Source organism: Mesoplodon bidens, assembly GCF_964165515.1.
Source record: "Mesoplodon bidens genome assembly, chromosome: 19".
Taxonomy (NCBI): domain Eukaryota; kingdom Metazoa; phylum Chordata; class Mammalia; order Artiodactyla; family Ziphiidae; genus Mesoplodon; species Mesoplodon bidens.
Window position 1 is genome coordinate 12913169 of NC_138179.1, and position 71207 is coordinate 12984375.

General features: G+C 43.2%; 2 protein-coding genes across 4 annotated transcripts; both read left to right on the forward strand.

Moving 5' to 3' along the window:
• Positions 1 to 14229: 14229 nt before the first annotated feature.
• Positions 14230 to 38806, forward strand: UTP6 (UTP6 small subunit processome component). The gene is made up of 19 exons (XM_081218067.1): positions 14230 to 14414; positions 15996 to 16080; positions 18501 to 18542; positions 18779 to 18871; positions 19573 to 19620; positions 20077 to 20140; positions 21784 to 21902; positions 24686 to 24763; positions 25915 to 25996; positions 26444 to 26525; positions 27741 to 27925; positions 28465 to 28544; positions 28918 to 28995; positions 30979 to 31158; positions 31969 to 32049; positions 32255 to 32364; positions 33139 to 33205; positions 35821 to 35893; positions 36937 to 38806. The coding sequence occupies exons 1-19, from the start codon at positions 14323 to 14325 to the stop codon at positions 37092 to 37094; spliced, it is 1797 nt and encodes a 598-aa protein (XP_081074193.1). The 5' UTR covers positions 14230 to 14322; the 3' UTR covers positions 37095 to 38806.
• Positions 38807 to 41478: 2672 nt separating this feature from the next.
• Positions 41479 to 45419, forward strand: COPRS (coordinator of PRMT5 and differentiation stimulator). 3 transcript variants are annotated; one of them, XM_081219579.1, is made up of 4 exons: positions 41479 to 41677; positions 43778 to 43848; positions 44242 to 44459; positions 44982 to 45419. In XM_081219579.1, exons 1-4 carry the CDS (start codon positions 41534 to 41536, stop codon positions 45149 to 45151), a joined length of 603 nt encoding a protein of 200 aa, XP_081075705.1. In that variant the 5' UTR covers positions 41479 to 41533; the 3' UTR covers positions 45152 to 45419. The 3 variants fall into 3 exon arrangements, with proteins under 3 accessions (XP_081075705.1, XP_081075706.1, XP_081075707.1); XM_081219580.1 differs by having other exon boundaries at positions 41481 to 41632; positions 44982 to 45418; XM_081219581.1 differs by lacking the exon at positions 41479 to 41677 and adding an exon at positions 41733 to 41956.
• The last annotated feature ends 25788 nt before the right edge of the window (positions 45420 to 71207 follow it).

Sequence of the window (71207 nt, forward strand, 5' to 3'; positions counted from 1 at the left end):
GCCTCAAATATTTTGGGTCAGAAAAATCTTTGTGATCCTCTGATAAGAAGATTGCTAGTCCTATGAAATTCTACCTGTATGATTTCTGGAAAGCTTCTTATAGCTCAGTTACAACTGTTAAGTGTATTTCATCCACTGCCTTATATTCTATTACTTCCATTTATGTTTTACATTATTTCTATGACATTTCTTCTATTCATACATGTAAATATGGTCCAGAAACTTAACATCATATACTTTAATATTCCTGTCTTTCCCATACATAGATAGCTTTAAAAAATCCTCTATTAGTTCAGTCTAAAATTTGTGCACTTAACTGAATTAACCAGCAGTTTATTCTGAGGACATCTCTTGTAGCTAAAAATATATATATATATATATACTAGCACTTTTCAAAATGAAAACTCCACTTTACCTTTAGGGCTTGTGATGAGAAAAGTATATAATGCTGAATAAAATTTAAAAACCTGACCCACTAGTAGACCTAGAAGACAAGGAAAAACACGCTGATTTTTTTCTTGGTAGATCCCCCAGGCTGAATTAGTCATTTGCTAGACATTCTTATAGTACTTTGTACATACCTTTTTTTTTTTTTTTTTTTTTTTTGAGGTACACGGACCTCTCACTGTTGTGGTCTCTCCCGTTGTGGAGCACAGGCTCTGGACGCGCAGGCTCAGCGGCCATGGCTCACGGGCCTAACCGCTCCGCGTCATGTGAGATCTTCCCGGACCCGGACCGGGGCACGAACCCGTGTCCCCTGCATCGGCAGGCAGACTCTCAACCACTGCACCACCAGGGAAGCCCTAAAAATTAATTTTTATTGGAGTATACTTTCTTTACAATGTTGTGTTAGTTTCTGCTGTACAGCAAAGTGAATCAGTTATACGTATACATATATCCACTCTTTTTCAGATTTCCTTCCCATTTAGGTGACCACAGAACACTGAGTAGAGTTTCCTGTGCTATACAGTAGGTTCTCATTAATTATCTATGTTATATATAGTAGTGTTACATTATTCATCCTTGGATCCTCAGCCTCTTTTGATTTAGAACTTAGCAGATACCTGATCAATATTTGTTTGATGAACAAATAAGAAAGGTAGAATGTGAATTGAGCCTTGACTTGAGGGTTTCAGAAGGCAGAGAAGCAATAAAGAGTTTCACTCAGGGGAGTGATGTGATCAGAACTACATGTGGAGGGTTACTCTGATTTAATTTTATTACATTAGAGACCATGGTTTTTTATTTTGAAACAATAATTTGCAGGAGCTGGCTCATACCAGCTTTCAAGAGCCAACAGGTGGATCTTGAGGAATTTTATAAGCCATTTGTTAAACACAGTTGTTATTTAAAATTAGGTTATATAAGGTTAAAATTAAAGATATTAAAAATAAAAGTAATACTCAAAACCCACCACTTCCAAATTATTTTATTATTGATATTTTATTATCATCTATGCTCTTGAGATTGTCTCTTGTATCTATATTATAGAAATACTAGTATAATGGTATACTATTGTGCTTCTCTTCCCAATTCTGCATTCAACGGTATAATGTTGGTAGCTTAAAATCAGCCACCGTGCAAATATTTACACTTTGAAAATGGGCAAGCACTACCAATCAAGGCTCCACCACCCCCCCCCCCACACACACCCCGTCTTTGGAGAGTTGGTTGTTAGTCATTTAATACCACACCATTGTTTAGAAGGCAAAATTGACCAAGGGGTAATGAAAAGTTTGGAAAACAGAGTTGAAGAAATCTGCAGACAGTAGGGAAAAAAAGACATGAGAAGTGGAAGAGAAAAGATGAGAGAATTAGAATTATTTGGAGATTCTGATTACAGATAACAGAAATTTGAGAAAGTAAGAACAGAGAAGCCATGTGGATGGAGTGGAGCAGAGAATGTGTGTGTGGAGGGGAGAGATCTCACGAGTGATGCCAGGAAAAAAAAAACGTTAAGTGAGAAATTTTCCAGAACCAAAGGGCGAGAATTTCTAAATTGAAAGGGCTCTTGAGTGTTTAACACAATGAATGGAAAGATGTATATCAAGGTATATCGTTGGGCATTTTCAGAACACCAAAGATAGAAGATAAAGCTTCCAGAAATAAAATACAGTAATACACAAAGGACTATGGGTCATGTACAAAAGTAAGAATTTCATTAGACTTCTCAACAATAACTGTTGAGATAACTGGAAGCTAGAAGACAATTCATTGTTGTGAGGAAAAATGAATTCCAACCTAGAATTATATACCCAGATGAATTATCACTTCAATCAAGTGAGGAGGTCAAATAAAGATATTTTCAGACATGCAAGATCTCAAAAAAAAAAAATTACCTCCTTTACACTCCTTCTCAGGAAGCTAGCAGATGTGCTGCACCAAAACGAGGGAGAAAAACAAGACATGGGATCCAGGACACAGGGGACTCACACAAAAAGGTAAGGAAAATTCCCAGGATGACGATGAAGGGAAAGCCCAGAACAACAGCTGTGCAATTGGCTTAGTGAGCAACAGTTAAGATTGGAATGGGAGGAAGATTCCGGAGAAAAAACAAAATAGATGTATTTTACCTGATGAACGAATGGGGATTTACAGTTTGGGGAAAAATGAGTGAGATACGGCATGTAGAATGCTTAACAAAGACCTGAGATAGTGATTAACTCCAGGGACTAGACAGGAGATACAATCATAGTATATTACTCAGACCACTGTGAGAAGTATTTTCAATGCATAATCATGTAAATTAAAAATTGATTTAACCCACGGTGTGGAGAAGATGAGTGTGTGTGGAGAAAAGGGGACCGAGTTGGTGAGAGACTGGTAAGAGGATACCACATGGAACGGGAAACAGACTGCCCCGTCCATAAACAAAGGACATTTCCCTCAGAAACTGCTCAAGTCTTGGACCCCCTTAGTCTGCGAAAGAACATACAAACGGGGCCAGAAGGGAAAAATGGAGGGCTTGGTTGGAGCGGTTCTTTGGAGCAAGGCTGCGGGATTGTGAACCCCCTCGTCTCCCGAGGAAGGGACAGGGGTGCAACCCTCGACCCCGAACTCGGGGGCGGACTTCGGGCCGAGTGGCCGGGAAACCCGGAGCCCCGGTGCCTGCCCCGCGCCGGCTGCGGCCCGGACCGCCTCCCGCGGGGAATCCGTGGCCTGGGAGGCCAACGGCCTGCGGGCGGCAGGGGAGGGCGGGCGAGTTGGGCCCGGGCTGCGGCGCCGAGTAGCCGCGGGGACAGCACGGGAGCGGAGGGCGGCGCCCTGTCCGCGGGGCTGCGGCCGCGCTATCGACGGCCGGCAGGAGCCCCCCGAGGGCCACCGCGGCCGGGCGGGGAGGCGCCCGCTCCGCTCCGCCTCGCTTCCAGCGCCCGCCTCCGCCGCCGCGCCCGCTGGGCCCTCCATCCCTGATTCTGATCCTTGTCCCCTGACCCCGGCCCTCGGACCCCCACCCAGACCTTCTTCGCCCGCTGACCCGGATCATCGTCCCCCAGGCCAGGCCCTGGGCCTCCGACCCTGACCCTCTCCTGCGACCCCAGCCCTCGCCCCCGCCCGATCCTCGCTCACAGATACCGACCGCCGCCCGGAGCCCAGTCCGCAGCCCTCGAGGGGTCTGGGGTGAGCTCGGGCCGGGCCAGAGGAGGCTGACAGCTCAGCCCGCATCCCGGTCCGGGTCCCGATGATGGTCCCTTGGCCCTGGCCAGCCTAGTTACCACAGCGGAGGTGCTGGAGACTTAAGTGAGCGAAGAGAGGGGCCCCGATCGAATTTCCAAGCTGGGCGGGGTGGGTGACCCCAGGAACCAAGAGCGAGCAGAGGGAGTGGGCGGTAGAGTGGCGTTTTGGTTATACCGTGGTTAAATCTGTGCAACACACGGGTCATGCGTTTATTTAGAAATCTGGCGGTAAACCAGTAGACAGAGCTGAAAAAGTTACACGTGGTTGCACAGGCGCGTTAGAATAGGAGAGAGGGGACGTGTGGGGGTAGGGGAAGGCTCTTTTCCTTTACATGTTTTAGAGTATTATTTGACTTTTAAAACTAGTTAGTTCAAAAAAGAAAAAAAAAGATAAAGAACCATTGGTGACCTTTAGTAAGCCTAGATTTCCCAGCAGACTCCCCCACTTACTAGCTGTGTGAACTTGGGCAAGTCACTTCACCTTCTGGAACCTTGGTTTGCTCATCTGTGAAATGAAGCTTCACCCACCCACAGAGTTTCAGTAAGGATTAGTGTGACAGGTAGGCAAAAATGCTTTGTCAGATTCTGTGATGGGCACAAGCTAGTTGTTCAATGAACCTTATGAATGAAGTTATTTTAGAATGAATAAAGGGGTTTGTAGCCAAAAGCAGCCTCTCTGCCACAATACCTGTGTGCGGAAGGGCTGGAGTGGATGTGATCCAATTTGAATGTGGGTTTTTGAGCAGACCAAGGCTGTAAAGGAGAGAGCAATAATAGAGCTGCTTGTGTGAACAACTAGAGGTCTTTTTACATGTTAATTTGTACCTGGACAGCTCCCAGGTTGTGGAGGCTTGGGGTGAGAAGGGGAGAAAAGGGAGCTGGATTTTGGAAAGCGACAGAATATGCCCTCTTTATTATGAGTACCTTATTAGCAAACAGATAGCTTAAGGAGTGAAATTACTCACCTTACAAAAAGTATTCCTCACATGAAAAATGGATCCTAAGTCCCTTAAGGCAGAATCTTCTCTGGTGTTTAAAAACAACAATGTGTAAAGTAAAAGTTGAGGTATTTCAAGCAATTGCTGTGAAGTCAATCAGAAGTTAAGATAAAGCACGTTTTCGTTTTAATATCCCAAATAACCCGAAAAAGATGATGCAGCTGGAATTTTGAACCAGAGTTTGATTCTGAAGCCTCTTTCATTTTTCTTTTCCCTCTATTGAAATGTTTTATTTAAATAAAAATGACAAAAATAGGGCTTCCCTGGTGGCGCAGTGGTTGAGAGTCCGCCTGCCGATGCAGGGGACACGGGTTCGTGCCCCGGTCTGGGAAGATCCCACATGCCGCAGAGCGGCTGGGCCCGTGAGCCATGGCTGCTGAGCCTGCGCGTCCGGAGCCTGTGCTCTGCAAGGGGAGAGGCCACAACAGTGAGAGGCCCGCCTACCGCAAAAAAAAAAAAAAAAAAAAAAAATGACAAAAATAATACACCTTTGTTATATTGCTCAACAATATAGTATGGTAGAAAGTCCCCATTCCACTTCTCAGAGATAACCAATGTGTGAATTGTTTGGTGGGCAATCCTCCTAACTTTTTATTTTGCTCCTAACATGCACATACACACATTTTAAATGGCTTATACAATAACTGCTGTTCTGCAACTTGCCTTTTTTAGATCTAACAACGTGTCATAGGCCTATTTCCATCTCATTACATAACACACCCCTCATTCTCTTTAATAGTTGCATAGTATACCATTGTATGGACGTATTCTAATTCATTTAACCACTTCCCTGATAGACAATGTAGGATCTTTCCAATGTTTTGCTATTATAAACATTGCTTCAGTGACCCTGCTTATATGTATGTGTTCGTGCGTTTTCATTAGTGTTTCTGTAGGATAGATTTGTAGATGTCAGAATGGCATCAATGGCTGGGCCTTAAGCATGCATGTGTAAAATGTTGGTAGATACTGCCAAAACGTACTCAAAATAAAGCTGGTTGTCTTAACGGTTATGCCCCCATTGCCCCTTGAGCAAAGTAGCAAATGCATTTTGAAATAGCTGGCTTCCTCGGGTAGTGGCAGCTGTGTGGACCCATGGGAGAGGGCTACTCATGGAGAAGGAAAAATAGAAAGATTGTGACCAAGTCTTTGAAGCAGAAAGCACCTTTCCTTGGGTGCTTTGTGTGTACCCAAGCCAATGGTAGTCCCTGAAATGTAGCAAGGGAACTTGAGGTTTGTGGCTCTCTTGTGGTTCATAAATCCTCACTATTGAAAAGAATAACGCCTTTGAATTTCTAACAGTATGTGACTTTTCTGATAAAATGAATAAATACAAGATTGTTAAAAGTGACCCCATAATAATCTATTGCTGTAAATCCAGAGTTTCAAATCTGTTTAAAGCAAGGTACATTCACAGTGTAAGTGGAGCCTGGCTTACCACAGGAGGGTGACTTTAAGGGAAACCAAACGGCTCTGAAGAGAACATTCGTCCCTGTGCCTCCTAATAAAGGTTCAAAGCTCAAAGGGTCAATTGCCAAAGGCTCTGAAGAACATCTCAAGTGTATCATTTGGTAGAAAATACGAAAACACAATACTCTCACTCTTTGACAGATGACAGCAACTGTATGAACCAAGAATGGTATTTTAGTTAGGTTGAGGGTTGTAAATTACAGAGACAATCTCTTTAAGGCACCTCAAGCAATTGGGCATTATCGTAAGTGACACAGAGAGCAAGAAGGGGCCCAGAATTTCAAGAGTACTGGATTCAAAACAGTTCAAATGGGACTTCAGTTGCCGGAGTCTGTGGATCCTCATTCCAGGGCGCTCTTATTAATGGGATTCAGGGACTCTCTCTTAGGTACTGTGTTCCTTCTCCCATCCTCTTTTATTTTGTATGCCTTTTCTATATTTCATAGTTTCTACTTAATGCAGTTTCTGCTTCCTTACAACTTTGCCTTGCCAGGCTCCTCAAGCTCCTATCTTTAATTCTTGGATTCTCTTTTGTTTTAACTCACACGTTCCCATCACGTAATTCTTTCTTATTTTATTTTTAATTAATTACTTTATTTATTTATGGCTGTGTTGGGTCTTCGTTTCTGTGCGCGGGCTTTCTCTAGTTGTAGCGAGCGGGGACCACTCTTTATTGCGGTGCGCGGGCCTCTCATTGTCGCGGCCTCTCTTGTTGCAGAGCACAGGCTCCAGACATGTAGGCTCAGTAGTTGTGGCTCACGGGCCCAGTTGCTCGGCGGCATGTGGGATCCTCCCAGACCAGGGCTCGAACCCATGTCCCCTGCAGTGGCAGGCAGACTTTCAACCACTGCGCCACCAGGGAAGCCCCACGTAATTCTCTTTTTACTTCTTAATTCAGAATCCAAAGAGGGAGAGTTAAGTTAATTCAATTCATCTTTTCATACCAGAGTACATTATAGGTTTTTGGCCAGCCAGTGGATGGGTTGTTCTTGAGTCAGGAGCTTACTTGTGGTCTGAGCAGTAATGGCAAATTGCCCAGGGTCAGGTGGTAAGAAAAAAAGTAGCTGTGGGTAGATCAGTTTCCTGCAGGAAGGGTTTTGGGCATATTAAACTCTGCGAGTGACTCTTAGATAGTATGCGTTAGTAGAGTTGTTTCTTTTCAGTGAATGTTTATTGAGTACCTAATGTTTTCCAATGCTAGGTTTTAGGGACTTCGAAGATAAATAAAATATTTGTTCTCTTTGTCATGGAAGTCACAGTATTATAAAGGGTAGACGTAGATTAAAGAAAAAAGTTACAGTACAAACAAAGTAGTAAACTACACAAATATTCATTCATTTATTCAACAAATAGGTAATGAGCACTTACTATGCGCCTAACTCTGGAGATTGAACAGCAAAAAATGTCAGCTCCATGGAGCTTCTGTTTCAGTGTAAGCTTGAGGAGACACAAATAATAAACACTACTGTAATATGTTGGATGGTGATCAGTGATATGGAGGGAAAAAAAAGCAAGAAGGTAGAATTAAGGATTGTTGAGGATAGGGGCTGCAATTTTAAATACGAAAAGTTTCCCCAAGAGAGTGATAGTCGAGAAAGATCTGAAGGAGGTGAAAGAATGAGCCAAGAATTTATCTGCATAAAGGAATTCCAGGCAGTGAGAATAGCCAGTGCAAAGGCCCTGCGTTGCCCTGTGGAGGGATACCAAGGAAGCTAATGTATCTGCAGTGGAGGAAACTAGAGTGGGTGAGAAATAAGGTCAGAAAGGAAAGGGAGGGGCAGGGCACCAGATCGTAGGAAGTTTCTAGGCTTGTGAAAGAGTTTTAGTTTTTACTCTGAGTCAAAGCCACTGCAGAGCTTTGAGCAGAGGAGTGATGTGGTCCGACTTATATTCTAATAAAATAACATTGGCTGTTCTTAAGAATAGACTCCTGTTAAGAACAGACTCAAGGGCTTCCCTGGTGGCGCAGTGGTTGAGAGTCCGCCTGCCGATGCAGGGGACACGGGTTCATGCCCCGGTCCGGGAAGATCCCACATGCCGCGGAACGGCTGGGCCCGTGAGCCATGGCCGCTGAGCCTGCGCGTCCGGAGCCTGTGCTCCGCAACGGGAGAGGCCACAACAGTGAGAGGCCCACCTACCGCAAAAAAAAAAAAAAAGAAAGAACAGACTCAAGAGGGCCAGGAAGAAAGCAGGGAGACAAGAGTTGGAGGCTTTAGCAATAATCCAGGTGAGGGATAATGGTGGTGTACGCTAGCATGATTGCAGTAGTAATGCTGGGGAGAGGTCATATTCTGGCTATATTCTGTAGAACAGAGAGGATTGCTGACGAATTAGATGTGGAGTCAGGGACAACTCCAAGGTTTGTGGTCTGAGAAACTAGAAGAATGGAATTGCCATTAACCAAGATGGAGAAGATTACAGCAAGAGCAGATACTGGGGGAGAACATCAGTAGCCTGGTTTTGAATGTACTAATTTTGAAATGCCTGTAAGATCTGCAAGTGGAGATACTGAGTAAGCAGTTGGGTATACTGGCATGAGTCTGGAGTTCGGGGGACAGTTATGAACTGGTGTTAGAAATATGGAAGTCACATAGATCTATGCTGTCCAATGTGACAGCCACTAGCTACATGTGGCAATTTAAATTTAAATTAAATGACATTAAAAATTCAGTTTCTCAGTTGCTCTAGCCACATTTCACGTACTCAACAGCCACATGAGGCTTGAGGCTCTTGTATTGGACAGTGCAGATGTGGAACATTCCCATCATCACTGGAGTCCTATTGGACAGCACTGAAAGATGACATCTGGTGTTACGGACCTGGATAAATTTCTTGTTTTATGGACCTAGAGAATTAGTGAGAAAGGAGAAAAAGAGATTCAAAGACTGAACCCTTTAGTAGAATTCCCTGCAGTCCAGTGGTGAGGACTTGGCACTTTCACTGCTGGAGCCTGGGTTCAATCCCTGGTCAAGGAACTAAGATCCCGCAAGCCTCATGGTGCAGCCAAAAACAAAACAAAATAAAACAAAACAGGAAGACTGAGCCCTTTATATAAATGTATATACATAAGTACGCAAATTGGTGGTGATGATGGGATGGTGGGGCATTAAGAGCAGGCTTCCTTTTTTTTTTTTTTTTCATGAACTAAATTTGCCAAGTGGATAAGGGGGACAAAGACACCCCAGGCACAGGGAATAGTGGGTGTTAACAGAAGTATAAAGCAGCACAGTATAGTTGGGGAACTATAAGGGAGCTGGCAGTTTTGGAGCAAGGCCATATTATTTTAGTATAGTTAAAAAAAAACACACACACACAACTCCAAACCTCTTCTTTGCTTAAACAGTTTGGGACTGAGCATGTGATGCTGCAGCTAATCAGTCCAGGTCTAATTGGAGGGCAGAAGGAGAAGGGGAAAAAGATTTTTCTTGGTCATTTGTAAACTGTGAAGGGGAATGGATGTAAGAATTAAATTTAGAGAAATGGATACTACCTTGCAATAGATACTACCTGTTTCTTTCAGTGATAAAAATTAAATATGATATTAATTTTCCATCTTTTGAAGATTTGTTCCATAAAGACCTGAAGGATACTTAGCAGGGACTGGGGTTTCTATCTGGATTGGGGGCAAACTGAAAAAAAGTTGATGTAACTCATCAGCTATGGTTTTGATGAACTGTATTCATATACAAACAATCGCCAGGCCCCATCCTGGAAGCCAATCATTTCTGAACATGTTTTTTCAAGATGTTAGTTTGTTTTAATAGTAGGTTGTTATCCTCAAACTACCATATTCTTGGTTTTCTTTTTCTTTTTGTTTTTTTTCGAGTTTGCAAAAAGCAATAACTTAAGCCACAGGGGAGAAACCCCACAAAAATGCTTTTCACCAATTAAAAGAAACTCTCTGCATTTACATGTGTTTTGAACTAGAAGAACCAAAAATTTTTTAAAAGGAGTTCACTAGAATAAAAAAAAAACTTTGAAAAGTAGAATCTATTAGACTCTCACGTTGTCATTCTCGGCTCCTGCAGTTAAAGACCATGTCATTATTTCCATTATACTTACCTCCTAATTTTCAGGGCTTATTAGCCCGGCTGTAAAAACTTGCTCCGGTTGAAATTTGGCAAGCTGACAAGGCTGCATGCCAGAAGTAATTTACTATCCAGTGTGGTTCACAAAGTAAAAGAAGCTACATATGATAGAAAAAGAAATGAAAAGTTCCTGGTTCCAAATATTGTAATGTGTGTAATGTGTGTCACCTCAAACTTTTCAGCTTTGTTGTTAGCAACGTGAGGAAACATGCATGAAAGGTTTGAAAGGTACAGATGCTTTGCATTCACATCAAACTGAGGGATACGATGTTCTTAGGCATCAAAGACCAGACTCTGTCTACCACTTCTGCTCTGACTTTGAAGTCTACCAGGGTTCTCTGTGTGGGAGAAGCAGGCAGGGGACTTTGAACAAGGTAGGGGGATGGGATTCCAGGTGTCTCTCCTCTCAGTGTCACTGAAATTAGGTACTTCTCTTTACCTAATAATAATAACAATAATAATAATGAAAAAAGAGAGGAATGTTTATTTTTCTGCTGTTGTTGCTTTTTTTTTTTTTTTTCTTTTTTGGCTGCATCACGCGGCTTCTGGGATCTTAGTTTCCCAACCAGGGGTTGAACCCAGGCCCCAGCAGTGAAAGTGCCGAGTCCTAACCACTGGACTGCCAAGGAATTCCCTTTTCTGCTGTTTTTAACCACTGAGCTGTTGGTGAACTTAATCTTCAGACGTGACAATGAATGCTCTAGGGAAGAGTTCAAGTTTACTTTGAAATTAACATTTAAATAATTTAGGGCTTCCCTGGTGGCACAGTGGTTGAGAGTCCGCCTGCCGATGCAGGGGACACGGGTTCGTGCCCCGGTCCGGGAGGATCCCACATGCCGCGGAGCGGCTAGGCCGCTGAGCCATGGCCGCTGAGCCTGCGCGTCCGGAGCCTGTGCTCCGCAATGGGAGAGGCCACAACAGTGAGAGGCCCGCGTACCTCAAAAAAATAATAATAATAATAATTTGAAGGCCATAATAGAAATTTTAACTTGATTTGCAAACATCTGGTTACTGTTCATCTGCCAGACTCCTTAAAAGATTGTCTTGGGACCCTAACTGAGACCCCTCTTTACTATTTTCCAAACTGTCTCGCGAGCATTGCAATGGGGCCAAGTGTTTCTCTAACGTGGGGTGAGCAGGGTACATCTCTCTGGGATTAATCTTACTTGACAAGCTGGGGAAAAAACCCACAATAATTTATATTCAAACAAATACTAATCTATTGTGGGCTAGAATGCAAAATTCAAATGAACTCCTTCAGAGAGGGAGAAGGCTTTGGTCTTTCGTGTTTCAGTATTTTGACCCTGCCACACTCCTAAAAATAATAGTTGAAGCACTTGAAGAGAACAATATCCTCAGAGAGCGAGCTGGTCATTAATTTTTTCTTTTAAAGTATAATTTTCATAAAACACATGAATCTTTTAAAAATAATTTTTATAACTTAAAAAAAATAATTAATTAATTTTATTTTTGGCTGCGTTGGGTCCTTGTTGCTGCGCGCGGGCTTTCTTTTACTTGCGGTGAGCGGGGGCTACTCTTCGTTGCGGTGCGCGGGCTTCTCATTGCGGTGGCTTCTCTTGATGTGGAGCATGGGCTCTAGGTGCACGCGCTTCAGTAGCTGTGGCACGTGGGCTTCAGTAGTTGTGGCTCGCAGGCTCTAGAGCGCAGGCTCAGTAGTTGTGACGCACGGGCTTAGTTGCTCCGCGGCATGTGGGATCTTCCGGGACCAGGACTCGAACCCATATCCCCTGCATTGGCAGGCGGATTCTTAACCCCTGCGCCACCAGGTAAGCCCCAAGTGCATGAATCTTAAGTGTATACCTCAATGGATGGATTTTTATATACGTATACATTCATATAATGGCCACCTAGATCAAATATAGAAATTTCCAGCACCCAGAAGGCTCCCTTGTGCCCCCTACCAGTCCGTACCTGCTTACTAATCTAACATCTGTGGTGAATTTTAAAGGTCAAGTAAAGGACTAAAGATATGTTAAGCTTTCTGAGGTACACCTTAGAACTCCAGACTCAAGAGCACTTTTTCTCAAGCCCTTGGGTTCCTTACTTAGAAGGTGTGCTCAGCTAAGGATTCTGAGACCCAGTGGCCATTATGCAAACACAGTTTCTTCTGCTGTATTGGTCTTTCTCTATTAGGTGCTTTTTACCTCTTCAAGAGCTCCTTCTTGTGTTGATATTTTAAAATGTTTGTGATAGGAGTGGAAGAGTTAATATATAAGAAACTTAGAACAGTGCACGTAGGAGCTGGGCACATAGTAAGTCCTAAATAAGTGATAGCTATTATTATGAGATACAGAAGAGACACAAGAAGGCTTTGCCCTTATCGTTATGATAATTCCTAGAGCAAGATAAACGTAGAAGCTAAATTTGAAAATAAGGGAGGAAAGTGTTTATAGTTGGGTTGATTTGATGTAGTTATCCATCAAATTTGCCTTGAAGGCAAAGATTACAATCTCTCAGAGCTTGCTGACTCCTTTGGACCTAAAGAACATTTAGTACATTTTCTTATTCTGTCATGATTTTACTAATTGAGTGCTTATTATATTTTAGGCATTGTTCTAAGCGCCCAGTTATCGAAGTAGACAAAACAAACAAAAATCCCTTGCCCATATGGACCTTACTTTCTAGGGCATTCCTGCTCTTACTGTTAACACAGGCCCCTAAGGACTTTCCTATTACAAAGAAATTCCATCTTTGTTTTACATCCACTTCCCTCATGTCTTAGAGCTGAGGGAATCAAGAATCAAGCCAACCTTAGCCTAAATCCTGAGACCAGTGGAAAGGAAAGGCACAAAGGTCAGGGGTGGAACTCTTGCTAAGCATATATTCCTCTTTAATAAATCACACGGAGGATCAAGGTGCTAATGCCAATGTTGAAGTAAACAGGTCTAGCAAGAACTCCAGCTTTGGTTTTTTAAATCATCTTCCAGAACTTAAAAAGAACTGAGCCATGTAGTTAATATTTTAGGTTTAGTAATTACACCAGCAATGTCACTTTCAAGCTCGGTTGTCTGACGGTTCTCTTAGAAATGCTAAGTTGCTTGGGCAAAGGTTTAAGGAGGGTCTATATCTTATTGATTCTTCTTTGGGTAACTCCCAAACTTTTCAATACCAAGATTCCCTCTTCTAAAAAAATACAGTTTCTGATACCCACCCAGGGCCATGTTTTGAAAGATTGCGTCTACAAAGCCAGTATAGTTTTTTAAGTAATAAAAATGTCTCCCCATTTAAAAATTAACCAGCCGTCTAATGGGTACATGGAAAACCAGTATCACACTGGTTTACTAAATCTAGTTGAAAGCAAAGACATAGTGTTTGGGACAGCCTGATCCATTTTAGCACCGCCTACAATTTTCATTACGCCTCAATGAAATGTTTACTATAATTTTACGATATCCTCTATCCTTTTCCCTCGGTTTGTTTGTATTTTTTAAAAAATATTTATTTATTTATTTAGTTGCGCTGGGTCTTTGTTGCAGCAGGCAGTCTCCTTAGTTGTGGCTTGCAGGCTCCTTAGTTGTGGCATGCAAACTCTTAGTTGCGGCACGCACGTGGGATCTAGTTCCCTGACCAGGGATGGAACCTAGGCCCCCGGCATTGGGAGCGCAGCGCCTTAACCACTGTGCCACCAGGGAAGTCCCGGTTTGGTTGTATTTTGGTTCTTGGTGTTGGAAAGCAGAATAAAAGGAGACAATATCTTGCAGAAAATGCACTTCACGCCCCTTTCAGGTAACCCCTCTAGACCCGAGGTCATTTTCGTGATCCCAGATCCCGCGCACTGAGCCCCGCCCCCATCCTAGCCCCACCCCTCGACTCCCGTCCTCTTGAGTCCTCCAGAGAAGGGGGCGGTGCTCGCTGCAAACCCACAGTCAGTCGCCAGGGGGAGACAGCGGCTGCAAGAGCCAGGGGTCCCTGTCCAACGGCCAGGCGGCGGAAGCGGAAAAGGCGGGACCTGGGGCGCACGTTACGTCAGCACGTGCGAGCGTCAAGGCCGGGTCGTCGGAATCGAGAGTGGGCTCTTCCTGCGCGTGTTGGCTGTGAGAAGGTCTCTGCCGGGTTGTAGAGTTCGACCTCATGGCGGAGATAATTCAGGAACGCATAGAGGATCGACTCCCCGAATTGCAACAGCTGGAGCGCATTGGACTGTTCAGTCGTGCGGAGATTAAGTGAGAGAGCGGAGGAAGAGGAAGGGCTGGGGCGGGTAGAGAGGGGAGGCTGGGGCGTGTGTGTGGCGGGGGGCAGGGATAGGGGGCACTTGGGTTGTGTTTATATTTTCTAATGTGGTAGAAGCCCATTTCCAGATTCTGATGATGCCCAGAATTAATTTCTCATTCATTGCAAGGTGATCCGTCCATTTACCCCTCAAACATACTGACAGCTCTTCATGGAGGAGGTTTTGAGGCTATAAAGGGAATAAAACCAGGATACCCGCCCGTCAAGAGCTAGCTGCCCTGACACAGTATGGTGGGGGAGACAGACAAGTGAAACATTTTGATCACAGTGCAGCGTACTGTAAGTTGATTGTAGTAGAGTACTGCCCTAGAGATGTGAACAGAGAGCCGTGGGAGCCCAGGAGGAGTAGATAATTCTAACAAGACTTGAAGATGGGGATCATTTAATTCGATTTTATATTTTACCCCAGGGCTTAGCCCTAACAACTAGTATATAGTTGTTACTCATTAATTTGGATAGTAGTTTTTAATGGTTTACTGTGACTATTTCTTCATTTTACAATGACTGCGAATGTCGTACTGTGGCTTTGGGAACCTTAAAGTAAACATTTGTTTATGAAACGCAACATATTGTGGACTCTTTAATAAGAGTGAACTCTGTATTTAGTTCATTCCTTAGCTAAATACAGTGAGTCTTCTCCCATAAGCCCTTTGCAGTAGTGGTATAGGTAGAGACAATCTAGGTTTTTTTTTTTTTTTAATCTACCTGTTGAAAATTCAGAAATAAGAGGAATTTAGGAAAGAAATTTGATTATTATTAAAACCCAAGTGACTTGAATTTGGAGGAAAAGAAATCTCTACCAATACCACATATAAATAATGTAAAGTACTACTTAACAATATTTACTTTGCTAGTGGGAATGTCAGTGGTCCTGGCAATCGATTGAGGTGATTTTCATGAAAAATCAGGTACATCTTCATGCCCTTAAGACCACAGAAGTCCTGAAACTAGTATGTTGTAAATCAACTATACTTTATAATAATAATAAAAAAGAACACAGAGGTAATTATGTAAGAGAATATGGGGACTTCGCTGGTGGTGCAGTGGTTAAGAATCCGCCTTCCAATGCAGGGGATACGGGTTCGAGCCCTGGTCCCGGAAGATCCCACATGCCACGGAGCAACTAAGCCCGTGCTCCACAACTACTGAGCCTGCGCTCTAGAACCCGCGTGCCACAACTACTGAAGCCCGCGTGCCTAGAGCCCGTGCTCCACAACAAGAGAAGCCACCGCAATAAGAAGCCCCCGCACAGCAAGGAAGAGTAGACCCCACTCGCCACAACTAGAGAAAGCCCACAGGCAGCAACGAAGACCCAGTGCAGCCAAAAATAAAAATAAATAAATTTATATTAAAAAAAAAGAATATGTACTTGCTTATGAAGGATAATTATTTGGGAATTATATATTTTGGCAAATAGATGTTTCAAAAATATTAAAAATAAACTTTAAAAATTCCAAAGTTATTTATTTAACTTCTTGTTTCAAGTGTTACATTTTAAATGGCTTTCTCCTTAGGGCTATCATTAAAAAGGCTTCAGATCTAGAATACAGAATACAGCGAAGAACTCTTTTTAAGGAAGACTTTATCAATTATGTTCAAGTAAGTGAATAATTTTATTACTTTTTAATCCCCTCACAAATTTAAAATCAGTTATAGAATAGTGAGCTTGATGTCAGTTTTCTACAAAATTCTGGAACTGATGATTAGGTAATTTTTTTTTTTTTTTTTTTGCGGTACGCGGGCCTCTCATTGTTATGGCCTCTCCCGTTGCGGAGCACAGGCTCCGGACGTGCAGGCTCAGCGGCCATGGCTCACAGGCCCAGCTGCTCAATGGCACGTGGGATCTTCCCAGACCGGGGCACGAACCCGTTTCCCCTGCATCGGCAGGCGGACTCTCAACCACTGCGCCACCAGGGAAGCCCTAGACAGGTAATTTTTGAACAGGAATAGAGGTAATTTGGTAATAGTGTTGCTCCACTAAGGCTTTGGTCCTTGGCAAACTGAACATTTTTTTCTTCTATAGGGTTAGTAGATCAGAGTCTGCCAAAGACCCAGTGTATCAGGATTTCAGCAAGAGGTTTGATCAATTATGTCTTGTGGGGAAAAATAAAGGAAAGTGAGTTTGATGATAGCACATGGTTAGGAAGTTAATGCTTATGTGCCTGAGGTCTGTCGATTTAGAGAGGTGAGGTGTGATGCAAGATTCTTCAGTCCTGTAAATGAATGGAAGATTTGAGTGAAGATAAAATATACATGCTTGGGACTTCCCTGGTAGTCCAGTGGTTAAGAATCCGCCTACCAATGCAGGGGACACAGGTTCGATCCCGGGTCTGGGAAGATCCCACATGCCGTGGGGCAGCTAAACTCGTGCGCCACAACTACTGAGCCTGCACTCTAGAGCTTGCATGCTGCAACTCGAGAAAGCCTGCGCACAAGCAATGAAGACCCAACGCAGCACCCCCCCCCCAAAAATAAAATATACACACGTACACACACACATGCTAGATAAGTTTTCAGTGGGGGAGAATAATGTGTTGGATGATAAAATCAGGATTCAGAAAGAATCCAATAATAAGATGTTATAAATCTTACACTTTGGGACTTCCCTGGTGGTGCAGTGGTTAAGAGTCTGCCTGCCAATGCAGGGGACACAGGTTCGAGCCCTGCTCCGGGAAGATCCCACATGCCGCGGAGCAACTAAGCCCATGTGCCTCTTACATGTATACCCCCTCTGCCTGCACACAACCATATATACTTGGTATGAGACATAAGTGGCATTTTATATTGAGGTTCTGATTATCCACATTGAAAAAATAAAATTAGATCCCTTCCTCATGCAAAAATAAATGCCTGTGGAATTGATTTAGTTTTCCCACCACACGACACTGTTGGGGTACAACAATAAATTAAGCAGACAGAAATAATGGCCTTGAGGAGCTTACATGTTAGTGGTAAAGTTCCTGGATATATCCACAAGAAGATGTGTACAAGAATATTAATTGCAGCTTTTTGTAATAGAAAAATTGGAAACAAATACGCATCACAGGAGGAAGGATAGGTAAATTGCACGTTCGTATAATGAAATGCTATACAGCAGTTAAAATGAATGGACTTGAATTCTACATGACAGCAGGGATATATCTAAAGTCATAATGTTCAGTAAAAATATGGAGTGATGGGTTCAGTATGATACCAATTGTATAAAGTTTAAAAGCATTCAAGACAGCATTATAATAAAGTTTGAAGTCATGCTTGTGAACAATAAACACCTGAGTCAAGATCATCATTTCCTCTAGAGAGGGAGAAGAGTGGAATCAGACATGGGGGCTTTGCCTTTATTTGAAATGTTTTATTTCTAAAAACGTTTTGAATCAAATACAGTAAAATGTAGGCTTTGACATAGCTCTGTGGTAGCTGCATGGGTGTTCTGTATGCTTCAAATATTTCATAAGACAGTTTTAAAATGAAGCATGCGATCTTGTAAGGTTCTGTGCCTTCTGTCTCTAGTAGTCTTCAAGCTTGGAGAGGAATTATATAGTAGTGGTTTTTAGAGAGTCTTAGAGGTTCTCAGTGGTCCTTTGGAGGCAAGGGTAGGGAGAGCCAGTTAGGTGCCCTGTTTCAGCTAGTACAACCCTGTTTATCTGCTTTATTTGCTTGTGCGTCAGCTAAAATTTTTGAATGGTTAGTTTCCTAAAGGTTTGAACACGCTGTTGTAGACGAGGAAGTTAGGTTGATACTGTAAATCTTAGAAGTCTTAGAGTTTTAGTAACATGCTTTCTTTGTATTTAAGATGTTTAGATGCATGCTAATGTATGTATTTTTGAGTTTTGCAGATGTAAGGTGAATTTTTAGTGAATGCTAGACATTTACTGTAAATTAGGTTTCTTGATAGCAAATTATTTTCTGTTTTATGTTCTTGATTTTTATTTACTTTATGGTTTTGACTAAATGCATCTCCTCTATATAGAAGGTTATACATTTTCTTGTTTTCTCTTTTTTTGTATGTTTTTCTTTCATAGTATGAAATCAATCTTTTGGAACTGATCCAGCGAAGACGAGTTGTAAGTAGATGATTTTCTGGAAGTTGGAAAAAAATATAGAATTAAATAGTGTGACTGCAAAGCTAGAACTTGGGTTTGGGAAGTAGTTGGCATTGATAATTGTGTGGTGGTGTGCTCATAATGATACTTGTAATTATTTGCTTTCTCTACCAGTACTGTTTAAAGATCAACTGGGAATGCTGCTTTGGATAAATGGGATTAAACTGAGGCTTTTTTTTTTTAATGTCCCTTTTTAGCGTATTGGGTATTCATTTAAGAAGGATGAGATTGAAAATTCTATCGTACACCGGGTACAAGGTGTCTTCCGACGTGCATCAGCCAAGTGGAAAGTAAGTGTTCACAGTGCCCTTAGCTGTAAGGGATGTGAAGATGTGTATTATACGTATTATGAATATGGATATTCAAATGTATGGTTGTGGATTCTTGGGTATCTCAATACTTATTCTAATGATAATATCATGACTTGAAACCACTTATGAAACCATTAAGAAAATTGATCACATTACCTTAGAGTTAGTCTGTGAGGATGATGCTGAAAACAGTGGATTTGATTCATATTTAAGGATCAGAAAATTGTCTGGGATTTGGATATGTCTCTAAATAAAGTACCCCCAGCTGGGGTACTTGGAGGTGGAAGATAAGGTTAGAGTAGGCGCAGCACCCCAGTAACTTGGTTTTCTTCAAGTTTGATTCTGGGACCGGGATATATTATATGGGAAGTACTTTGGATTCTTGGGAATGACAAATTTTAGTTTGTTGCCTCTGATTGAGACCATTTCAGAAGTGCATTGAACAAATTGGATAGATGACAAATTTTGTCTTAGATCATAGTAGGTGGGAGTGGGGGGACGGAACAAGTTGTCATGGTTAAGAGATCTGAGGCGGGTAAGGAACAGCCTAATAGGCTGAGGGATGTGGCACATTGGATTTTCTGAAATCTGCCTCTGTTGCAAACAAAATTAATGAATGCAAAGGTGTATTGTATATAAAATTCAAATTCAGGCAACTTACTCCATTGCTTTTCTTGCAGGATGATGTTCAACTTTGGCTGTCTTATGTAGTCTTTTGTAAGAAGTGGGTGAGTATTGGGCAGCCCTGTCTCAGTCCCTCTTTCCTGCTTTTGGTTAGTCTGCATTTTAAACCTCATACTTGACTACTGAACTCCATGTTTTCTCCAAAGGTGTGTAAGGTTAACAAATGGGAAAAGAACCCAAGAAGGCTGAACTTCAATGTAACAACATTTGCATATTTGAATGACTATATAAATGGCTTCCATATCAGCTGAAAAGAAAAGGGTCTTTATGCATATATGTTCAGTAAAGTTGAAAACATTTTTTAGATATTTAAAATGTTTATGTTAAGTGGTTTAGGTAGAAGAGAACCCTGAATGAATCTGTATTTGTTTATATGTCCTTAGCAATAGCAGATGTCGCCTCATTGGAGTTCACAGTTGGTGAGGGTACAGTGCAGATCACTTAGAGTTTAATAGCAGTAACTTTGCTGTGCAGGAAGTAGACTTTTTCTTCTTTTACAGGCTACCAAAGTTCAACTTAGCAAGGTATTCTCTGCCATGTTGGCCCTTCATTCGAACAAGCCAGGTATGGTGAAATCCTTGTCAGTTCTTTTTCTACCTTTTTTGTAGACTCAAGCCATTTTGGAATTTATTTTGCTTGATAAACCTAAGAGAATTATTTTGAGAACTTGAGCATATGAACTTGGCCTCAGCAGTTTTTATTCCTGAATAGCTGCCTCTTAGTTCATCCCTGCTACTGTGAACTAGTTACTGTGCTAGGCGTTCTATCTGTGAGCAAGAAGGACTAAGTTTCTTTTTAGCTGATGGTGAAAGAAACTCTTCAGTCCTTTGAGGGGAATTCTGTTTGGAGGCACTCAAATCTGAGGATTTCAGAAACATAAAGGGGAAAATATTAATATAGATTTTACAAGAGTGATTAGCACAGAGTAGGTACTCAAGTTTTGTGAGAGAAGGACTTCTCTTGTGAACACTGTGTAAGCAGTACGATATTTTATAGTGAAGGTGCTTCAGTGTCTGTTCTGGAGTATTAGGTTTACAGCACACGAGACTCAAAATTGGCTACATTTGGCACCGGTTGATTCCGAAGGATACAACAGGACAGTGTTAGTACTGTCAGCCGTTCGGAGGCTTGTCTTTGGTGGGAGGGCATGAGAGCATGGGGGTGGGCAGAGCAGCCACACTGGCGTAGAGGACCCCTAGGTGGGTGCAGCTTCCAGGTATTATATCTGTGAACTGTGCTCAGTTTCAGGAGTCACATGCTCAAGAAAGCCCAGAGCAGTGGCTCTCTACCATTCATAGCCCTCCTCGTCCAGACACAGTTACAAACCGTGGGTCATTTTTACCAAAAGCAATCTTGCCGGGTTATAGCTGATCTTTTTTTTTTTAACATTTTATTGGAGTATAATTGCTTTATAATGGAGTGTTCGTTTCTGCTGTATAACAAAGTGCTCTACATATACCTACATCCCCATATCCCCTCCCTCTTGCGTCTCCCTCCCGCCTTCCCTATGAGCTGATCTCCCTGTGCTATGTGGCTGCTTCCCACTAGATATCTGTTTTACATTTAGTAGTGTATATGTGTCCATGCCACTCTCTCACTTCGTCCTAGCTTACCCTTCTCCCTCCCCGTGTCCTCAGGTCCATTCTTTGTGTCTGGTAATCGCTGATCTTTATGAAGTTTCTAGGGAGATAGCTAGAACGTTACCTCAAGGTTAATTTCTTATGTAGAAGGACAAGGGTTTTTTGTTTGTTTGTTTGAAGACTTTATTCCCAGTAGGTACAATAAAAAATTTACTTTAAAAATTGAGTCATTTGAAAAAAACTATCAACTACTTTAAATACAGAGAAAAGAGCAAAATAATTTATTTCACTGACTCTAAGATGCACAATTTTTTCCAGCATTTTAAGACATTAAAAATTTGTATGTGAATTAATGAAGATGTTGACCTTAGATCTGATGGAATAGAGTAACGGGCACATAAGTACCCACAGATGTTAACATTTCCAGATTTGGTTTAGAACACCCTAAATTTTAGATAAAGCAACAATACTTTACAGGTAACCATTAGAAATTCCCTATCTCCTAATCTTCCTCTTTTGGTAAGATTTAAAAAAAAAGATCTTTGGGTATCAAAATTGGAACATTGGTCTTTTCATACCTGACTTGATTACTTTATTGAAACGAAGTCTGATGTTTTTCACTTACAGCCTTGTGGATTATGGCGGCCAAATGGGAAATGGAAGATCGCTTGTCTTCAGAAAGTGCAAGACAACTATTTCTTCGGGCTCTGCGCTTTCATCCAGAGTGCCCGAAACTTTATCAAGAGGTGAGTGTGAACATAAGGTGAGAGAGTCATGTCTTAGTTTGGTGCTCTGGAGACGTATATACTTTATTAAGTTAAAAAGGCTTCGATTTATGGAGACTAGGAATAAGTAAGGGAGCTGCTGGGGAAAGGAGGTCAGAAGAGTATTTCTTGGCCAATAGTAGGTGTTGACTTTGCTCATCTTCCAGGTTTTTAGTGAGAGATTGGAACTCATACCTGTCCATTACCGTGGGGAGGGATAGGGAACTGGACCCTACCTTTCTTTACTTAAGGGTCAGGGTTCAGCCATCTTTATATCTTTGTATGTATGTATTCATTCATTCATTTATTTATTCCCCCCCCCTTCTCCTGCTCTCCCTTCCCATCCCCTTCCTGCTTCTTTCGGCTTCCCTTGCTGTTTTCCCCACTTTCTTCTCATTCTCTTCATCTAGTTTTCTTGAGATAGATATTTCCTTCCCTTCCTGGTGGACTTATTCCCTCTTAGAGGGGTGCACTAGAGCAATGAATGATAGCCAGACTTAATTTAAAAAAAAACCCAACAAATGCTAGAAATGACATATTATTGAAACTGCACCCTTTTCTGAGGCATTTGTCAGAATAAGGGAGAAACTACTGTTGAGCCTTCAAAGGAAAATTAAGCGCTATGTGATGAGGGGGACCCTCATTAAGACCCCTATGTGTGATGGGTCTTAAAGCTAATAGGTTTTGTATTTTGGTTTTGTAGTAATTTAATGTTTTATAGCCTTGCGTCCTTTCTCTTCATATTCTGTTAGACAGTTCTTTGTGGCCTTTATTATTTTTGTTGAGAAATATAAGAATCAGTCGTCCCTGCTATTAGAGCGCTATTGTATGGTGTTATTGTTTATGTTTTTTGGAGGCTTTCACAATTGCCTAGACTTGTATTTTCTAAAATGGGAATAGATTTTTTGCTTATTCTTATCAAAAGTAAATAGTATTTCTTTATTATAAATGGTTCAGAGAAAGCAGTTTTATGAAAAAAGTAACAGAAAAAGTACTCATAATTTTACCTCCCATACTTTTATGCATATTACAGATATTTAAAACAGGCTTTATTCGGAAAAGTGGGATTCTACTACAGATTTTTGTGTTCTATATATATATATTTTTTTTTTTTTTTTTTGCGGTACGCGGGCCTCTCACTGCTGTGGCCTCTCCTGCTGCGGAGCACAGGCTCCGGACGCACAGGCCCAGCGGCCATGGCTCACGGGCCCAACCGTTCCGCCGCATGTGGGATCCTCCCGGACCGGGGCACGAACCCGTGTCCCCTGCATCAGCAGGCGGACTCTCAACCACGGTGCCACCAGGGAAGCCCTGTGTTCTATATTTTTACCTAATACATCACGAATATAGTCCCATATTAGTATATATTAATTTATATTAGTGGTATTCAAACTTTTTCGTCTTGGGACCCCTTTACAATCTTAAATTACCGAAATCCCCAAGGCTCTTTTGTTATATGGGTTATCTGTTAATTTTTTTTTGAAAATTAAATATTTAATTGAAGTTTAATTTAATTGAAAATTAAAACCAAGAAATCTAAAAATATTCACTTAAAAATAATAAACCCATTACATGTCAACATAGGTTACTTATTTTTAAATGAAAAAAACTCTTCTAAAGCAAAGTTTAAAGAGAAGAATGGCCTTATTTTACATATTTGCTAATCTCCTGAATATCTGACTGAATAGAAGACAGCTATATTCTCGTCTCTACTTTTGCATTCAGTGTGGGTGATAGCACCCATCATATAGCCTCTGAAAAACCTTAAACTCTTGACAGAATAAGAGTGAAAAAGGCAAATAACATGTTATATTATTATGAAAATAGTTTTAACCTTGTAGACCCCCTGAAAGGGTTTTGGGAACCTCTGGATATCTCCAAGTCACATTTTGAGATATACATTATCTGTTCTGATAGTTGCATTTGTTAAAAAAAATAAAGATTTTTATTTTACACTCTAAAAGTAATATGTACTTTGTAGAAAATCTTGGGGAAAAAAGCCAGAAAAGCACAGAAAAGGAAAAAGTATGACTGATTGAGGACAAATACTATTAACATTTCTTCATAGGCTTTTTTCCTGTGCACATTTTTTACATAATGGTAATTGTGTTATATGCAAAATTTTATAGCCAGCTTTAAAAACAAAGTAGAATATCACTAGAATTGTGGTGCACCATTACTAAATTATTGTAACGGTTTTATGGCCGCATCACCAGTCTGCTTCTTTTATAATATATTTTACTTTCCCTACTTTTAGACACTTAGATTGTCTGCGTTATTTGCTCTTATACCCTTGTGTATGAAACTTCTAGGTATTTAGGATTATTTCTTTATGATCGATATCTGGAAGCAGAAATTTTGGGTTACTGAATATAAACATTGTTTTTAAACTTGTCATTTTAATATGTCTTGTAACATAGAATTCAAAGTATTAAAAATTCTGGACAAATCCAACTTTGTATTATGTGTTAACCATATGTTTGTATAGAAACATTCAGGAGAGGGAATTCCCTGGTGGTCACAGCGGGGACCTGGGTTCGATCCCTGGTCGGGGAACTAAGATCCTGCAAGACGCATGGCGCGACCAAAAAAAAAAAAAAAAAAGCCTTGTCAATGTCAGCTAGTTTCATAACAAGATAGATTGTAACACTCCCTCCACACTTCCCCAGATCTGATATTTATGAGTAAAAAGAGGCATGTTATATATTTCTAATTAAAAAATTATCTCCAAAGGTTTTCAGTTCATTATTTCCCTTCTGTGTTAGTATTTTAGGATGGAGCTGATGCATGCTGAGAAATTGAGGAAGGAAAAGCAAGAGTTTGAAAAAGCCAAGATGGATGTGGTAAGATCCTAATGTATTGTCACTTGTTAACAAGATACAGTGTTTTGAACCTGCTTAGGAGTAACAGAAAATCTTTAGGAGCACTGTTCGTGACTTGCCGGTCTGCCCGTGGCTGGCGGGTTCCATTCCAGTGCCACAGCAATGCCAGCACCACGCGACTGACTGCCTGGTGGCTCTTGGTTTCAGGTCTTGGAGACAAAGTGGGAATAAAAAAGAAAACCTTTAGAATGTACTTTTCTTTCCAACTTAATATTTTGAAACTTTTAAATGACTTGCATTGATTTAATTAAAATGGGCTTAGTAATAAAAATGGAATTTTGTGGGCCTCCCTGGTGGCGCAGTGGTTGAGAGTCCGCCTGCCGATGCAGGGGATACGGGTTCGTGCCCCGGTCTGGGAGGATCCCATATGCCGCGGAGCGGCTGGGCCCGTGAGCCGTGGCCGCTGGGCCTGCGCGTCCGGAGCCTGTGCTCCGCAACGGGAGAGGCCACAACAGTGAGAGGCCCGCATACCACAAAAAGAAAAAAAAAAAAAAAAAAAAAAAAAAAATGGAATTTTGTGCTTTAAAAATAGACATTTGGACTAACTGGAGTGGTCCTTGAAATTATTACTGATGGAATGGCTACATACTGTTCTTTATGATCTCATTAAAATGATATATGTTAATGGGTCAAAGGAGCTCAAGAAAGGTTGTGAAACGTGTGATTCCTAGCCTTCTTTCTTTTCCTTTTTATGTAATTTTTTACGTGACAGAGTAAGTTTAAAGAAACAAGTTTGAGAATATTAGAGCTGAAAAAGGAACTTCACTATCACCTGTTATTGTGGTTCCCAGCTCTGAACTTTTTTATCCAAATAAAATCTTACACAGAAGGGTGAACGTGGCATGTAAAACTTGACCTATTCTGGTCTAGGTAGAGAGTGAGGCCTTAAGCCGTGTAATCTTGCTACAACTCCAGGAGCCTGAGAATACAGTTGGAAGATCAGTGATCTTATTCAAGCTGTACATTTTACAAGTGAGGGAACTGGCCCAGAGAGAGACGTGATTTGCCAGAGGTCATGTGGCACAGGTAGTCTAGGATTGTTAATTTTCATTCTAGCGCTATTTCTACTTACTGGCATTACCCGTTCAGTTGTTTAATATCATACTCTTTAGGGGAATCTCGAGTATGCTGAAGAAATCCTTATGGGCGAGTTGGCAAGGATCATCTACAAAAATTCTGTAAACATAATTAAAAGTAGGTATCCTTTGAAAATTTATGTATGGTGGGAAAGTGAAACATTCAATTTATAATGAGGAACCTTTAGCCTATTTTGAAAATTTCTGTTAGAATGTGTATAAAACTCTGATTGTAGGAAATAGTGTCCTGATTCTTTCAGAAAAGGCTTATTTCCCCTTAGATTATAACTGAACATTTCAATAAGTTTTTGAGTACTTAAATCATGTGGGGAGTTGAAAAGAATAAATGATTTAGTACATTCTTTTGTGTCCTAACGATGCTTAGAATAAAGTCTTTACTGAATACTCAAATATTAATAATGACTTTGCTTGTATAGTGGGACCATGGGTGATTTTTTTGTTTTACCTTACTTCCCACTTTATAAAAAAACCAAAACTAACTCCAGTACTTTAAGAAAGTGCTCCTTTAGAGTCTTACTCCCCTCCCCCGCTTTTTAACTTTTAGGTGCAGAATTTCATGTGTCACTGCTTTCAATTGCACAGCTATTCGACTTTGCCAAAGATCTGCAAAGAGAAATTTATGATGAGTAAGTAAAATAGTGGAAAAGTGAATATGTCTGTTTTGATCTTGTGGTAAAGTTTTGAAGTTGGATATTTAGGAAGGGGGAAAGAAGATACCATACAAAATCCTTGGAAGAAAGCTGTTTTAGGACTATTGTATAGTATTTTATGTATACATAAAAAAAGTATTTTTGGAGAAGTTGTTTGACTCACTTACTGGCTTCCCTTGGGAAATAGTTTGCCTTTGTTCAATAAGAAATATGTCCTATGGCTTATATAAAAATCTATATTCTTGCTTTCCTGGCATGTCTTTTGTCCTTAAGATGAGAGTTGTACTCATGAATGTTTATAGTTGAGAGCTGCAGGTAATCAGACATTATTCTTTTTTAAAATTTATTTATTTAATTTATTTATTTTTAACTGCATTGGGTCTTCGTTGCTGCGTGCGGGCTTTCTCTAGTTGTGGCGAGCAGGGGCTACTCTTCGTTGCGGTGCCCGGGCTTCTCGTTGCAGTGGCTTCTCTTGTTGCAGAGCATGGGCTCTAGGCGCGCGGGCTTCAGTATTGTGGCACGTGGGCTCAGTAGTTGTGGCTTGTGGGCTCCAGAGCATAGGCTCAGTAGTTGTGGCACACGGGCTTAGTTGCTCCGCAGCATTTGGGATCTTCCTGGACCAGGGCTCGAGCCCATGTCCCCTACATTGGCAGGTGGATTCTTAACCACTGCGCCACCAGGGAAGCCCCAGACATTATTCTTTTAACGTCTGGTTATATGGTTGAAGAATTATTTGCAGCCAGCCTTGTGGCTACTTCACCCTTAATAGGACTCTTACTTTCATAGGAGATAAGAGAGAACTGGGATCAGTTTGTTCTGTGGATACCTTTAGGGTATCCTTCTATTAGAGAAAATCAAGAGTCCAGATATGATAAGGTTTTCTTGGGCTCGAGAACCAGGTATCTTGTCAACATCCCTGCTGGTTTGACTTTGAGAGCTAACCTACAAGTTAACATTTGTGAATGATGTCTGAAACAATCTGAAACTAACAAGTGTGTGACAGCTCTGATCCATTGACAACATTTACACAGTGAGGGTGAAGACATCTGGGAAGCCTGTTGGGAGATGATTCTTTTGGTGCTGGAATTGTTAAAGGGGTGTCCTGGGTACATTTTCAGAGCATTGGGACTGTCTCTCTGTTTGATGTTCTGAGTTAGTCTCATGTCCTAGGTTGATGTCAGTATTTTTCAGCCTTCAGGCTCTGCATACAGACGACCCCCTCACTTGGGATTATGTGGCCCGGCGAGAATTAGAGATCGAGTCACAGCCAGGAGAAGAGCCGCCCACAACGAAACAAACCAAAGTGGCAGAGGTGGGCCGCCGGGAGGAGAGGTGCTGTGCTGTGTATGAAGAGGCGGTGAAGACTCTGCGTACGGGTGAGCTTCACCAGGCCCTGTGTGCTGAGGAGTAACGGTGTTCCTGAATACGAACCTGAAGCTCCATTCCCATGACCAGAATCCATTTCTGCAACCTCTCTGTGGTAGTTTACAGTGTGCCTGGCTTTTCCAACTTGTTCTTTCTCTTTTATGACCTTCCTCGATAGCTGTGGCGTTTGTTCACTTATTTGGGGAAATAAATGATACTTAGGATGTGATCATTCAGAAGGTTGTTTCATTATCATTACTTAATTATCTTCTGTTATAGATTTACTTGATAATTTTGAAATATTGGAAAATAAAGGTAAAGGGTGCATGACATGGATAAGACTTTTAATTTTTGTATTTATGTCACTACTCAGTTGTTTGCCCTCAGTATTTGAGATGTTTGATAGGCTGTAATCAGAATAACATATTTTTCACCAGACTAGTTTAAACCCTTCCTCAGAGGAGTTTTCCCTTTAAAGAAAAGATGTACGATGACTGTTCAACTAAAAGAGTTGCTGGTCTGATCAACATAATCTCTCTGATTTTTCCAGAGGCCATGTGCAAGTGTTACATCAACTTTTGCATGGAAAGGTTTGCTAAGAAGACAAGCAGTCGGCTCCTCAGAGAGAAGGTATTGACTTTGTTATGTGGTTACAGTGGCTGACTAGAAAGTGTCTTCTGAAAGATGAACATACGCACAGGTTTTGGGGCTCTGAGACAGCTTCCGAGACCTTGTTGTGTAACCACGCTTTGTCCTGTGAGTGACCTGTCATTCTGAAGGTCTGAGTCTGCTTTGCCCTAATTCTGGCCACCAGGTAAGGAGGTCCTCTCTTGGCTGGGCTGTGCTTGGGGCCACTGCCCAGATCATGTAATCATAAGCGAAACCACCTCCGTCCCTTCTTTCAATTCTCAGAAAGGTGTAGAACTGCTTTCGTTCCTGTCAGAGGCCAAAGACGCCTGCTGGGAGCTTTGTGATGAACTGAGAGATTTTTTTCTGATTTCAGAGGCTGGAAAGAACCATGGTTGCATTCAGGAAGGCACATGATCTCAAACTTGTACCAGAATTCCAGTACAAGCAGTGGGTAAGGACCTGGACACATTCAGTGTCAATTACACGTACTGAATTCTGGTTGGTTCAGGCTGGTGTCCTGTGTTTTAATGTCGTTTTATGACTAAGCACATTTGGAAGATTGGCATGGTAGATGTAGAGGGTGTTTATTATTTGGCTGTCAGTATTCAGTGTGTGCCAGAAATGAAATCTGTACCAGTAGAGGGAGGAATATTGTAATACATAGTGGAAAACACTCAGAACAGAGTCACAACTGGGTGTATTTTGTTTGTCCATCCATTCGTGTTTTCCTGAACCTATGCTTGGCTCAGATTAACCGTTGGTACAATAAAGACAAATTAGATGTGTTCAGTGTTTTAGAAGCTGACATTCTAGTAAGAGGCATGTTAACCCATCCTTATACTCTGAAGTGGGTAAGGATTATTATATAGAGACCGGAATAATGTAGTGTGGGAATACACAGGTCTAGGCTGGGTTTTGTGACTTAATAGGTAGGTAATGGGCAAACCACTTAACCCTTCTGAGTTGGTTTACTTGATTTTAGGATAATGATAGTGATCTTTGTTTTTGCCACCTCACAAAGTTGTTGAGAGCATTCCATGAGATGGTCAATGTGTTAATGTATTTAAATACTTTCTTAGTGGAAAAAAAAAGGACAAAAATCTTTATATTTATTGAATGCCTTTTATTTGTATAACTCTTAACCTCTTTTGATTTATATAATTTACACAATTTTTATGTAATTGCAGTTAATGTCTTGCTGTTTTATACTGTGTTGTACTGTTTTTACATTAACATTTTTTCTATACTTTATATGTAGATCGACATAAACTATTGATATATATTAATAGCGTATTGTATTGTACCACGACTGGGTACCCTTCTTCCATTATGGAATCTATCTGTGAAAAATCCCAGGTCTGATGAGCTCAGCTGCTCTGTTGGAGCTACTGAATGCTGCTGGCAACAGTCCGTCCCACCCTGTAAATTCAGCTGGGCGTGGCTTAGAGTGCCTTGGCAGTCCTGCTCTCTTTCCATTATTAGTTTCTTCTGGCATTCTGAACTTGGATTTCCTTTCGGATCCAAGCTTTCTATCATCTTCAGCTTCTTGCACATGCTGGTGGGAGAGGCTTCTCTTTTCCTGGGGATATCTCTGCTTTCACCTAATGCCTGTTCTTCCTTAAGTCTTAGTATAGATGGGGCTTCCTTTCTGGGAGTCCTTTCTCATCACTGCCAAAGATTCTGTTGGGTGCTTCTGCTTTGTACTCCTGTAGCATACGATTCTTTTTCTGTGATGGTACGTATCAGACTCTCTGCTACTAAATTGGAGGCACTGTGGGCAGTAGGGAATGCACCTGACCTCCTCATTATTGAATCTAGACTGTATAGCGTGCAATTAACATACTTGCTGAATGAATGGATTATATACTGCCATTTACTTGCTTTTTCACAGTTTTGTAGAATTGGATTGGTTTTAGGTTTTTCTTTCCCTGTTACAGTAGTGTGGACAGAAGCATTTTTAAACAGATATTTCCTCCTGTTCATTTATTTGTTGGGTCATATTTGTTAGAGTAAAATTCCCAAGTTTGTGCATGAACGGTCTCATGACTCTTTTCAGAAAAATGGGTACCAGTTTATAGTGTGCCCAACTCTGTTTGAATGAATAAACTTGTTTCTTTACCATCCCACAAATACTGGTGGTGGATGTGGGTTTTATTATAGTGAACTATTTTATTAAAAATACAACTTTCAACCTAAATTATTTAGGCCGTCTGCTTTTCACTTATGTTTTTTTGATAGCCCTTGGGGATAGGAACAGGGAATGGAGGAGAAATTCCAAATTTTTTACTTTGTGCCTGTTTGGCCACCATGGTGAAAGGTTTAGTAGAAAGGCTGTTGAATCTGTTGCCTCACATGAGGTCTTTATTTGTCCCCATTTTCATAGATAATGTAGCTCTCAGTAGATACTTTTCCAATGACCCTTTGTCTTATCCAGAGCGAGTTGTTGCTGCACCATGACTTCCTTACGGAAGCTCTGGAGGTGGCAGGAGCGGGGATGGAATTGTTCAGAGGCTCCGTGATGATGTGGCAGGTGAAGCTGCAGGTGCTGATTGCCTCAAAGAGCCCTGACGTAGCCATGCTTTTTGAAGAAGGCTTTGTGCACCTGAAACCCCAGGTCTGTGAGTTGTGTCTTTTGTATTTCATTCTGTTTGGGAAACCTTTTAAGGCTGCAGCCAAAGCTCACTTGGAGTAGACTTGTCTAAGGAAAGCTGGCCCCAGAGTACATTTGTGATGATGGTTCAGGGATCATGGGTGGAAGAATTACTTCCATTTACCAGCCTATTTCTAATTCATTATTTGAAAGTCGACTAAATTATGTAAACTTTTCTATTCCTGTTTATATATCTTATAAGTGAGAAATACTAATAGAATATTATTTCTAAACTTTAAAAGACTAAACCTTAAAGCTTTGCAGTGAATCTTTTATACTAGTAGGAAAAAGATATTCCAGGAGTTAAAATAGGGGGAAAAAAACCATAGTTATTTTACCGCTCATTTGTATGTGCTGCTGGGACATGAACAAAGGCTAGATAGTTCAGCCTAGATTAGTCAGCACTTGTGTTGTGGTCCTACACAGCAGAGACGTGACCTGGGGTTGCTTGGGTCTGACTAGTTTTGGGTTGTTAAGTGCTTAACTTACTGATAATTGATGATAATAACTTTAGGCAGTATTCCCCAACAGGGGAAGTAGAATTAACAGGAGAGTATTGCTTTGGGCAACGGGGTCCGAAGGCTGTCTGTGTTCCGGTGTGCCATTCCTGCCAAGCACTGAGAGTTCCGTACAGTGGGGCAGACTGGGAATGACTCTGTATTGCACATATTGATTATCTCAGGAGGAACCTGTCTTTATAGTGACTAGTTTTCAGAGCATAGTGCTAAGATGTCATTTTCTAACCTTTTTTTTTTTTTTTTAAATTGTGAGCAGACTTGTCTGCCATTGTGGATTTCTTGGGCAGAGTGGAGTGAAGGTGCCAAAAGCCAAGAAGACACTGAAGCAATCTTTAAGGTACAGGTCCCCTGTTGTAGGTCTTGTGTGTGGGGAATGAGCAGATAGCCCTGCTAGTTGGCTAGCTTTCAAAGGGTTATTTCTAAAGCAAGTGCTCCTTTTAAAGCACTGTTCATTGCATGGCCTGGGATGGTTTTGGGAAAATTTGTTTTGATACGTAGACATTTCCTCATGTAGCTTGTTTCTCTTTTCTTTTAAATTTTAGAAAGCTGTCTTAGCTGTCACGGGTGGCGACTCAGTCACTCTGAAGGATAAGTACCTGGATTGGGCTTATCGAAGTGGTGGCTACAAAAAGGCCAGAGCTGTGTTTAAAAGGTACTCACAGACACGCATAGCTATTATGAGTCTCTCAACCCCCTTCTCAGCCCCTCGTACCCAGATTATATGAATCACAAATCGATGGAGGAATAAATCCAAGAGCTGTTTAGTTCATACCCATTGTGGAAATTTTTTTAAAAAGAGAGAGGTAACTAATAATTCATTGTAATCCTATCATCAAGAGAAAAAGCGTCTTAATGTATCATTTTAAAATTTGTTTTTCACATATCTGAGCTTACGCTATAATCGCACATGGTGTACCACTTTTATTGATGAACATTAGACTGGCCTTTTTCCTACCAGTTACAATTCTTCATCAATAACATTTATTAAAAACAGCTATATGATATACCACCCTGTGGACATGCCATGATTTATTTGGCCACAGTAACTGCTTTGATAAACCTTTGTGCCCAAATATTATTTGTCCATATTGGAAATTATTTTCTTAGAATATATTCTTAGAAATGGAGTTCTTGGTCTCCTTCAAAAAGACCTTGAGATGAAGGAGAGGGAACTTAAAACCCTGAGAGTGGGAAAGAAGAGAACAGGGAGAGAACTGGGTAGGTGTTTGGTGGTGGTGAAGAGTAAAGGCACTGGAGATTGAAAATGGTGAGTGACTGGTGGCCAGGTCCAGTCGCCGTGCTGAACTGCAGCCAGGACTTTATCCAGCTACGTGTGGCGGAGGCACTGGCGCAGGTGTTTATATTCATGCGATGTAAGAGGCTTTCTTCACTGTGGAAGATGACGGTTCCCCCTGTTCCTTTTTAGTTTACAGGAAAGCCGTCCATTTTCAGTTGATTTTTTCAGGAAGATGATCCAATTTGAAAAGGAGCAAGTAAGTGTCCTGTCTCTGCACTTTTTGTCTGGGAAAATGGATTAGTGCTAACTAATCTATGGCAGCATTTTGTTATTTAAAAAGCTCTCGTTATAATACAGTATAATTTCTGGTCCCTTCCTCCAACCCCTTTTTCATAGATGTGGTTTTAGGAATGGTAATCAAGCAAAGAAGAAAAGGTACATGTCTGGAAACTAGACAACTCAGATGTCACCTCTTACAGGAAGTCCTCCCTGCCAGGCTGTGTGAGGTGCTGCTGCTTTTCTGCCTCCAGTGCCCTGTCTGTCTCTTGTTTTGGGTTGTGAGGTAGAGAGTAGGCACTCGTAACTGTTTCTGGTGTTTTTAACTGAACTTGTGAATGAGAAAAAATACAGGAAAGTGTCAGTTAAAAAAAATTATACATGAAAATCCAAATATATCTGTAATCCCCTCGCAGTAACACAACCGATCATATTTATTTTTATTTTTGTTGTTTTCTTTAATCCTCATTTACATACATGTGCACAGTTTTGTGACGTTTTATTTCTGACTTATGTGACATGTGGAGGTTCTCACTTTTTTTCCTTAACATCATTTTGTAAACACATTCTTGTGTTTTTACCTGGCATCATTTTTAATGGTTGTTGTATTATTCTTAAACCTGTAGTTTTCTTAACCATTCCATTAGGTTTAGGTTGTTTCTAGATTTTTTGATATTGAAAAACAGCGCTGCAAGCATTTTGCTTATATAGTTTTTTTTTTCCTTCTCTTTTGAGGACTGGAGATACTGGCTTTTTTTTTTTTAATAAGTTTATTTATTTATTTATTTATTATTTATTTTGGCTTCATTGGGTCTTCGTTGCTGTGCGCGGGCTTTCTCTAGTTGCAGCGAGCAGGGGCTACTCTTTGTTGCTGTGCGCGGGCTTTTCATTGCAGTGGCTTCTCTTGTTGCGGAGCACGGCCTCTAGGCGCATGGGCTTCCGTAATTGTGGCATGCGAGCTCAGTAGTTGTGGCTCATGGGCTCTAGAGCGCAGGCTCAGTAGTTGTGGCGCACGGGCTTAGTTGCTCCGCGGCATGTGGGATCTTCCGGGACCAGGGCTCCAACCTGTGTCCCCTGCACTGGCAGGCAGGTTCTTAAACACTAGACCACCAGGGAAGTCCCTATACTGGCTTTTTAAATGGTTCTTTACATATTGCCAGATAGTTCTCTGAAAGTTATACTTATTTATAGTGATAATCACCATATATATATATATATATATATCAGTATACCTGTTTCCTCCATACCTTCTCCAAGTGTTCAGTTTTGCCTTCTCTCTTTTATTTTGGTATTTTGATTGGTGTTTATTTTTTTACTTTTTTTATTTGCCACACTGTGCGGCATGCAGAACTTCCTCGACCGGGGATTGAACCCATGCCCCCTGCGGTGGGAGCGTGGAGTCTTAACCACTGGACCACCAGGGAAGTCCAGGGATTGGTGTTTATTATTTTTATTTGAATTTTGAAAAATTAACAATGAGGTTGAACTCTCATTTTCATAGGTTTGACCATTGTGTGGGTCAGTGATCTGTTCTTGTCTTACAGTATAGGACTTAGTCTAGCATAATAATTCATAGCCAGGCTTTGGATTAATAACACAATGGTTATGTGCCTTGGGCAGGTCACTTAATTCTAAGCTTCTACATCCTTATCTGTAAAGGAGGTTGGAATACCTGTTCCAGGGGTGTGAGGGTTACAAGGCCAAGTGGGAGACTGGATGGAAAGGACTTTGCACAGTTCCATGCACACTATGAGCCCTTCACAAAGTGTGATTCTGTTTTTCATGCATGTGTAAGATGTGAGGTTAAACTGGCTTGTTATAAAATAGTACAGTCTCAGCGAAGAGAAATTGGAATGAGGAAATAGTTATTTGACTACACAAAAAGATTTTTAAACTGAAGATGTTAATTAATCTGCTTTGAAAATGAAACAGAGAATACGTTTAAATGGAAGTAGAGGTGAAGAATTAACATTTATTGATTGTAAAGTTAGCACTGTCTACTCTGCTTGGTGCATAATTCATCAGCATTTTAACTGAATCCTTGTAGTTGTCCTAAGAGATATTATTGTCCTCATTTTATGGGTGAGGAGACTTTAAGGTCTGTCTGATGGGTTCACAAAACTTCCTGAAGTTCATATAAGTAGTATTTATATATATTTTGCCTTGATATAAAAAGTTTTAAGGTGGGTATGGCTAACATGTGCCAGAGCCCAGATATTCAAAGGAAGAAATCCCTTACCATAGGGAATAGAACCTTCCCCATTTATTTATTTAAATCCTGCTCCTCCCTCAGGGCTTTCACATATATTTTCCCGTGGAGGTGCCCATGTTCCCCCAGGTGAGAATTAATTAGGCTTTTTCCTTGCCACCAGAACAAAGTGCTTTTATCACTGTTTGGCGTTTACTTCACTCTGCCGTGTAGTGTCTTTGACTTTTCTCTGGGTAAGTTCAGAGTCAGGCTGTGTTCATTTAAACCTATGTCTCCTCCCCTTCAAATGCCTAATAGTTGATAGCTGCTTAACAATACATGTGAAATGAATTTGTGACGTTATAAATTAGGCTTTTGAGGCAAGATTGTCTGATTATTTTTGTTAGGAATCCTGCAAGATGGCGAACTTAAGAGAATATTATGAGAGAGCTTTGAGAGAATTTGGATCCGTGGATTCTGGTAAGTAAACTTCAGTTATAGACACATGGGTCTGTTTGCATGTGTGGTCTGTAACCTATGATGGTTAGAATAGTGGTTCTTAACTGCTTTGGGGTCATGGGCCTCTTTGAGGATAAAACTTGGCATCCTTCCCCTGCCTCCTCCCTCACTCAGTGCATAAATGCTGGCAGACGTAATTTTGCTTATAATTTCAAGTTCACAAGCCCAGGTATCCATGGGTCTTCTGGACTAGAAGGAGATTTGTTTGGTTTGGTTTTCTTGAAAAATGTGATATTTGTAAGGAAAAGGTTAATAATGTAGGTCAGAACAAAATGGGGTGGGAATTACAGCAGAAGGGTAGTGGGATACTAATTGACAAAGATTGTCATGGGCTGTTGCCACATTGTCTGTGTCTAATTTATAGGACTTGTAAAACATACTTCTCGGTGTAGGTAAGTCATGTAAAGTCTGTTTACTTGTGAACTCAAAAACTGACATGTAGAGTTGTTAAACTCAGATTTAAAATGATACATTAGCTTTTTCAAGGTTTCAGCAGACCTTCTGGTGAAATGAATGAATATGGCATTTTTACTAACCCAAACAAGTTTTATTAAGCAGGCTGATAAGGTCCTAATGAACTCATTGAGGTCTGTTTCACCTTGAAAGAGACGCAGCAAAATCCTCCCTCTACAATATTTAGTATTTTTGAGTTTATGAAATATATAGACTGTCATGATTTTTTTTTAAAGTGAAAGCAGTTTTCTTGAGAGATACACATTCTATAGTAGAATGTGGGCTGTGCCAGAAGCTGAGAGCACTAGACTGTCACGATCCAAGTGAAGATTTCTACTTTAAAAAAAAAAAAAAAAGGCTTTGAAATACCATAGTGTAAAGAAGCTGAGAGAGGTACTGTTTTACATAGGGTTCTAGGAAAATAACAGCAAGAAGTTAAGTTTCTTAGAAATCTTGCATTGAATTGATATTAAATAATTAAGTTTATGTAGTAAAGCCTTGTCAGTTACCTAATTGTATGTTTACAGTAATTTTTGGGGTTCCCTTTAAAGATCTTTGGATGGATTACATCAAAGAAGAATTGAACCACCCCCTTGGTAGACCTGAGCACTGCGGACAGATCTACTGGCGAGCCATGAAAATGTTGCAGGGAGAGTCAGCAGAGCTGTTTGTAGCTAAACATGCTGTGCACCAGGCCGGCCAGTTGTGAAAAGAGGAAGAACACAGCCAACTCTGAAATAGTGTTGTAAGCCCTCTGCATAGTTTTGTATTATGCATTCATCTGCAGTTTGCTGAGATGGCAGACGAGGTGGTGTCTGATTTTGAGACATGCTTTAATTTTGTTAATGTGCTAATCTTTAATGCCAGAAAAGAGAGCTGCTGTTTAGTGGCCAGAGGCCAATTGTTGAGGCCAGACCTACCATAGGTCCTAAATGTTTTCCAAAATACATGGAAATCGTATCACTGATCTTCTTTTATTACCACCGGTCAAACTTGAGTATCTCTAATCTAGACCCAGGGGTCAGTTAAGATAGAGAGGAAAGTACAGTTCTGTTTGTTTATTGTCTCTTTATTATAAAAGCATATGTGGTATGCGTGTGTTGTTGAAAATATGGGCGGAATAGAATAATGTGGAGAAGAAAATAAAAGCATCCTGTCATTTTATCATCTGGACTAAAATCACTAATTTGATTTCCTTTATGAGAATTGGATTTATACTGTTAGATCATTTACTCATTCATTCATTCATTGAGTGCCCGTCATAGGCAGGAAAGAAGAGAAGCTTTTTGGGATGAAGGTAAGGGTTGGAGGAACAGAGCTGGATGTCCTGAGTTGGTTGAAGCAGCAGAGAAGGATGCTGGGTATTGGGGGAAAAGTTGTCCTTTAAGAAGATTTAAGCGATTATAAAAGCGTGTTCTATCTCTGGGACCGATCTGCAGAGAAATGTTTACATTGGGGAGGCCCAGCAACAAAAGAAGGGCAGGGGTAGGGAGTAGCTCAGAAAGAGAAGGGCTTCAGAGGCAAGGATGGAGGATGGCTTGGAGTAGAGAGGGGCGTTCTGGGAGCAGGGGAGGCAGCTGTTTGAATTGTACGCCCTGTAACTTAACATGATGATACTGTCGCTGGGAGAAGCATTCAGGTCAGTTTTACTTACCATTAGGTTTCACTTACTATTATGTTATTTTTCCATGTCATTAAATAGCCTTAAAAAGATTTAATGAATTCAGAACATGCCACTGTATAGATGAGGCATGACTTATTTTACTAATCCCCTCTGGTTGGACCTTGTCATTTCTAATTGTTTCTTGTAAGTACTGTTGGTGAAGATTCTGGTAAATCTTTGTTAACATCCCTGGTTATTTCTTTAGGAGACTGACATCTGACAGTAGAATTACTGTATTAAGGGAAATAACTGTTTTAAAGAATATTGATAAGTATTGCCAATTTGCAATGTATGAAAATACTTTCAAGCACTGTGGGTATTATATTTCTTATTTTTACCATTTTAATAGGGGGAAAATGATATATCCTTGTTTTAATGTGCATTTCTTTGATATCAGTGCAGTTAATGCATTTTTCCTGGCTCTCATGTCTTTCCATGTTTGACTATTTTTTGACCTTTTTTTTTTTTTTACTAATTTATAAGAGTTTTTTATGTACTAAGAATAGTAATCTTTAGTTCGTCTCTTCTTTTTTGCAAAGAATTTGCCCCCAGCTTTTTTTTGTGTGGTGTTTTTTGAGGCCCAGAGGTTTTGTATATATGATTTCTATCGTGGAAAACCCTGCCTCTTGCTGAGGACAACTCAGTATTTTTTCCCCCATGCAGTTAACTAAATTTTCCACAACACCGTTTGTAGCCATTTTTGTCTCTGCTGATTTGTAATACTACCTTTATTATATATTAAATTCCTATGAATATTAGAGTCTATTTTATGGCATCTTTATTATGAGCTTTTGTACCCAAAATGGTGTTTGTGTGTCATTTGTTTTAAAATAAGAAAAATCTCCTCTTTCTCCGCCCCATTAAGTCCCAGGAAGTTCAACATTTAAATCCTTAAAGGGCTTTTTTATTTTAGGAAAGAGATACATGTTGCACATAAGAGATGAGAGTAAAGAGGGTGGTGGGTGATTCCTTAAAGCAGCAGTCCCCAGCCTCTTTGGCACCAGGGACCGGTTTTGTGGAAGAGAGTTCTTCCACGGATGGGGGCAGGGGCATGGTTTGGGGATGATTCAAGTGCATTACATTTATTGTGCACTTTATTATTATTACATTGTAATATATAATGAAATATTTATGCAACTCACCATAATGCCGAATCAGTGGCATCCCTGAGCTTGTTTTCCTACAACTAGATGGTCCCATCAGGGGGTGATGGGAGACAGTGACACGTGAAGTGTGTGGCTTATGTCCAGTCCAGTAAGATGCAGCTTGTCACTTGCCACTCACTGATAGTTTTTTTTTTTCTTTTTTTTTTTCTGGTACGCGGGCCTCTCACTGTTGTGGCCTCTCCCGTTGCGGAGCACAGGCTCCGGACGCGCAGGCTCAGCGGCCATGGCTCACGGGCCCAGCCGCTCCACGGCGTGTGGGATCCTCCCGGACCGGGGCACGAACCCGTGTCCCCTGCATCGGCAGGCGGACTCCCAACCACTGCGCCACCAGGGAAGCCCTCTGATAGGGTTTTTGGGTTTTTTTTTTTGCAGTATGCGGGCCTCTTACTGTTGTGGCCTCTCCCGTTGCGGAGCACAGGCTCCGGATGCGCAGGCTCAGCAGCCATGGCTCACGGGCCCAGCCGCTCCGCGGCATGTGGGATCTTCCCGGACCGGGGCACGAATCCGCATCCCCTGCACGGACTCCCAGCCACTGCGCCACCAGGGAAGCCCTCTGATAGGGTTTTGATATGAGCCTGCAAGCAACTGATTTATTACGGTCTCTGTGCAATCAAACCTCTCTGCTAATGATAATCGTATTTGCAGCCGCTGCCCAGCGCTAGCATCACCACCTCCGCGCCACCTCAGATCATCAGGCATTGGATTCTCATAAGGAGAGCAGAGCGCACAACCTAGATCCCCCGTATGCGCAGTTCACAGTAGGTTCCTATGCGAATCTAATGCCGCTGCTGCTCTGACAGGAGGTGGAGCTCAGGTGGTAATGCGAGCGATGGGGAGCGGCTGTAAACACAGGTGAAGCTTCGCTAACTGGCCCGCTGCTCACCTCCTGCTGTGTGGCCCGGCTCCTAACAGGCCACGGACTGATACTGGCCCGTGGCCCGGGGGTTGGGGACCTCTGCCTTAAAGCAAGGCTATGAAGGTGGGTCACCCTGGGGTCATCCCGGTTCTCACCATTGCAGGTAATGAAAATGCATGTAGCCAGTTGACCTAGAGCTGCACTGTTAGGGTGGCTTCCAGCCAGGTGTGGGAACTTAAATGTATCGAAATTAGATGATTCAGTTTCTTGTTTACACCGGCCACATTTTCAAGTGTTCAACCAGCTGCATGGTTACCATACTGAACATCACAAATAACAGAACTTTTATTTCCACCATCAAATAAGGTTCTATTGGACACTTGACCTAGATCCAGTTAGATTTGGGGAAACTAACTCATGGGTCAGAACAGAACACACATTGATTGGTCACATTCTCTTCCTTGTAGGAAAGTCTACGTAGAGAAAAAAATGTATGAACTCTTAGGCTAAATTTTTTCAAATGTGTATGTATAAACAACACACTCTTTGAGGGAGATGAAGGAATAGGCTAATGTCTCAGATTGTCATAAGGTGGCTTGGTGAGCAAGGACTCCCAGCTTCCAGCTTTTCTGCTATTTAAAGGTTAACATGAATATCACACCTTGAACAGATTTGTTATTGGAGATCAGACAGTGCAGGGAAGGGCAGGGAAAGCTGTCGTTAGAGTTTGGTTTATCCCTAGCCCAGGCGCTGCCTAACCTCTGCTGGTAGCGGCGCCCAGGTGAGACTGTACCGGCCCAGCACAGAATGTTTAGGGTTACTATGACCAATTGTCGTAGCCTATAGAGTGTCTGGAACGTTTGAAGAGTTTGTTTTGATCATCCAACCTGGTTTCTAATGGCTTAACTTTAAGAACTGACATTAACTCAAGGTGGGGAATCACTGGGCTCCTGAGTTGCCTCATCCATTTGTGGGTGAGTTATAGTCTTAATTCCAGGCCGAGTTCTAGAGAAACCTGTTTAAAGAGTGAAATGGGGTTAGAGCTACAGTTGCATGAAGTTTTGAGAGCTGAGTTTTACACACTATCAGGTAGACACGGGTAATCAACTATTCTAACAGTTTGTGAAGCGGAAGCATGCGCAGTGTGGTGGGGTAGGGATAACACAGTATTCCAGACCCAGCTAGTCGTCTAGCCCTGGGATCTGCATCGTCAGGAGCTACAAAAATCAGATTCCGGGACTGGTAGCGGGGGGGGGGGGCTTTCGCAGTCGGGCGCGCTCCGCCCCGTGCTCCGTCCCGCCCCTTGCCCCGGCCCCGGCTTCCTCGTGACCCCCGCGCCCCGCCCCCCGGCCGGGAGCACCCCCGGCTGATTGGCCCTCCGCGGCGTATCCTCCGGCTGGCAGCCAGGCCGGCGTGTCACGTGGCCGAGCGGCGTCCGGGGCGCCGAGCTGCGGGCGTTGGGCATGGACTCTCAGGCCGCCGGGGCCCCGGGACTGGGGGCGGCGGAGCCGCCGCCGGGTCTGCCGCTGCTGAGCACGCGGGAGGCGCCCCCCCGTCCGGGGGTGAGCGCGGCGCGGGGCCTGGGCGCGGCTACCACCTGCGGCCCGGTGCGGGAAGTTGCGGGGCTCGCGGGGTGGGCTGGGCGGGGGCCTCGGGGAGCCGGGGAAGCGCCTCGGACCCGCCTTCTGCAACCCCGCCGTTTGGGCGTGCGCCCGAGCTGGAAACGGCCGGGCTGTGGGGCGCGGCACCCCGAGGACGTGGGTGGGCGCGCCGGGCCGGGAGGGCTGGCTGTCGGCCGCAGGGCGACTGTGCGTCCTTGCTAAATGGGAGGTGATGCTGCTGACCCAGAGCTGGCGCCGCTACTGGGGGGCCTGGTCTGGGGCCAGGTGAGGGCAGCGAGGAGAGCGACTTTCCCTGAAGGGTCCGTGTCCCTTGGTGGGGGTGCTCAGCTAAGCCTGAGCACCAGATGATGTCTCATGCGCTCTCGCCTTTTCACTGAAACCAAAAGGCCGCGTTTGACGCAGGGTTTCCAGAAACTTGTTTTCATTTGCGCGCCAGACAGCTCCTGGCTTTTCAGAGACGGTTATTACAGTCATCTGCCCTTGTTTACAGTCAGCAATCCGTGTTAGAGGGTGAGCTCCTTGAGGGTAGGGACCCTCTGTTTACTGCTGTAAACCCGGCGCCTAGCATCGTGCCTGGCACCGTAGACACACATATTAAGTGGATGGAGGAATGGAATGCTTGTCTAAGCATCAAGAGATACCATATCTTAACCAAAATATGAAAAATGTAGTGATAAGCTTATAAGGAAAATTACTTTAGGGTGCGGGTAGGATAAAACTAATTTTGTCAGAGCAGAGCAGGAAGGTTTGTGCGCTTTCTCTCCAAGATGAGACGGTGGTGGTCCTAGCAAAGGCGTGGGGATGAAGAAATGCGGGGCAAATGGCTGGGAGCTTGGGTCACGGAGCTGGGAGAGAGAACTTTGCTGCACAGGTTGATGGAGCGTGAGGGGGAGGTGTGGATGCCACGGCGAATTTTGTGCTCCAGCAGTGGAGGCCTGTTGAGTTTTTCATCAGAGGAGTCATTAAGCGTGTAGGGCTGCGCAAGATGGGTGAGTGGGAAGTCAGTTAGGGAGCTCTTGAGGTGGAAGAGATGAGAGGTCCTACTACTGGTCAGCAGGAGTGACCAGGAGTTGTCGCTGACTACAGGAGATGGAATTGACTCATTAAATCCAGGTAGGACTAGATCATGAACTAATTGGGGCAGGTGCCAAACGCAGTTTAGATGTAGGGGCCAAGGAGGTGGATTTCAATTCAACAGATGTTATATTCCTGCTGTGTTTTCATAAATGTTATCTCATTATAAACCTCCTGCAAGGTCAGAACAGTCACCCCCAATTTCCAGAGAAGGAAACCTAGGTGTGGTGGCTGAAGTGATGTGTCCAGGGTACACACTGAATGAATGGGATTGAAATCAGGTCTTCTCATGCAGGCTGTGAATATTTCTCATCCCACTTACAAAGAGGTCTTAACAGGTAATAGGATTTCAGGAACTTTTGAGTGACGGGAGCAGAGAAGCATATGGGTGGCTATGGGAGAAGACGATTTCCCTTCAACAACTAAAGCTCTGTTGTCCCCATGTGTCAGTCAGGAGACAGAGAATTTGATAAAGGAGCTGTTAACTAGACAAAAAATTAAGTAACTGAAAAGCTAAAAACAGGGAGGTAGCCACTGCGGGGAAACAGCGACCTGCCCTAGGGCTGACGGAACAAAGGGGTGAGTTTGGAATGACTGAAATGTACAAGCTCAAAGGAGAGGCTTTGCAGGGAGCTGAAATTCCAACCTCTGAGGAGGGGGCACTGTCCCGGCTAGTGCTAGAGTCTCCGAGCTTGGAGGAGGGGTCCTGAGGGCCCGAGACTGAGACCTCTCAAGACAGGGCTCGAGAGGAGGCTGGCTCTGCACGTGCTGGCAAACTGTGCACTGGATTCAGTGGCCACTCCAGGAAGGCAGGCGATCCTGCTGGCAGGGCTGATGCTGACAGGAAGAGGAAGCAGCAAGGCCCAGTCGAACAGGGCACAGCAGAAATGTGGGTGGCAGAGTCCCTGCCCCAGCCTCACAAAGGAGGGTATGGAAGGGTGGGTGTGGGGCTGAAATACTGGCCTTACCCGAGATATCCAAGTCCTGGGTAATTGTTTCTTCTTCCCGCAGGCTGCCTTTGCCCCAGCTGGCCGCTCCGGTCAGGAGAGAGAGACTGAGAAGGCTGCGGATCGACTAGGCAAGTAGGCAGCAGAGCCTGGGGTGGGTGTTGGGAGACACCAAGGAGGTCTGTATTGTGATTATCATCTGCCAGAGGCCCTTTGCCTCAGTGGCATTTAAACTACCTGAAAACATAAACTGTGCCTGCCTTCTCATGTGAATGAAAAGAGCTGGTAATTAACGGCCTTATTTAAGGCAAAACATCTTACTGAAAGTAAATGATCAACCCTACTTCTAAAACTGGAAACAGAACAACAATTTTTAAGTAAGCGCTCCGGTGGCTGAGGAGCTCTGCACACTTGTTAACTGCTGCCCTCTTAGTAAGTCTGCCAAAAATCTCCCGAGTGCACGACCAGGCCCTCTCTGGTCTGCCAGTTATTTGAAGACCTTCTTCCTTTTGTCGATTTCTTAGCCAGTGGAGCACAGAGCATCCCTCACGATAGTCCTGCCCATGGTGAGGGCACCCATTGTGAAGAGGAAGGCTTTGCTGTGGATGACGAGGATTCTGATGGGGAACCGAATCCCTGGGAGCTGTCAGAAGGGGTGTCCGGCTGTCCCCCCAGGGAACAGGCTGCTGATCTTTTTAACGAGGACTGGGACTTGGAGTTGAAAGCAGATCAAGGGAATCCATATGGTAGGTGTGGGGTTTTTGGGGTCCTAGGCCAGGCTTCTGAGACCCTCCTACACATTAACCCCTAAACAGTTTGGAAGAGGGACCCACATCCATGAGCTTAGCCTGATAGCTCTCATAGGTCTGAAACTTCAGTGACAGCTTCTCTTTCATATGGCAGGGGGGGAAGTGCCAGTTTTGCATTTTATTATATAATGTATTGGTCAGTTTTAACATTGAAACAGTGTTACCGTCTCCAAATATCTTTGTGTGAACGGAGCGGCTGTAGACAGAAGCGCTGTGTTCACCAGTTGCTTCCTCTGCGCTGCTAGGAACCGGTGTCTGAGAAGCAGGACTGTGGGTGGCGTCAGAATGAAGGTGCTTGGGATTCTCCACCAAAGGAGGACTGTGTGTGTGTGTGTGTGTGTGTGTGTCTGTGTGTGCATGTGTTTAAGCAAAGACAGTGCAAGTGTCTGTCCCCTAGACATTTTTGGCTCTTTTCACTCTCCCTCCTTTCTTTAATCTGTCTTTTAAAATTGCCTGCAGATGCTGACGACATCCAGGGCTGCCTTTCTCAAGAGGTCAGACCCTGGGTGTGCTGTGCCCCGCAAGGAGACATGATCTATGACCCCAGTTGGCACCATCCACCTCCACTGATACCCCATTATTCCAAGATGGTCTTTGAAACGGGACAGTTTGATGATGCCGAAGACTGAGGGCGTAGCTTTTGCCTGGTGAGTGGGTGGGCCCTCCAGGTCAACGTCTCCTTTCTTTGAGGTGAGGTCTCATATCTGAGGAAACATTCCCAGTGATCCCCGAGTTGGGCACACAGACTGGTGTTAAATAAGGTCCTCTATCCCCCAGTTCTGTTGTTGTTGTTGTTTTTAATGAGCTCCTCCTTGGAATGGGTGAGTGTTTATGTCTGTGTCGGGAAGGAATGGTGTTCTTTATAAATAAAAGTAGAAAAAAAACCAGCATGCTTTTGCCTACTTTTTTCCCCCCCTTTTTCATTAGATACTTCTGAGCAAAGCCTCACTCCTTCATTTAAAGCCCCTCACTTACATTTTCAGGATTGACGTTGTCTGAGATGAAACTACTCTGTGAAAGAAAACGATACTTTAGTTTTTGCCTCTGTAGATCTGGCCCTATTGACCAGAGATTGGAACCCAAGAGACACTGGTGACTTTGTGGCTGACTGCTATTCCTGGTGATGGAAAATTGACCATTTACTTAGTTAACAAGGACTTTCTGTAGGCTGGAAAATGAAATGGCAAATTGATTAAACCAGCAGTTGTATAGCCCTCAATTGGCATGAAAGGATTTTACACTCTACTTTCCTTTTAATCCGTACAATTACTTACATGTCACTTAAATTTTTTTTTTTAACCTCATTTGGGAGATGAGGAAAATAAGGCTCAAAATGTTTTAACCTCTTCCAGATCACACAGCCAGGAAACGGCAGAAATGCGACCTGAACCCTCCCATGACGCTGAAGTCTGTTTCCATGGTTGCCCGTGTGTGTGTGTGTGTGTGCGCGCGCCTGGAGGTGGGACCTGGGGGCCACACCTCGGCAGGTCTGTGACACACCAGACCATGTCACCGTTGCCTCTTAGGCAGGCTGGGCACCTCCCTGCCTCCGTATTGAAGCTGAATCAAGAAAAAGTTTCAGACCTGAAATCCACGGCAGTTGGATGAACAATTAACCATTTAAGCTATTTTTCAGAGACCCCATAAAATGTGTGAATATGGCAGCACCTAATGAGAGAGGGCAGTAGCTTTGGCCGTGAGGAACCCTCATGGCCAAGGTTGTCCTAGGGAGAAAAAATGGTCCCTTCCGCTGTCCTTGCTGGAGAGACAGTCGTAGACCACATCCCCACACCACTCTTGCTTTACCCCTCCCGGTGCCATGGCTGATTAGACCATGAGTGTGTCGGACGTGAAAAGAGGAACTTGAGAAATTGAGCTAAGAAACACTGAGGGCTTGAGGAGCTGGCAGGGCTGCCAAATAGAAAGGTGGTATGGACAGGCTACGTGGGCCCACGTGCAATTATGAGGCAGCTGAAACCGAGTAAAAGGAGAAGTCACGAGGCGGGGAGATTACACGTATGTCAGAGGGAGGGACGGAAGAAAGGGTAAGGAAAGTACACGTGCATGAGTATCTGAGCAAAGAAAATTTACAAGCTGCTGCTGCTGGGATCCATGGAATGGTTGTGAATTTAGACTCTCCTGCTTTTCAAAAGTTACTCTTTGCAGTTCCTCCTGGTTCTTTCCAGCAATATTCTCCTAGAGTTAAAGACATCAGAATGGCTTTCACAGCCAAAAGTTGTGTGTGTCAGGAGAACAAGAAAAGTGGGGAGGGGCTAGTCAATTGTTCTGATTTAGGTATCGTTCTGGTGCCCCTCCTAAGATGGATCAAACAGATAAGGATGGAGACGGACAACTCCCCAGGCTGTGAACACTGGTTCACACTGGGGAGTTAAGTGGGGTGAAGGGGGGGTGAAGTGCAAGTAAGAATAAGAAAGTAGGGACGTGGAAAAATACTAATGATATAATAAGTGAAAATATAGACTATAAAACCACTCTGATAATATTGGAAACATGAAAAAATGGCATATGTAAGTGATAAGGATTAATATGGACAAATGGAAACGATTTGATTAGACGGTGGAGGTGTTGGCAGTTTGCTTTTATATTTTTGTTACTTTAATATAGATTTTGCAATGAGGTATTTAAAGGCAAGCTGTTACCCTAAAACAGAGTTGCCTCCTCTGCCTAGTCTTCCCCATTCTCTCTGACAAATATCCCAACACTTGCCTCCCTCTGCTGCAGTCACCGGCTTACGGGTCCACCTCCCTCCTTAGGGTGAGTGCTCTTTGAAGGCAGGACTACATCTTACTCCTCAGCACCCCTGTTTCATAGCATGGAGCCCAGGATGAAAACATTCAGTAAACCTGGCACAAATTCAGTCTTCTTCAGTAATGGTGCAGTATTTGCCCAGGCGGTGTTTAGGGTTGACTGACAACATCCCAAGCTGGTGATGAAAGAACAAGGTAGGGACTTCCCTGGAGGTCCAGTGGTTATGACTCTGTGCTTCCATTGCAGGGGGCACAGTTTTGATCCGTGGTTGGGGAACTAAGATCCCGCATGCTGCACGGCATGGCCAAAAAATAAAATAATTACCTCAGAAGGAGCCCATTCATTGCTGGCTAGCGCTACTTGTTGGAAGAGTCTCTCTTGTATGGAGTTGGAGTCTACCCATTTGGTGGTCGTGGTCTGCTCTGTGGTCCTGACACTCTTTCCAATGTAGGAAATGAGCACTCTTATCCTCTCTCTGGCTTTTCCTTTTCTAGGCCGTTGTAAACATGTGTCTGGAATCCGGGGGCGGGGGGTGGGGAAGGAGGTGGAAGGGGAAGGGAGAGGGGACTGTTTTGGGGATTTTTGAGGTTTTGGCAGGCGTTGCAGCGTTGAGAGAGGTTGAACTTGTTCAGCGAGGGCTTGTGGAATAGAAGAGGGCCAAGGACAGCGCCCTGGGGAGAGTTAGCGATTACAGGGTAAACGGAAGAATTGGATCCCAAGAGCAGGCTGTGGCAGAGGAGGAGGAAGACCAGGTGAGTGTAGACACCACTCAAGCCAAATCTAAGGAGAAGAGAGTTTTAAGGAAGAGGGAGTGGCCATCTCTTCTAGAGAGAGGCAAAGTAAGATGCAGGCTGAAAAGATATTTTGGGATGTGGGAATCAGAAAGTGCTCAGAGAATGTATTGACTCGGTGCAGGTGCAGGGATGGGGACAGGGCATTGCAGGCTAACACATTTTGGGGGATGCACCTGAGCCCCTGGTGCTACTGTTTCTCTTGGCTGGGGAGCAATGGTGACTTCCGGCCAGCTTCTCTCAGAATGCACAAGCCAGGCTGGAAGAGGCAGCCATGCGACAGAAAAGGAGGGACCAGGGAAAGGGACAGAAGTGGGCAGAGGCTGCTGGAGAAGTAGAGGCACAAAGGGACTGTTCGGAGGGACAGTCGTTGGCGTTTCTTTCAGACAATGTCATTTACCAGGAAAGAAACCACAGCTGACCACTTTAAAAACCTTGGGTGATGGAAAAGAGAGGAAAAACGTGTTTATCGTGTACTGGATGACATTTCAGATATACCCTCATTTCTCTCCTGCCCTCTCTCCATGCAAGCAGGCTCATTGCCTTAGTGGAGGCATGTGACAGAGTCGAAAACAGCCAAGAACTTTTTTTAGTTTTGGTTTTACAGAAAGGGATTTTTAAATTAAAAAAAAATTTGTTTTGGTAAGGAGGCAAGGGAGTTTGGGGCCAACAGACTATGAATCTTGTAGGCATTTGGGAAGAAAGAATTTCCCCCAGGCCAAAAAAAAAAAAAAAAAAAAATCCCCTGGGCTATGAGAAGGAAGATGGAGAGAAGAGAGAGAGAGATCTGGAGACGCTAAGAGCAGATGGAATGATGAGCTCTGCTTCTTGGTGTGTCCCTGGGGAGTTAGGTCCCCAGAGACTGACAGATGTTGGTTCTTCTAGGCGGTCAGGACCATCTGGCAAAAGGTGCCCAGGCCTTGAGCATGCAGAGAACCTGATGGACCCAGAGGGGCCATGGGACAAGGAGGACCTGTGAAGATGGATATTGGATGACATCATGCACTGCTTGAGGAGGTGAGAACCCCAGAAGGCCCAGATGGAAGCTCGGGGTTGGAAATTGGGATGGTCAGAGACACACAGTTTTGCTTCTTGGACCCCCAAGATGCAAGAGATGCAGAGTTAACAGAAGCCTAGATGAGAATGACTTACTGCTGGGGGCAGGGGACCAGGCCATCAGGTAGGTAGAGAATGGCGTATTGAAAGTATCAGCATGGGTTGATTCATATCAGAGTGTTGATAATTGTTTCTTCATTTTTATTTTCTATCTGGATGAAAAACTTGCCATTTTTGTACTGTGGCAGAACAAACAGAATTGTGCCATTCACAATTTGTATAAGTGGTTTTGGGTATTGTTATTTTTTAAAGTTATAAATGCGTTGGAAGTTTCCTGGGTACTCTTTTTTTAAAATGTTATTTATTTTTATTTTTGGCTGCGTTGGGTCTTTGTTGCTGCGCACGGGCTTTAGCTGCGGCGAGCGGGGGTTGCTCTTCGTTGCGGTGCGCAGGCTTCTCATTGCGGTGGCTTCTCTTGTTGTGGAGCACTGGCTCTAGGCGCGTGGACTTCAGTAGTTGTGGCACGCGGGCTCAGTAGCTGTGGTGCACGGGCTTACTTGCTCCCCGTCATGTGGGACCTTCCCGGACCAGGGCTCGAACCCGTGTCCCCACCAGCATTGGCAGGCGGATCCTTAACAACTGCGCCACCAGGGAAGTCCCAGTTTTGTGTATTTTTGATGGCTCTGGCGTGTTTCTGTCTGTTATAGCTTTCTTCCCTTTGGGAAGGTCTGGGGGAAGGTACCCTTTCACCCCACCTCTAAATTAGTTTGGTGCTGTTTATAGTGGGGACAGTTTGGTCATCCTGAGACCTCAGGGCGGGGATGGTAGATGGTGCTTCCCCTAGCTTTCTCTCAGATGCCTGGGTGGCTGGGTGGGTTGACAGTGAAGGCTGCAGGGACCATTCTCTTTATATAAAGAAGCAGCTGGTTGGACTCTGCAAGGCTCCAGTGCCCTGAGGAAATCTGAGACTGTCTTTCAGTGGGACGGAAGCACACTCACTGGCTAAGTAAATATCTTGGCGCTGCACTGCCCTTGGTTTTCCGGAGTTTGCATTCTTGGGCCCAGCTTTTCACAGGATGGTTGGAATATGGAGAAAGAGGAAAAAACACAAAAAACAACCCAATACTCTGGCTGTAGCCCATCTGTATTCTGCCTCTCAGTTCTCCCAGAGCAAATTCCCCACCCAAATAGCAGAATGCTGGGTCTGGAGCACTCTGTGTGAGCGTGCACACGTGTGTGTGAGTGTGGCAGGCCCAGGAGAAGTTGGAGGGTGTAACAGGAGGGCAAGCAGCACGCTGGCTCCCGCTTTGTTGACTTAGCGAGTCTGGCTGCAAAGCCAAGGCCTTTGGAAAGAACGGCCTCCCAGCTTCCGGCAGTTTCTGTTATGCTGGTTCCAGGACTGAGCTAGATCTTGCAGGTGCTGATGGGCAGGAGGAGAGTTCAGTTGGGTGCCAGGGCACCAAGGTTTGGAGAGTTCCACCAGGATTTGTGCTTGCTGGGGGCCTGGGGAATAAAACACAGCCACAGGGCTTCCCTGGTGGCGCAGTGGTTGAGGGTCTGCCTGCCGATGCAGGGGACATGGGTTCGTGCCCCAGTCCGGGAAGATCCCACATGCCGCGGAGCGGCTGGGCCCGTGAGCCATGGCCGCTGAGCCTGCGCGTCCAGAGCCTGTGCTCTGCAACGGGGGAGGCCACAGCAGTGAGAGGCCCACGTACCTCAAAAAAAAAAAAAAAAAACCAAAACAGCCACAGTTTCAGAAGGAGATATTTCTCTCCATCTTACAGGATTCTCTGGTCCTCCCCTTTGAGTCAGAGAGAGAAATTTCCCCAGGAGGCATGCTCCCACTTTCTGACCATTGCAAGGTACAGTCGGCTTTCCTTTTTTTCTTCTTCTTCCCCGCTACCCCGTTTTCTGGTGAGGTGATCTTGATTTCAAAAGCCATTTCCCCTGACAGCTTCTCATTAGCTGTTGAACAAATGTGGCAGATATAAGTCAGAGCCATGTGTTTGGCAACTCAAGGCAGGCGCCTGAATTGCTCCTGGCTGCCGCCTGTAGCGTTTTTCCATTCGTCCAGCAGGTGGCAGTAAAGACCCATCGCCGCTCTGTCTCCTGCGTGACCCACGGGGAGGGAAGAGCGAGGGGCCCTGGAGGAGATGCTGAGCTTGCTCAGGGTTACCTTCCTGTCGGTGGGCTTCCTACTGGTTGGCACGCTCACCTGTGAATTCATGGCAGGATTTACTCCTGATTTTATAGGTGGGTTTTCTCAGAAAAAGTTACTGTGAAATTTAGGGTAAGAGTCATCATTATCCCCCTCTCCCCTACCCCAGCACCTACCCCAGAGTCTGGCATGTAGTAAGTGCTTAACATATGCTTGCTGTGTAGATTTGATCTTTAGTCATCAATTTATTTCTGAACACCTGCTATATACTATGTACTCAGGATGGACCTGGTTCCTGCTTTCAGGGAGCTCAGAGCCTAGGGGGAAGTTGATGGCACATAAATGGACCCTTATGTTAGCACAGGAGAACTACAAAAGCCCAGGGTATGGTGGGAACCCAGAAGAAGGGATGGAGGTCAAGGAGACCCCTCAAAGCAGACAGCCTAGAAGCTGAGTCCTGGAGGACTTGGCCAGGAAGTGGGATGGGGGATCGCCCAGGCAGACAGAGCTGTGTGTGCAAAGGCCCCCAGGTGTGAGAGGCCTTGTGTGTTTGGGGACGTGGTGAGGGATGGTCAGGTAAGCAAGAGTCCTTGGAAGCTATGCCAAGGGGCTTTCAGGGTTCTTAGCAGGAACGTCTCCTGGGCAGATTTTCACTTTCGGAAGAACTTTCTAGTTCCTGGTGGAGACTGGTGGGAGGAGGCTGAGACTCAAGCCAGGGAGGTCAGTCTGGGGGCTGTAATCTAGTAAGAGAGGATGGGGACCTAAACTAGGGTGATAGCTAAAGAGATGGAGGGGAATGAACAGATTGGGACTATTTATAGAAGTGGGGACAGATTGGCTGTAAGGGTGGAGCAAGAGACAGGAAAGGGTCTGGGATGAGCTTGAGGTCTGTCCTGGCTTGGGCAACCAGGTGGGTGAAACAGTCTCTTACGAGTGAATGATCTTTAGATTCATAAGACCTTTCCCAGCCAGTATTTTAAGAGGAAGGTGCTCCCTGTTCCAGATGTTCAACTTTGCTCTCGGGGTTTGGAGGACTCCCCGGGGCTGTGTAGCCCTCCACCTTGAACTTCACCTGTGAAGCTCACACGTCCAGGGCACCCTCTGTCTTTCCTATGCCCGGAGAGCAGATGCTCAGGAGATGGAACCTTCTCGCACATGGTGTGTGGGGTGGACTCTCTGATTGCCTCCCTTACATCCATTGCCCTCCTCTTGATGATCACCCCTTTCTTGTGTCTCTCATGGACCTTGGGGAAAGCTAACCCCACCCCTGGACATAGGGGTGGAGCATAGGGGTCAGGTCTAAGTTGACCTGTATATCTCATCTTCTGTATGAGTCTCCTAGGCCTGCTTAACAAATAACCATGACTTGGTGGCTTAAGACAACAGAAACTTATTTTCTCGCAGTTCAGGAGTCCAGAAGTTCAAAATCAAGTTATCGGCAGGGCTGTGCCCCCTCCAGAGGCTCTAGGGGAGATTCTGTTCCTTAATCCCTTCAGCTTCCAGTGGCTGCCGGAATCCTTGGCTTGTAGCTGCTCAGCCCAGGCACTGCCTCGCATTCACAAGCCTCTCCTATTCTCTTGTGTCTCTTGTAAGGATACTTGTCATCGGATTTAGGGCCTACCTGGGTTATCCAGGATGATCTCACCACAAGATCCTTAACTTAATCGCATCTACAAACACCATTTTTCCAAATAAGATCACATTCACAGGTCCAGGGATTAGGAGGGAGACATATCTTTTGGGGGGCTGCCATTCAACCCACTACAGCCTCTGTGGGTGGCAAGACGATGAAATTGGGACTGTGATGACATCATTGAGCCCCTATGGACCAACCCCGGAAGCCTGCCTGCTCCAGGACTTCCAGTTATGTAATTCAATCAATCCTCCTTATTGCTTTGACATGACTTTCCCCCGTCCCCTGCTGCTGAGTGCCTCCTGACAGAATATGTGCCCATTTGGAGTCCTGCATGCAGGCAGTTGGGTGTGAGGAGAGATTGCAGCAGTTGGAATTCTCTTCTGCTGGGCTCTATTGTTGACACTCTGTGTGACCTTGGGCAGACCACAGGCTCCCTGACCATCGGTTTGAATGCATAAATGGGGCCCTTGTCCCTGCGAAAGGCTCTTCAAAATGGAAGCCACTGTGGTTTCTCTTGTTATGGCCTCTGCATTCCAAGAAAGACGTAACAGAATTGGAAAGGGGCCAAACAATGGAGTGATGAAGGGCTTTTTACCATCAGGGCAAGCTCCACAGTGAGAATTCTCCAGCCGGGAAAGACGGACGCTGAGGAGGGGCAGCACTAAACTCCTTTATGTGATAAGGCACATCCACAAGGTGGAACAGACTTCTTCCTCGAATCCCAGAGTCCTTAGAAGTCTAGGGGGGTACTCCTGAAGCTCTGAGAAGTTGTTTCAGGGCAAATGACAGGAAGCGCTCTTTTCAACGGTGGAAAGGTGGACTGGAGGCATGTGGGCGGCACGGTGTCCTGCACGCGGCATCGGGGAGACCTGGGTTCCACTCCTGGCTCCAGTGGTGTGAGGGTGAGCAATCCTCTTTTCTCCCTGAGTCTCAGGGTGCTCGCTGGTAAATTGAGGGGCAATAAACCTGGCAATAAGCCAGGAGTGAACTTCTACAGACTCACCACTGCTCTCCCCAACCCCCAGCCTTGACGCCCCTGAGATCAGCTTCCTGCTTGTTACTAGTTTCTATCATGGGCTCACTGCAGAACCCCTGTGCATGCATGAGGTCTTCTCTCCTCTCAGAGCCACTTAGGCAATTCTCTCCTACCTTCCCTACATCATCTATTTCGCCCTCTTTACCACTCTCATTTCTCCCATCTGAAAACAACCCTCCCGTAATCCCACTTCTCTCTCTAGCTCCTGCCCACTTTCTCAGCCCTACTCTGCAGCAAAACACCTTGCAAGAATTGTCTGTACTTGTCTCTTTTGCTCAATGAATCTTTACAGAATGAACACACGCATGTAAGTACCATCTAGGTTTTCGAAAAAAAAGGAATATTATCAGTACCTCAGAAGCCCTGTCCTCCTCCCAATCACTTACCCCTCTCTGCACCCCAGAATAACAACTATCCTGACTTATAACACCATAGATGAGTTTTATCTTTTTTTTTTTTTGCGGTACGCGGGCCTCTCACTGTTGTGGCCTCTCCCGTTGCGAAGCACAGGCTCCGGACGCGCAGGCCCAGCGGCCACGGCTCACGGGCCCAGCCGCTTCGCGGCATGTGGGATCCTCCCGGACCGGGGCACGAACCCATGTCCCCTGCATCGGCAGGCGGACTCTCAACCACTGCGCCACCAGGGAAGCCCGAGTTTTATCTTTTTTATCTTATTGCAGTAAAATACTTAAATTTATCATCTTAAACATTTCAAAGCATGCAATTCAGTGGCGTTTAGTACACTCACAGTGTTGTGCAACCATCACCGTGACCTAGTTTCAGAACATTTTAATCACTTCAAAAGGAAACCCCACCCCTATTAGCAGTCACTCCCCATCCCCCATTCTCCTCAGCCCCTGGCAACCACGAATCTGCTTTATGTCTCTATGGACTTGCCAATTCTGGACACTTCATATAAATAGAATCACACGATATATGGCCTTTTGTGTCTGGTGTCTCTCACTTAGCAAAATGTTTTCAAGGTTCATCCATGTTGTAGCATGTGTCAGTACTTCATTCCTTCTTTACGGCTGAATAACATTCCATTGTATTTCTACACCACATTTCTGTATCCGTTCATCAGTTGATGGACATTTGGGTTGTTTCCACCTTTTGGCGATCATGAATAGTGCTGCTATGAACATTCGTGTACAGATTTTTGTTTGAACACCAATTTTCTCTGTTTTCAAACTTTAAAATTGGCCACATGATTCATATTCTTTTTTTTTTAATTAATTAATTAATTATTTTAAATTGAAGTATAGTTTACTTACAATGTTTCAGGTGTATAGCAAAGTGATCCAGTTATATAGATGTAATCTTTTTCAGATTCTTTTCCATTATAGGTTATTACAGGATACTGAATATAGTTCCCTGTGCTATACAGTAGGTCCTTGTTGTTCATCTATTTTATATTGTAGCGTGTATCTGTTAATCCCAAACTCCTACTTTGTCCCTTCCCCCCCTTTTCCTCTTTGGTAACCATTTGTTTGTTTTCTATGCCTGTGAGTCTATTTCTGTTTTATAAATAAGTTCATTTGTATCATTTTTTTAGATTCCACATATAAGTGATATCATATGATATTTGTCTTTATCTGGCTTACTTCACTTAGCTGCAAATGGCATTATTTCATTCTCTTTTTATGGCTGAGTGATATTCCGTTGTACATGTATACCACATTTTCTTTATCCATTCATCTGTCGATGGACATTTAGGTTGCTTCCATGTCTTGGCTATTGTAAATAGTGCTGCTATGAATATTGTGATGCATGTATCTTTTCAAATTAGAGTTTTCGTTTTTTCCAGATATATGACCAGGAGTGGGTTTGCTGGATCAGATTCATCTTCTTTTTCTGTCTGACTTCGTACTTTGTGAAGATTATATTCTCTAATGAGAGATTCATCCACATTACTGCATAGCAGTAGCTCGCTCATTTGCATTGCTCGATAAAATGTCATGATGTGAATATATCACTTTTATCTAATCTGTTGTTGATGGGTCATGTCCAGTTCTGGGTTGTTACAAAGTATGCTGTTATGAACGTTCTCCTTCATGTCTTTTGGTGAACATATGTAGAGATTTGCTATCAGACATATACCTAGGAATGGAATCACTGGGTCATAGATGCTGCCAAAGGGTTTTCCAAGGTTGTTGCAATTTTCACTCCCCCAGAAGTGTGTGAAAGTTTTACTTGCTCCACATCTTCACTAACACGTGACACTTCCAGCCAAATGTTTAATAGATATCTCAAACCCAGTAAGTCCCAAACTTAACTCTTCTGTTCTCCTATAAACCTGTTCCCTCTTTAGTCGATGGCAACTTTGTCCTTCCAGTTGCTCAGGCCAGAAACCTTGGAGTCACCACGATCTTCCCTTTTTTGATACCTTACATCCAGCACATCCAAAATATGACCTCATCCTTTATCCTGCTGCCATCCTTGCTGGAGCCATCGTTTCTCACCTAGATTCCTGGAATGTCTTCCTATGTGGTGTTCCAGCTTCCATTCCACGTGTGAGCACAGCAGCTGCCAGGGTGATCTTTTTAAAAAAATAATTGTGGTAAAATATACATAACATAAAATTTACCATTTTAACGTGTATGGTTCAGTGGCGTTAAGTACATTCACGTTGTTGTGCCACCATCACCACAGGGTGATCCCTGTAGTGCATAAGGTAGACCATTTTAATAATCTGCTCAAACTCCTCCAATGGACCCACACTCCGGAGGAAGAGTCCAAGGTCTTACAACAGCATGTCAGGCCTTGGCCAACCTGGTCTCCTGTTATTCCTGTGATTTCATCTCCTTCTACTTCTCCTTGGCTCTCTCTACCCCAGCCCCTTGGGCCTTCTCGTGTTCCTGGAACAAGCCTGGCATGACTCTGCCTTAGGGCCTTTGAGTTGGCGATAACCTCTGCCTGCCTGGAATGCTCTGTTCCAGAGAGTCTTACGGCTAACTCTCTTGCCTCCCTCACCGCCCCACCCCCCCCAACCCCCCAGAGTCTTGCTCAATTAGCTTGAGGATTTTTGCCCACTATCTCTGAATTTAAATATAAGAGCTGGGACTTCCCTGGCAGTCCAGTAGTTAAGACTCTGTGCTTCCAGTGCAGGGGGCACGGGTTCAATCCCGCATGCTGTACGGTGCAGCCAAAAAAAAAAAACAAGGGAAGTTATCTCTAAAAAAAATATATAAGAGCTGGCTTGTGGTTAAAGAATTCTCACGGTAAAGGTTTTTGTTTGTTTGTTTTCCTTCCCACCTGCTTCCAATGTTTAACATGGGCAATTTTCCTTGCTCCTGTGGGGGGAAAAGGAGTTTATTTCTCGCCTACTCTTGTACTGAAGATGGGGCCCAGCCTTATGGGAAGCTCTCCATTTAATTCTTCACCTTGACTGGGCTGGGGTTTGTCTCCTTGTCTACGCACTCTATGAGGCCTTGAAAACCAGTGCTCAAGATCACGTGGGTTTGACACAGGTCCTCAGTGAGAAAGCCAGCTTCTACATTCTCTCCGGTTTCCTGCTTTCCCTTCCTCTTTGGCCTCTGACTATTTTTAACCCTTTATGCCAGCTCAGTTGGTGCCTTTAAAGGACTGAAAATGTTTTGTCCAGCCTTTTGACTGTTTCAGCAGGAAGTAGTTTGAGGTATCTAGTCGGCTCTGTGGCCAGAATCAGAAGTCCGTTCAACGTCAGCTTTAGGGAGACAGCACGTTGTAGGAGAAAAGACTGGGGTTTAGGAATCCTTGGTCCCAGGCCTAGCCCTGCCTTCAAACTAGCTGTGATTTTAGACCAGTCACATCACACGGACCCCCTGGGCCTCAGCTTCTCACCTGATAAAATAAGAGCTTAGGGGCGGGTGGCCTCAAAGATTCTGTGATTCCACCTTAACTGAGAGACCATCTCTGTTTCGCTGGAGCTCATGACTGAGAGGGGAGAAAGCTCCCAGTTCAGGTGGCCTTTCTGTGTGCTCTCAATGATCTGCCAGGTCCCGGGTCTGGTTTGGGAGAGGAGATGGCAAATGTGGGATGCCAGGGGTAAGAAATATGAAATGAAGGGCAATTTATCAATTCCCCAGAGACTGGGGGAGGGGCAGGGAGGAGGGAAGAGACTGACATCGCACACGGGAAAAGGGCCACGGATGCTGGGTGGGTAGTGGAGACGAGTATGGACATGGTGAGTCTGTGGGTGAGGATCTGCCCTTTTGCTGGTAACTTGGGTCCCCAAAAGAAGGTCCTGAAGACAGAGGCTTAGGGCTTGGCCAACAACCCCCCTTCCCCTTTCCTCCTTCCCAATCAGTACATTGTTTAGTCTGGAGAGTTTTTTGGACGTCTATTAAATGAAACCACACCGTATATATTATATTGTGATTTCCCTTATTTGTTTAACATTGTGTTTATGGGATTCACTCATGAAGTTATAGCATATTTATTTTTATGGCCATGTAGTATTCCCTTGTATGAATAGAGAATATATTTATTTTTATTTTTATTTTTTAATTAAAGTATAGTTGATTTACAAAGTGTTACTTTCTGCTGTACAGCAAAGTGACTCAGTTATGCACATATATACATTCTTTTTTATGTTCTTTTCCATTATGGTTTATCCCAGGATATTGAATATAGTTCCCTGTGCTGTAGAGTAGGACCTTGTTGTTTATCCATCCTATATGTAATAGTTTGCATCTACTAACCCCAAACTCCCAGTCCCTCCCTCCCCCTCTCCCTTACCCTTGGCAACCGCAAGTCTGTTCTTGAATAGAGAATGTATATATATTAACCCATTCTCATGTCCTCGGGTGTTTGGACTGTTTGCAGCTTTTGTTTTTATGGGCAGTGCTGCTATGAACATCCTGGGGCCCATGTGGTGGAAGAGATTCTCCAGGTGCATTATGACAGGTAGAACTACCTGGTCGTAGAGTGTGTGTACTGGGTAATGCCAGCCTATCTTCCAAATACTTGGGTCCACTACTCCTCCCAGCAGTCTATGAGTGTTCCTAACACTCCGTATCCTCAGAGCTCTCCTCAGTGCTGGTCTGTCCAGTCAGCTGTGTCCACATCTCAGAGGCCCCTTGGTCTCACTTGGCCTCTGGCCTGAGTCCCTCTGGTTTGGTCCCCCCCTCCCCCCACCCCCAGGCTGACCTGAACTTCCTGTTTCCCAGAGAGTTGGAGCCCTGGCTCACATTGTTGGCTCAGCCTCTGGGTCCAGGCATAGGGCCCTCTGGCTCCTGGGGGTCAAGTAGGCTAGACATCACTTTCTCTTGCCAAACCAGGTGGCCCTGGAATTTTCCACCATAGAGGAGGCGGTATTGTCTCCCCACACCTCCCAGAACCAGGAAACCTTAAAGACAGCTTTAAGGGCTTTTCTTGAGGCCTTTGGGCAGATTAGCACCAGCCCTGTCAGTGCCGGCAGGAGGACGTGACATGTGTGCTGGCCGCAGGCCAGGCCACGCCACACAGATGTCTGTGCACAGCGCCAGCTCATGCAGCCGGGGGCCTCAGGTGTGCAGTGTGTGCAGAGCCGGCCCTGCCCAGCGGGGGAGCCCGGGAGCCCACCTCCTCCTGTTGCGTTCACCTTCCTGCCAGGTGCTTCCTTTTTGACAGTGGCTGCACCAGGGATGGTGCCCTGCATCCTGGGCTCGGAGGGTTTGGGTTTTTCCTTGTTGTGGGAAGGCACGACAGTCATGGTTCCCAACACAGGCCAACCTGGGTTAGAATCCCAGTTCTGGGACTTCCCTGGTGGTCCAGTGGTTAAGACTTTGCGCTTCCACTGTAGGGGGCATGGGTTCGATCCTTGGTTGGGGTACTAAGATCCCATATGCCCTGCAGTGCTGCCAAAAAATATATTAAAAAAAAAAAAAGATTCTGCCTCTTACCAGCTGTACTGGTGACTTAACCTCCCTCAGCCACTGTGTCCTCATTTGTAAAATGAGGACACCATCTACATCTACAGTGTTATTGAATGAGAGGATGTGTGTAAAGCATTAGTACTCTCCCTGGTGCACCCTGGACCCTGAGAACTGTTTTGCGTAGTTATTGTGACAACATCATGGTGGAAAGAGCTGAGGTTAAAGCTAGAAGGGGGCTTCCCTGGTGGCACAGTGGTTGAGAGTCTGCCCGCCGATGCAGGGAACACGGGTTCGTGCCCCGGTGCGGGAAGATCCCACATGCTGTGGAGCGGCTGGGCCCGTGAGCCATGGCCGCTGAGCCTGCATGTCCGGAGCCTGTGCTCCGCAACGGGAGAGGCCACAACAGTGAGAGGCCCGCGTACCGCAAAAAAAAAAAAAAAAAAAAAGCTAGAAGGATGTGGCTTTGAATCCGGATGCTGTCACCTCTTGCTTGTGTCATTTAGCCGGTCTGAGCCTCAGTTTTCCCCATCTGCAAAATGGTATATAATAAGAATTTCTATGTCACTGAAGTCATTGAACTAAAATGTGTAAAGGGCTTGGCAGAAAGTAGTTGCTTCATAAATGTCAGTGACCGTTATTATTACATGAGAGGAAGGAGTTTTATTTTCAGTTAAGGGAACTAGAGACACGATAACATAGAGAGTCATTATTTCCTGTGGAACAGCCCAGACTTCAAATTTTTACATATTTGAAAATATATTATTAAAAATACATTATAGGGGACTTCCCTGGTGGCGCAGTGGTTGAGAGGCCGCCTGCCGATGCAGGGGACACGGGTTCGTGCCCCGGTCCGGGAGGATCCCACATGCCGCGAAGCGGCTGGGCCTGTGAGCCATGGCCGCTGGGCCTGCGTGTCCGGAGCCTGTGCTCCGCAACGGGAGAGGCCGCAGCGGTGAGAGGCCCGCGTACCGCAAAAAAAAAAAAAAAAAAAATACATTATAAACATTTTGGAAAAGAGAAAAGGAGAAAAATATCAAGAATTCCCCCAAGGTCCCACCACCTGAACATAAGCACTGTGACCATGTTGGTGTAAAACTCTTCTGGGATTTTTCCACATGTATTTTATGAAGCAGTTGTAATAGTAGGATATACACTTTTCTGTATTCTTTTTCCTTCACTTAACACTGTATCATAAACATTTCCCCATGTTGCTACATGTTATTCGTAATTGTAATTTTTTATGATTGCATACCATTCTTAATTAAGACCTTTATGTGTAAACTTCTCCGGTATTTCAGGTTTTTTCCTTAAGATTCCAGAAGTCAAATTACTGGGTCATGGGGCATAAACACTCTTTATAGCTTCAGATTCATGTAGCCAAGTTGCTTTCCAAAAAGGTGGTATCAATTTGAATGCAGTAATGTCTGAAGAAGCTCATCCAACTGCATATCCATTGGTACTGGGTATTATAAATACAGTTTTCTTGAGACTGATTTATGAACTAGGTCTTGTCTTTATCGGCAGCAGTTGCCAAGCCCAAAAAAGTGAAAAGGAGTTAATAAACCACAGCAAACTTCATTAATGCAGAATCATGGAGTTGAAAAGTTAATACCTCTTGTCTCACCTGATTTTACCTTCTGCATTTAGACTATAAAGATGGATGGATACTATATTTTAATTTAACACAATTTTTTAAAGTTTATTTTTTTCTGTTACAAGAGTAAAATGTGATTATTAAACACATTTTGGAAACGACAGAAAAAGTTGAAAAATAAATCACTCTTAGTTTCAAGGGTAACGTTTTAGTACATTTCCTTATTTTCTTCCAAACATTTTTCTCTTTTCACATAACTGAATATACTCTATGAATAATTTTAATTTCTTTTTTTGCTTGTTATAATATAGATATTTATATAACTGTAAACATATATAGATATCCTTTTTTAGCCTATGTATTGTATTATTTTTATTGTCTTTTTTTTTGAAAAGGAAATACATACCCATGATTTTAAAAAATTCAAATAGGGCAGGGTGTACAATAAAAAGTCTCTTTCCCACCCTTGACCTCAGTCATCCTCTCCAGAGGAACCATTGTCCTAATTTTCTTGTGTATCCAGAGAAATTCTATGCATATTCAAACATAAATGGGCTTTTCTGCACAAATACTAGAGTGCCAGACATACTAGTTTGCACCTTGCTTTCTTTCTGTTTCACTTAATGTATCTTGGAAGTCGTCCCACAAAAGCACATATGATCTTGACATGATCTTTTTAATGGCTGATAAAATATATTTCATGGATGTACCATAATACATTATCCAGTCTCCTACTGAAGACTATTCCTTTCTTTAATTCCTATAGACAATGTTTCAAGCAACAGTGCTACCCTTCATGCACGTGTCAGTAACATCTGTAGGATAAATTTGTAGCAGTGAAATTTTGCTAGGGCAGCTGATGCATTTTAAAATGTACACCCATTAAATTTTGATAGATACCATCAGATTGCCTTCTATAGGACTTGTACCCAATTAAACTCTACCCAATAACATATAAAAGTTCCTGTTTCGGGGCTTCCCTGGTGGCGCAGTGATTAAGAATCCACCTGCCAATGCAGGGGACACGGGTTTGAGCCTTGGTCCGGGAAGATCCCACATGCCGCGGAGCAGCTAAGCTCGTGTGCCACAACTACTGAGACTGTGCCCTAGAGTCTGTGAGCCACAACTACTGAGCCTTTGTGCCACAACTAGTGAAGTGTGCACGCCTAGAAGGGTAGCCCTCGCTGGCCGCAACTAGAGAAAGCCTGTGCGCAACAATGAACACCCAATGCAGCAAAAATAAAAATTTAAAAAAAAAAGGGCTTCCCTGGTGGCGCAGTGGTTAAGAATCTGCCTGCCAATGCAGGGAACACGGGTTCGAACCCTGGTCTGGGAAGATCCCACATGCCACAGAGCAACTAAGCCCATGAGCCACACCTACTGAGCCTGTGCTCTGGAGCCCGCGAGCCACAACTACTTAAGCCCGTGTGCCACAACTACTGAAGCCCGCACGCCAGAACCTGTGCTCTGCAACAAGAGAGGCCACCGCCATGAGAAGCCCTCGCACCGCAACGAAGAGTAGCCCCCACTCGCCGCAACAAGAGAAAGCCTGTACGCACAGCAACAAAGACCCAACGCAGCCAAAAAAATAAACAAGTTTAAAAAAAAAAAAGTTCCTGTTTCTCCATACCATCACCAGCACAGAGTGTTAACAATGTCTTTGATCTTTGACAAACTGAAAGGTAAAAATTCCACTTTTAACATAATTTTTTTTCATGAGAAAGGCTGAATAATCTTTTTTTAATAAATTTATTTATTGATTTTTATTTTTGGCTGCGTTGGGTCTTTGTTGCTGCGCGCGGGCTTTCTCTAGTTGTGGCGAGCGGGGGCTACTCTTTGTTGTGGTGCACGGGCTTCTCATTGCCGTGGCTTCTCTTGTTACGGAGCACGGGCTCCAGGCACACAGGCTTCAGTAGTTGCAGCACGTGGTCTCAGTAGTTGTGGCTCGTGGGCTCTAGAGTGCAGGCTCAGTAGTTGTGGCGCATGGGCTCAGTTGCTCCTCGGCATGCGCGATCCTCCCGGACTAGGGATTGAACCCGTGTCCCCTGCATTGGCAGGTGTATTCTTAACCACTCTGCCACCAGGGAAGCCCTGAGTAATCTTTCAAAGCCACTTATATTTTGTTTTCTGTGAAATGACTAGACTTTGTTTTTAATGACTGAGAAATATCCCATGGGGAGGATTTGCTGTAATGTATCTAACTGTTCCTTTATGTTGTTTCTAAACTTTCACTGTTATAAATAATAAGCATAGTGAACATCTTTTTTGTATAAAGTGTCTTCAGCACTTTGTATTGTTTTCTTGGAGTGGATTCTTGAAAATGAAATTTGTGGGTCAAAGGGTATTGGCATTTTAGAGACAGGATTGCCAAATTGCTCTTGGAAAGGCTTACACTAGTTTACAGTCCCACCAACAATGTACACGTGTGCCCAATTCACTTTTCCATTGCCAGCATTGGCTTGTCGTATTTAAAGGATCCCCCAGGACGCAGCTTCTGCAGACTTACTTTGTGCTCTAAACCAGTGTTAGCCTAACCTTTAAAGCCAGCAGACTTTCCTTCTTTGCATCACAAACCCCAATACTTCCTGTCCAACTGAGGCTCAGCTTTGTGGAGGACTCACAGTTTCGCATCAGAGATGTCAGTGTCTATTTTCCTCCCTCTGTAAAACCCCACTGCCAAGTTTGTACAAATCACTGTAGTAGAAAAACATTCCCATTGTTCCAAGAAGACCTCAAATGCTCCTCTCCTGGATTACCAATCAGAATAGGTTACCTATGGCCCCGGAGATGTGGGGCAGCACAGGATGCCGGGCTCTTTCTTGGGGGGCGGTGCCATCCGATTCATTCCTGCTGGGATGTGGCAAAGTCAGTGAGCGTGACCCTGGGGAAGGTGCCCTGTGTGCTGGGTTCCATCAGCGCAGGTGTTACCTGGAAGAGTAGACATTTGTTTTTATCTGCTCAATACCTCTTTCCTCTTCTGATAATAGGGGCTTCTCTTGCTATTGCAAACTGCTGTATCATGACCTAGCCCTGGCCTAGTGGAATCTCCTTTCCTCTTGGCCAGAGTGACCAACTCAGGGGCAAACACTTGACCCAAGAAAGATCAGTCACAGTCCTTCCTGGAATTTGACCTATGGGTGCTGGGAGAACGAAGTTTGTTTGATAAGCTGGGATGATTTAGGCTTAAGGCTGTGGTGGTCCTCTTCCCCTCCATGTGGAAAATTCTGTCTGCAATAGAAGTCTGGGAATGTGGAGCTAAGGAAAGACCCAGAGAGGTGGGGCAGGAAACGTGGAAAGAGACTGTCTTCATGCCGGCTATTTGAGTGCTTGTCTGAAATGGATGACTCAGCCCTTGTCATCAGAAAGATTTATATTAAAACACAAGTGGAATACTATTTTTACCTTTTAGTCTGTCAAAGATCAAAGACATGGTTAATACCGTGCTGATGATGGTTTGGGGAAACAGGTTCTTTTATATGTTATTGGGTAGAGTTTAATCTGGTACAAGTCCTATAGAAGACCATCTGATGGTGTCTATCAAAATTTAAAGTGTACCTTTTAAAACGCGTCAGCTGCCCTAGCAAAATTTCACTGCTAGGAATAGATCCTACCGATATTACTGACAGATGTGCATGAAGGGGACTTACAATGCAAAAGTCTAGTTCACCTGGAGAGGTCAGAGAACTTGCACCTTTGAGGTGAGTGCAGGGAGTTCTGGAAAGAGGGAGCCAAGGGTTGGTACTAGAGGAAAATACCAGGCATCAGATTCAAACATTTCAGATGTTTGAGATAGTCAGGAGGGGGCAAGGTAGGGATTGGTGGCTAGGAATATTAGAAGCAAGTCATTGTATATATGTGGTACATATATACAATGAATATTACTCAGCTATTAAAAAGAATGAAATAATGCCATTTGCAGCAACATGGATAACCCTGGAGATTGTCATACTAAGTGAAATAAGTCAGACAGAGAAAGATAAATATCATATGATATTGCTTTTATGCAGAATCTAAAAAAATGATACAAATGAACTTATTTACAAAGCAGAAACAGACTCACAGACTTAGAGAACAAACTTATGGTTACCAGGAGGGAACGGTGCGGGGGAAGGATTTATTGGGGGTTTGGGATTGACATGTACACGCTGCTATATATAAAGTAGATAACCAACAAGAACCTACTGTAAAAAAAAATTAAAAATAAAAAAAACCATAGATGAGGAAAAGGCCATTAAAATAAATAAAAATGGATGCAGAAGAGTATTAGAGTCTAACTGTTTTGGACTGGGAGCAAGGATGTACTCATATTTTTTAACATGATATAGATGGAGCAAAGTCTTATGCAAACTCTAATCTATACTGGTAAAACCATACTCTGAGAATCATATTCATTTATAAGTGCTGTAACTGAAGAGGGTGTTTGCCAATCCAAAGCACATAAAAAGGAGAACAGGTTGGATCATTAAAGAGATTCAAAATGCTTTACATGTAAAATAACTGATATGATTGAAGCTATTTAGAAAAGATCAAGAAAGCAATTCCAACTGTTTTAAAAGTTCTTTAGTAACTGTGATGTACAATAGGGATGCTTGTCAATTTCTGATGAAAAAGTGGATTAAACTAGGACCAAAAAATGAATGTGAAAAAAAAAGAAGAAGCAAGTCAGGAAGTACAAAGTCCAAGATAAGAGAGTCGATTGCATTCATCTGGGCACAAGATGATCCTGAGCTACCCTGGCAGTGGACACGGTGAGGAAGAAAGCAAGAATTGCAAAGATAAGAGTTGACAGGATTTAGTGACTGGCTGGCTAACTGTATTACAGTAGTCTGCTCATGCTGTCATAAGAAAATACCACAGACTTAAACAACAGAAATGCATCTCCTCATAGCTCTGGAGGCTGGGAGTCCAAGATCAAGGTGTAGGTGGTATTAGTTTCTGGTGAAACTAATTAGTTCCTCTCTCCCCAGCTTGTACATGGTGCCTTCCTGCTCTGTGCTCACGTGGCCTTCTCTTTGTTTGTGTGCACAGGGAGAACTCTGGTGTTCTTCCCCTTCTTATAAGGTCAGCAGTCCTATAGGATCAGGGCCCCACCCTCATGGCCTCATCTCACCTTAATTACCTCTTTAAAGGCCCCATCTCCAATACAGTTACACTGGGGGTTAGGGCTTCAACATACACATTTTAGGCGGCGGGTGGGGAACACAGTTCACTCCATAACACTAACTGAGTAGAAATAAGATTTTAGGATAGGATGATTCACTTAATTTGTTTGGGCGTATTTTTTCTGGGGCTTTAAAAAGAGATTTGTAATCATAGGTACTTGTGAATGTAAAAATTCTGGTCCTTTCACTTACCCTTTTAAGCATTTCCTTGAATTGCTATGTAGTGTTCATAGCTATCACTTTTAGAGGCTACCTTGCATTCCTGGTAGTACCCTAGTATTATTCCTGGTCTTAATCTTAACTAGTGTCCCTTGGCCAGCTAAACAGCTGCCAGCCCTATCCATCCTTTCTTTGCCAAGCTCATTGTAACCATTCCTTTCTCCCTATCTGATGGCCAGCACCCACCATAAGCCCACGTCATTGTGTGCCATGGCCTTCCTCACTGGTCATCTTGTCATTGGTTGTGTCTACTGCATTCACCCAACACAGAGGAGACAAATGAATCTTAAGGCTGTTTGTCACTCCTCTACCTTACCATTAACTGGAAGATAAAGTCTAAACTCCTTTAACTAGGCATTAGAAGTCCTCCACAATCCAATGTTAAGCTAACTTGGTTACTACTCACCCACGCTGTTTCTGTGTGTTTCTTTTCTAGAGTCTGGTAGGCCCCTCACTGTACTTCCAACATGCCCCATCACTCCCAGGTCATTAGCTTTGCTTCATTGAGATGTCCTTCTTGATCATCTAGTTTTATCCAAGTTGAGTTATCAAGACACATCTATGTGCATATTTGACTTTCCCAGTAGACCATGACTCACTTCTACAACTTTGGCACTGGCTTATGGCCCAATGTGTAGACCCAAGTTTCTCCAGATTCAAATCCTAGCTCTGTCATGTACAAATTTTATGGCCCTGGATAAGTCACTTAACGTCAAGCCTCTGTTTCCTCATCTGTAAAATTGGGAAAATACTAGTATCCCATTCATCTGACTGTTGTGTATAACATGTATTGTACATGGTTATATGTAAAAGTCACCTCACCAGGTCCCGGGACATAAGTGCTTAATAAATCTTAGCTATTTTGATGATGATGACCATGATTAGCACTCTGGAAATATTTGTTGAATGAATTTCAGCTTCGCTCATGAACAGACAGAAAGGAGAAATGGCTTTCCTTTTTGTGATCCCCAGCCTTGTCTCTAGAACCTCCTGCAACAAACGCCCGTCTTTCAGCCCTGACTCAACATAGCCCCAGAGTGAGAGGCTTTGAATGCTTGTTTCCCTCTTGGCAGTTTGAGTAGGTTTGCCTTGAAGGTCCACTAGCTTCCTCCCAGGAACAAGCTTCATGGAGTTTGATTGACGTTTCCAAACAGGACAGATATCCTGATTCACCTGGGCTGGCGCCCACTGAGACAGTCTACAGAAACCAGAAATGGGTTCCTTGCCCACAGCCAGGACCACTGCAATGCCTCTCATCAGGCTTGCCCTTAATGTCAGAGGATCCCATGACAAAAAGGCAAAAGGAGGCCCACATGCCATCTGTCCAAATACTTAAAAGTTGTGAATCAAGCCAACAAAGTGCTGTATGTATTCCATCCTTCTACCTTGACAAACGCACCTTCTTAATGGCAGGATCAAAAAATACATATGTGTAGATGTGTATAAAAATACGTGTACAGCTGTGTAATTCCTGTTACTGAAATTGGCAGTGTAGTAAATATGACCGAATTTAATCATAATTGTTTCTGTCTGGATACCCTGTAGATGGGCCAGCAATGTTTGAATGAATATAATAAAAATATTTAAAAATTAAAATAGTTTTTATATGTTTCCAAAGAGTTAATTTTGAGCATTTTAGAAGAAAAGTATATTAAAACTAAAAAATACCCATGAACCTCCCCATTTATTTAGATCTTTAATGTTTTTCAAAAGTTTTATAATTTTCTCCATAAAGCACTTACATAGTTTTTGTTAGATTTATTCATTTCAGTTTATATTTTTGCATGATTATCTTTTTAATAACTACTTTTTTATTTGTTACTGATTGTAGAAATTCATTGACTTTTGTATATTAATTTCTTATTCAGCCACCTTGCTGAACTCTTACTAAAACTAATAATTTCTCTAGATTTTTGTGTTTTCCATGTAGCGATAATATATATGAATATTGAACATTTGATTTATTGTTTTCCAATCCTTGTACCTTTAGTTCTCTTTCTACAATACAGTGCTGAATGAAAATGTTAGCAGACATTCTTTTTTTGGCCTCAAAGGGAAAACATTCAATGTTTCACATTAAATAGGATTTTTGTTGCCAATTTTCTGTAGATACTCTTTAGGGGTTGAGGAAATTCTACTAAATTTCTAAGGATTTTTTTTATATTTATTTTTTTCATGAATGAATATTTAAATTTATCAAAAATTTTCCATTTACTGAGATGATCATATCATTTTTCTCCTTTAAATCTTTGAATTATATGAATTGGTCTTCTAACATTAAAACAATCTTGGATTCCTGCAATAAACTGAACTTAGTCAAGATTGTTTTATATGTTGCTGGAATTGTTTGCTGATTTTTTTTTTTTTTTGCTTTATAACAAATTAAATCAGTTATACATATACATATGTTTGATTTTTTAAGAAGAGTTTTGTGTCTATGTTCGTCAGTGAAATTGTCTCATAATTTTTCTTTCGTGCACTGTTCATATCAATTTGGGTATTAATTTTAATATAAAATAAATTGGGGAGTGTTTCTTCCTTTACTGTAATTTTAAAGAGTTAATATTGGAGTTTAAATATTGGAGTTATTGGGCTTCCCTGGTGGTGCAGTGGTTGAGAGTCCGCCTGCCGATGCAGGGGATACGGGTTCGTGCCCCGGTCCAGGAAGATCCTACATGCCACGGAGTGGCTAGGCCCATGAGCCATGGCCACTGAGCCTGCGCGTCTGGAGCCTGTGCTCCTCAACGGGAGAGGCCACAACAGTGAGAGGCCCGTGTACAGCAAAAAAAAAAAAAAAAAAATTGGAGTCATTTTTTCCTTGAATGATAGAAGTTACTAATAAAACCGTCTGGACCTGGCATTTTGTTTGTGGTGAGATTTTAAACTACTGATTCAATTTCTTTCTTTTTTAAAAAAAATATTTATTATTTATTTATTTTAGCTGCACCGGGTCTTAGTTGTGGCATGCGGGATCTTTTAGTTGCAGCATGCAGACTTCTTAGTTGCAGCATGCATGCAGGATCTAGTTCCCTGACCAGGGATCAAACCCAGGGCCCCTGCATTGGGAGCACGGAATCTTACCACTGGACCACCAGGGAAGTCCCTGATTCAATTTCTTTAATAGTTATAGGATTATTCAGATTTTAAATTTCTTCTTGAGTCAGCTTATTTTTCTAGGAATTTGTCCATATGTTTCTGTTTTCAAACTTATTGGCATAAAATTGTATATAATATTCTCCATCTTTTCAATCTATGTGGCACCTGCAGTTATATACCATTTTTCATTCCTAATATTATGCCTTCTGTTATTTTTTTCTTGGTCAATTTTGACAGAGATTTGTTAGTGTTATTAATCTTTTAAAATAACATAATTTTGGGACTTCCCTGGTGGTCCAGTGCTTAAGACTTTGTGCTTCCAATGCAAGGGGAGCAGGTTCAATCCCTGGCTGGTGAACTAAGATCCCACATGCCATGCAACTAAGATCCCAGATCCCATATGCCACACAGTGTGACCAAGAAAAAAGGAAAAAAAACACCCCATAGTTTTGGTTTTGTTGATCTTTCTGTGTATGTTTATTTTATATTTCATTATTCTCTGCTCTTATTTATATAATTCCCTTTCTTCCAACTTTCTTTGGGTTTGTTCTACTATTAGTTTTTCTATCTATTTTAAAAAACTTATTATGTAATAAAAACATAAAAGTATATATTTCCTACTAGCACAGTAATGCTTTAGGTAAACTCTATAAGTTTTAATATGTAGTACTGTTGTTATTGTAGAATTCTAAGTATTTTTAAAATTTCCACTGATTTATTATTTAACCCATGACTTTAAAAAATATGCCTCTTAATTTCCAAACACGTTTATTCCCCCTAGTTTTCTGTTTGTAATTGAGTTCAAACTTAATGGTACTGTTGTCAGAAAAAGTGGTCTACAGGATATCAAACTTTTGAAATTTGTTAAGACCTGAATATAATTAAATTTCTTAAATGTTCCATGTATTTCTGGAAAAATGTATACTCTAAAATAGTTGGGGGGACTTCCCTGGTGGTGCAGTGGTTAAGAATCTGCCTGTCAATGCAGGGGACACAGGTTCGATCCCTGGTCCAGGAAGATCCCACATGCTGCGGAGAAACTAAGCCGGTGTGCCACTACTGAAGCCCGTGCACCTAGAGCCCATTGCTCCGCAACAAGAGAAGTCACCTTAATGAGAAACCCACGCACTGCAACAAAGAGTAGCCCCCACTCGCTGCAATTAGAGAAAGCCCACACACAGCAACAAAGACCCGATGCAGCCAAAAGAATAATAATAAAATTTGGGTCCAGTGGTATATATAACTTTAAAAAGTTAAACACCTTATGGATAAGAAAACTTCCAAACTGTTTTCTAGAGAGTTTGTACCATTTCACATTCTGACTGGCCTTG

Excerpts from the sequence above, each read along its gene's own strand:
- UTP6 (XM_081218067.1), top strand. The coding sequence starts at position 14,323 with ATGGCGGAGATAATTCAGGAACGCATAGAGGATCGACTCCCCGAATTG. Across the intron at positions 21,903-24,685 it reads GCCCGAAACTTTATCAAGAG|TATTTTAGGATGGAGCTGAT; the intron begins GTGAGTGTGAAC and ends CTTCTGTGTTAG. Across the intron at positions 26,526-27,740 it reads CAAAGAGAAATTTATGATGA|CCTTCAGGCTCTGCATACAG; the intron begins GTAAGTAAAATA and ends AGTATTTTTCAG.
- COPRS (XM_081219579.1), top strand. The coding sequence starts at position 41,534 with ATGGACTCTCAGGCCGCCGGGGCCCCGGGACTGGGGGCGGCGGAGCCG. Across the intron at positions 41,678-43,777 it reads CGGCTACCACCTGCGGCCCG|GCTGCCTTTGCCCCAGCTGG; the intron begins GTGCGGGAAGTT and ends TTCTTCCCGCAG. Across the intron at positions 44,460-44,981 it reads AGATCAAGGGAATCCATATG|ATGCTGACGACATCCAGGGC; the intron begins GTAGGTGTGGGG and ends AATTGCCTGCAG.